Source organism: Pinus tabuliformis, chromosome X (genome assembly GCF_031772625.1).
Source record: "Pinus tabuliformis cultivar Carrire ecotype Pingquan chromosome X, CPIR1, whole genome shotgun sequence".
Lineage (NCBI taxonomy): Eukaryota > Viridiplantae > Streptophyta > Pinopsida > Pinales > Pinaceae > Pinus > Pinus tabuliformis.
The window spans coordinates 1,284,588,634-1,284,660,722 of NC_142308.1; positions in this window are offsets into that span (position 1 = coordinate 1,284,588,634).

Consider the following 72,089-nt stretch of genomic DNA (forward strand, 5'->3'; position numbering starts at 1 on the left):
AGAAAAAACAAAAATCTGGAGGCAGATCTAGTCTTGTCTGATCATCGCACCTGTAACACAGGGAAACAGGGATGCATCCCACCTAATGCATAGGGAGGTGTGATGCATCTAGATTTCCTGAAGGAGAGGGTGTGATGGTCAAGGAACAAGACTTTAAATTGGTTTTTGGTCACAATTTGCAATTTAGTTTAGGGATTTAGGCCGAGCAAATGATAGTCAGTAATTACAAAGTATAGGGCCGATCTAATGAGGTTACTCAAGCTACCTCTACGGCACTTAGGATGTTTGCAAGTCAATTGTTCAGTTCATAAACAAACCCAAAGATTGACTGAAGTAGCGTTGATATACTGCTCACTTGCATAGAAAATGCAGTTCGAAGGCTAGCTGGCTTGACTTCAGGCTCCATCTATGGTTTATGAATCAAACAGATAGAGACAAGAAATCAAACTAATCACTCCCCAGTGGAGTCGCCATTTTGTTATCGGGAAATCTAGTGTCTATTCAGAGCTGCTAGTCCCACTAAGACAAGTAGCTATCTTAGAAACAAATAGATTAAAGTCACTTGTTTTTCTTTTACGAGAGAGAGATGAGAAATAAGAAGACAGTACCAACCTCAGTCTTCCGCTTGGCTCCTTGCTTGTTTCCTTTCCTCTTGGATAGAATCTCGCCACTGCTTCCTTACTTTTCCAGCTTCAAAGAGCACCTGTAGATTCACAACAGCATAATACCATCAAAGTATAGAGATATTTCACTGTAAACAATATAGGATCAAATATATATTGACCATACAAATGCATATAACAAACACAGTATTCGGAGATACACAAGAATATGGAGGAAAACTCAAATAGCTTTACTAGTAAAAGTCTTAGAAGAGAGGATTACAACCACTTGGTTTGACCAGCGCCATCCTCCTAGCTTGAAATCCCTCTTCACCTCACACAAAGAAAGATCACCCAACAATGTCTTGAAAGAGAAACCAGCAACACCTCTTTGCAAATTACCCAATTCCAACCCTTCGATCTCTGGGTTGAGAGATCCATTTATAGATATTTGTAGAGGGGTGAGTCAGCTTCTGGGATTTTGATTACTGTCATCTCTCTGATAGTTCTTGGTTCCACTTGGAGATTTCATTGATCCCTTACTCATCCCTGGGCGAATTCTGAAAGGCAAGTGTCATATGAGAAGTTTCTAGAAGATTCCTTGATCATCCACTTAGCAAATTGTCTCTGCCATTTGTCTATTCTCACTCATCACACCCTACAGAATGCCTTTTTAGTAAACATCACATCTCCCATGTGTACAAGGTGAGATGCATCACACCCTGACCATGGAACAAGTGAGATGATCCAGTTTTGACTAGTTCTGAGCAGTTTTTCAGGGAGAACTTTTGCGAGATGATGTAATCAGCTGACCTTGCTCCTTTAGGGTATGAAACAACACTTTTATGGACTTAGAAGCCCTTATTTTATCGACATATGTGATTGGGGTTGCAGTTCCCAAATATGTCTATAACACCGAGGCCCATGGAGACCGCGCAGGAGGCAAAACTGGCAGTTAGGAAGCCCAGATCGGGAAATGGAGGCCATTTCTAATGGTTGGGCAAAACCCCTCGAGAAGGAGGATCCCTGAGTGCTCAGTTGCATAAGAATCTGGGAAACTGTAAGGAAAGCGCTAAGGCAAAAGGCAGGTCCCGTGCTCCAAAACCGATGGTATATCAGAGGCACATTGGGGCAGTAAGCAGATTTGACAGAAAACGAGCGATTCAGACAAGAGCAGGATTCAGCTGGCGAGCCTACGCCTTGGAAGCACTACCTTGGTTTGGTGGGAAGGCAGGACCCAAGCTGACATGAAAAGACATGGTAAGACTATCTCTGTCTGGAGTGAATTTGTTTCTGCAATAAAAAAACAATTCTATCCATTGGCCTACATGTAGCAAGCCATGATGAGTTGGCAAACTCTTCGACGGTTGAAAGAGAAAAGTGTGTAAGGGTACACTCAAGAATTTAGAAAGAGATCATTGATTCTAGGAATCTCATTAGACTCACCTGAGACTCTGTTGAAGTACATTGGTGGCCTACACATCTACATGAGGCATACTATCCTCATGTTTAATCCCACTAGTATAGATGAGGTATCTGTACAAGCTACTCATCTAGAGGCTAGAGGAAAGGTTGGAAGTCTAGAAGTTGGGGGACCATTCCAACCCACTGCAAGCAAGAATAAGGAGAAAAGAAAGCAGAAATGAAAAGCAAGGAAGGCTAACACTGCACAGAAAAGCAAGGCTTCATGTACTCACTATAAAAAGGATGGGCATGACGATGATCACTGTTGTATTCTGCATCCAGAGCTGAGACCTAAGAAAATAGAGGACAAGAAGAAGAAGAATGCTGCAACTGTTCAGAAAGATTTGGGGCCAGTCTTAGGAGATGAAACAACCATTGCAGCCACAGGTATAAGAGGTAAGAATTCTGAAGCATTGTTACAGGGAAAAGTGTCTATATAGAACTGCTCTATCCCACTAAGGTGTGACAGCTGCCTTAGAAACAAACAGAGTAAAGCTACTTTCGTTTTTCCTTTATGAATTATAAATAGAGAGGAACAAGAAGACCAACCTCTGTCTTGCGCTAATCTCCTGATTTGATTCCTCTCTTCTTTGATAGTCTTTCGCTACCTGCTCCCTTGCACGCCCAGCTTCACAAAGTACCTGTAAGATCATAGTAGCATAACACTATACAAAGACATGGATCTATAATCATAAACAATCTAAGATCAGATGTAAATTGACCATACAAATGCAACAAATATCAGTGACACAAGAGTATGGAGGAAAACTAGAATAGCTTTTATTGATAAACAAGAAAGAGCCAAGAGGATTTATAACCAGTTGTTTTGACCCAACATCAACCTCTCAGCAAAGAAGCCCCTCTTCACCTCATACAAAGTTTAGATCACCCAACAATCTGATGTTTGTCTCAAGAAACCAACAACAATTACTTACAATATGCAAAATTCCAGCCTTTGGATCTCTGGGATGAGGGATCCATATATAGATATCTGTAATGGAGATGAGTCAGCTTATGATTTGATTAGTGTCTTCCCTCTGATAGTTCTTTCTTCCACTTGGAGATTGATGATCTTTTACTCATCCTTGGTCGAATTCAGAGAGGCAAGTGTTACAGGAGAAGTTTCTGGAAGCTTCCATTGCCTCTCCACCTCGCGGAATGACACTTCCATTTGTCATTTCTCGCCCATCGCACCCCATAGAAGGGATTTTTGAAATGCAATGCACCCATACAGTGTATTTAGGTGAGATGCAATGCACCTAGCCAGTGGAGCAGCTGAAATGAACATGTTTTGACCAATTCTAAGCAGTTTTTCAAGGAGAACTTCTGGGAGAAGCTGTAATCTGTTGATCTTCTTCCTTTAGGGGTTAAAATAACACTTTTAGGGACTTAGGAGCCCTTAGTTTATGGACATTTCATGCTTGGGGTTGTAGTGCCCAAAAATGTCTATAACAGTTGCCCCCTAAAGAATGAGGTCGTTAATCTTTTGATGTCGGGTGAAATGCTTTATTATGAGGATCCAAAGTTCTTTCAATGCTGGGAGGAGACCTGTAATAAGATACAATACAATACATTATCTTCATAATATTTTCATGATCTAGCTGAGGCGGGCATTCCCATGCTCAGCTTTATAAATTCATTTTCATGTACATAGGACAGACAATCGTCTGAGTGAAGACTGATGATTCTGATAGAGCCATCATCCCTTTGATTGGATGATTATCTGTGCAGCCATGATGTACATTTGATGTTTCTATTTTCCTGAATGTATATCGCAACCCGTATGGATGAAACTAGATCCGGGGTCTTCAATCTCATTCGATATTCACTCGAAGTACAAGTCTATCCATGTGAGAAATGTTCTGAAGTCGAACATGGAAAGACATCACTTGATTACCAGCCAATGATGTAAGATGTTAACAAGCGCGAGAGGAATCACCGATAATGATAATGACCCTCAAGGTATTGTAGTACAATTCACGTGGTGTGAATAAAGGACTTGGCGTCGAACACCACAAAAAATCTTTCTGTCGAAGGTCATTGATGTAAACCTATCGCTGGAAGTGAGAAACTTGCCATTGAGGCATGCAAGCTTCAAAGTACTGAATGGGGTGTTCCTAGATCAACTTCTTGGATAATGAGTTGATGTCGACAAGAAGTGATCTGTCATAGGAGGGCCTTAATGAATCCCACATCAATGACACAGAACGAAGCAAATGATTTTAATGGAGGTGAAAACAATCTGGTGATATAAGGTTCAGGGTGGCAGTCATGAAAGAATGGAGTATAAATGTATTGTAGTGGGTAAGACACAGGTGAATTCTTTGAATGACTTCTCTTGAACATATCGGCGACACTGACATGATGGATTGGTAGCATTACCCCAAATGTGGATGGTATGATGGGACCATGGTGATGTGACCGGTAAATGAAACAACCCAACCCGACTTGGATGCGGAGTGAAAGTGTCATGTTCAAGAGCGACTTGCTACCAACAAAGTTTCTTCAAGTTTTCTTCCCAATTTTTCCCCAGGCATTGCTGACCAGTACCTCTTTATTTTTATCAAGCTTGAGGAGGATAACATATGCTTGTTCTATAATTTTCCCTTCGGGCAAACCCATCTCTATGTTTTAACGAGCCTAACGATAGTGAAACTCATTCTCGTCTATAGAAAAGTTTTTCGCTATAAAAATTTTAACGAGTTTAACGACAAAGATAACTCGGTCCTTTTCAATTTTAGAGAGTCTGAAAAAGAACGTAAAGGTAACTCCAAAATTCCTTTTTCGTCATCTAATCCCTTAAGTTCAAAAAAGTATAAAACAATACAGAAGGGATGAATTTTCGATAGTTTTAACGAGCTGAACAAAACAAGCACTCGATCTTTTTGTGTAATAATCCCTCAGGTCCAAAAATATTAAAATTTAGAGGAGGGATAGCACTTCCGGTCCCTTTAACGAGCTGGAGAGGCCAATGGCTCGGCAATCTTTTCATATTTTACGAGTCAGTTGAAAAGAGCTTAAAGGAGACTCGTCTTTTGAGGAACGAGTGATAAAATGGGTAGCAACTGATTCTAGGTAAGGTTTGGAATTTTCCAATCACGGAAGTATTACAAGGATGGCTAGTGAGATCACCCTTCGCAGCTGTTCCTCAAAATGGGTAAACAATCAAATGGACGTGAATGATCGGCCAATGCAAAAGTGGAGGTGACATAGCAAACATGACCAAGGCTTTAAAGGCTGAAGTATTACATTCACAATGGTTATTTACCGGAAATTGGTTCATTTTTTAATGAGCTTAAACTCTGGGGGAACATGTGCTCGTTGCTTATGTTTATTTTTTAACGAGCATGAAGTCCACACTAAAACTGCTCGATTGAATGGTCTCTTTTTGACTTTACCATAAATAGCTTTGTTCTTTCAAAGATTGTACTGTATTTTCAAATGCTTCATCAAACTAGTCAGAAATGAACCATATATGCTTGAAAAATGAGTTAGAACACTAATATTTTACTTCGAACTACGTAAAAAGTAATGAAAAGTGTTTTTATCTCTCATTTTACCACTTCATTTGAACTTTGGTTTGTTGGAGCTTTGGAGGTGCTTTCCCCCTTTGATTTTCATCAGCTGATTTCGGGAGATTCTGTGGACGATTCTCGGCACCGTTTGGACCAGGTAGGAGCTAAACCTGAGCTCTTTCATTTCATGCTTTCCATTTTGCATTCTGACCTTGATTCCTGGTTTTTCTGAGTCTCTGGGGTTTGAAAAACTCGTTCTGCCTTCAGCGCACCCTATGTGTATCGAAAGGTGTGTTGGATGTTGGCTTGTCTAATGGCCATTTGACATGCAATGCACCCAGAGCACTACTGTAGGTACGATGGGCGCAGATAAGTAATTTTATGAACAGTTTTTGATGGAAATTTTGCCTGTTTCTTACCAAAATCAGGATCTAACTCTTCTCTTGTTTGTTTTTCAGAGATCTCTGGAGTAAGATGACCATTACATGGCAAGAACATGAGCATGAGGAAGAGGACATGCTTGCCCTACATGATCCGGTTACAGTAAACGCATTGCGGAACTGTAGCTTGCTGAAATTTTTCCGCATTTCTAGCATGAGAAAACAGATCAACTTACTGCAGTATTTGCTCGATGCTTGGGATCCTACCAACCAGGTGTTCCAGATTAGGGGCAAATCTATCCCCTTGACTGTAGTAGACATCTATTTCTTGACTGGCTTGTCGAGGTGGGGTGCCCCCATCTCTTTATCAGGTTCGGCCCGACGAGGTGAATCTGTGAGAGATTATGTTCGCCAGTATTGCAGAGAGGGATCTCAGCCGAGTAAATATGGCAAGATCATCATCCGTGATGTCACTGACAGGTCCCTCAGGACTATTCTATTTAATTTTGGTAGGATGGCTGGTGGTGCGGCTCTTCATGTAGCCAACCGATCTTATATGCAGTATGCCTTGGAATGCCTTCAACCGAAGGTGTTCAATTGGTGCGATGTTGACACCTAATCCGAAACGGATGAGGTGAAGCCGGACAGTCATCTAGAAGATGAACTGATCCGTTTTGTAAATGTATAAATAATAATCGTCTAATGAATAAAATCATTCAATTGTTTCTTGCGCTCATTAATTGCTGGAGTTACCCTGGCCTGACATGGTATCAGAGCTCAGGTCCCAGTCCCTTAAATTAGCTGTAACTCCTGCCTCTGCCTCTGCGCTCTCTGGCCTGAATAGGCTGCCTCTGTCATGCGTTTTATTCAGGCAATTCGCTGCCCCTCTCTGCGCTGCCTCTGACATACCTGAGCGCCTCTGTGCGGTGAGCGTGGAATGGGCTGCTGAATGTGAGCGTTTTCTTGTTGATATTGAACACCTGAGCGTTTCTATCACTGATTGCTCTCATTCCCTTCTGCATTCGAGTAACTGGCGACCATCACTGCGAATACCATCTTGCAAAAGACGACCATGAGACCTTCTGTCTTCTGCTGCAGCCGAGACTGTGGTGGTGTGAGAAAGGCGATCTCTCGACCTGATGCGGTGATATGGTGAGTGACCACGGTGTCTCCATGTTATTGCGTGACTGATGGTGACTGCGTTGAAGACATGGTAACCTGGTGCATTTGAAAAGACTGTTCTAATTGAGCTTGGAAGCTGCTGATGCCTTAAATGGTGGTGTTGAGAATTCCGTGTATTGAATCTTAGTTCATTCCAGCATATGTCAACGGGCAAAGACAAGGCCGAGTACTGGAGGAGCCATTTCAGATGGGGTATAGTATAGCTAACGAGAAATCGATATGTGTTTCACCTCTGGGCAGCGGCTACCATGGCGTGAAACCCCCAGGATACCACAGCGTTTTCATGTGATATATATATGAGCGCCCTTTTTTGTTGAACAGTGATATACATTGATATATATGTGAGAAGTGATATGTATATGAGCGCCCTTTTTTGTTGAAACAGTGATATACATTGATATATATGTGAGAAGTCATGAGCGCCCTTTTTTGTTGAGCAGTGATATATGTAAACAGTCATATATATGAGCGCCATTTTTTTGGTTGAGCAGTGATATATGTAAGCAGTCATATATGTATGAGCGCCAATTTTTTTGTTGAACAGTGATATATGTAAGCAGTGAGCGCCCTCGTTTTATTAAACAGTGATATACATGTGAGCAGTAATATACTATCATATAAGGATTTTTTTTTTTTCTCTCTCAACAGAAGTGTTTTTGGCAGAGATATATTTTTTTCACAGAATGCATAAGGCTATGACATAAGATTTTTTCCAGCAGAAGTCTTGCTGTGGCATAAGAATTTTTTTTTTCTCCAGTAGAAGTCTTTTATCAACAGAAGTTTTTTTTAGCAGAGATATTTTTACAGAATGCATTCAATCATTTCAATGGTCGGAGTAGTTCTCATTGGCAAGGAGAACTATTCTGAATGGTCTCGGATGGTAAAACACACCCTCATCTACAATGAGCTGTGGAAAGGTGTGTGTGTCGGAGAAGAAGACAGAGACCCTGTGCAGCCCACATCAGACAAAGAACTCGCCATTTGGGAAAACAAGAACAGCAAAGCCTTTGCATTGATCGCAGCATCTGTCAATGAGGAAGTAAGTCGTCATATTTCATCCTATTCCACTGCCTTTGAAGCTTTACAAAAGCTGAAAGAACTCTATGATACACATTCTACACTTGAAGTTGTTCAGCTCATGATTAAACTCTTCACTCTTGAACTAAAAAATAATGATCCTCTTACTCTTGCATCTGAAATAAAGTCTATAGTGCATGATATTAAATCCACTAAGGTTGAGCTGGATATCTCTCTTATTGCCTTTCTCAAAGCACTCTATCCTACCTACTCTAACTATCTTGAGTCTTTACAAGCAAATGGAAATCTTAAAGATATAACCTTTGACACTCTTGTGAAAAAGTTTGCTGAAAGAGAGAAAGCCTTTGGAAAGAAAACAGTCCCTGAATCTTCTAAAGAGAATGTTTGCCTTGCTCATAAAGAAAAGTAGCCTGCTCAAGATTCTACAAGAGGAAGAGGTGGACGAAGAGGAAGAGGAAGATACTTCAGAGGCAGGGGGGGCAGACATCCTCAAGCAGAAAAGGCAGATCTGCATTGCATTCGCTGCAAACGAAATGGATCACATGATGCTTCTACATGCAAGCTACCATGGGACAAGATTGAGCAGAGAAGAAATCAGCAGAAAGGTAAAACTGATGACTCAGACAAAGGTAAAGCACCTGAATCCGCTCACTATATTGAGGCACAATGTAACATTGGAGTAAATGAAGATTTGTTTAATGCTTCACTTGCTTCTTCGAAAAATGACTGTTTGCTTGATTCAGGAGCAACCTGTCATATGACTCATAGGAGAGATTTCTTTGAAGATTTCACTAACAATGTTGATGGAGCAGTATACTTTGCAGATCAGTCAAAAATCAAGCCATCAGGGCTTGGCACAATCAGGCTTAAACTGCCTGGTCTTCCAGACTTTCTTCTGGATCATGTTCTATATCTCCCACAGCTGAAGAGAAACTTGCTGTCCCTGGTCCACATTCGCCAACAAGGTCACTCCATTCACATGTTTGATGGCAAGCTTGAGGTAAGAAAGGCATCTGACCACTCACTTGTCATGAGGGGTATAGAAGAAGAAAGACTCTTTAAACTGCAAGGAACCTCTGCTCATGCACAACATTTCTCATATATTTCTCATCATGAAGAAGGTGCACTTTCATCAAGTTTATTATGGCATGCTAGATTTGGACATTTAAACTATGATAGTCTCCGCTTGTTGAAGAAAAATGGTGTTGCTGGTTTGCCTACAATTCCTAGAAAACATAAACAATGTGATGCTTGCATTCTAGGAAAGCACAAAAAACAGTCTTTTCATGATTCACATTCAAGAGCACATAGGAAGCTTGAACTTATTCATTCAAATTTATCTGGTCCAATGCCTGTTTCTTCTGCAAATGGAAATAAATATATCATGACATTTATTGATGATTACACCAGAATGTGTTGGGTTTACTTATTGAAGAACAAATCTGATGCTTTTGAAACATTCAAGAATTTTCATAAGTGGATTGAAAATGATGCACAATCTCATATTGGGTCTATTCGCACTGATAATGGAAAAGAATATACATCAAATGAATTTGAACACTATCTTCGCCAACATGGGATTAAACATCAAACAACTGTGCCTTATAATCCTCAACAGAATGGTGTAGCTGAAAGAATGAACAGAACAATTTTGAATATGGTACGATCCATGCTTTTCTTCAAAAATGTAAAGACAATGTTTTGGGCTGATGCTATTCTATGTGCTGCATATATAAAGAATAGATGTCCATCTAGTGCTATAAGAAACAAGACTCCTTATGAATTGTGGTATGGACATGTTCCTTCGGTAAAACATCTCAGGATTTTTGGTTCCACCTGTTATGCTTTAATACCAAAGGTACATAGAAACAAACTTGGTGCTAGAAGTCGTAAGTGCATCTTCCTGGGGTATTCAAACACATCTAAAGCATACCGCCTTTATGATGAAGTAAATAAAAAGTTTGTTTTATCTAGAGATGTCATTTTTCTTGAATCATCCAAATCTGACAGTGTTGTTGAGCGGCAACTTGATCGCTTGGATAGATTCACAAAACCGAAATCATTCCAAGAGTTTGATAATCAGATTCCACATCTTGAAGGGGGGGTTCCTATACTAGATCAACATGTGGAATCTCCTTCTGAAGAACAATCTCCCCTGCATGACACTCCAACAATGGATGATGCTTTAAGTGATGTAATTGATAGAATTGGGAGACTCAATCTTGATTCAGACCCAACTCAATCAACAGAACAGCCTGGACCATCTCAGAAAGGTCCCCCAAAGTGGCTGACAAAGACACTTGAAAGTGTTCATGCTGATGAAATTGGAAAAACAGGAACCAGAAATTCAAACCGACAAGATGGAGGTGATGTAGATAACTCTAATTCACCTGTTGATATGGATGTTACTTATGATTGTGAATTAAACTTGTTTACAGATTTTGAACCAACTTCCTTCAAAGAAGCTGCTTCTCATGATGAATGGAAAGAAGCGATGCAGAAGGAGTATGATGCCCTCATAAAAAATGGCACTTGGAAGCTGGTTGATCCTCCATTTGGAACCAAACCAATTGGCTACAAGTGGGTCTACAAGAACAAGTACAAAGCTGATGGCTCACTTGACAAGCACAAAGCTAGGCTTGTGGCAAAAGGTTTTGCACAGAAGGAAGGGGTCGATTATGAGGAAACTTTTGCTCCCACAGCAAAATGGGCCACCATCCGGACACTCTTTGCACTAGCTGCTCAGAACGGTTGGAAAGTCCATCAAATGGATGTAAAAACTGCATTCTTGAATGGAGATCTAAAAGAGAATGTTTTTATGTCCTAGCCTGAAGGATTTGCTGTGAAAGGACATGAACACAAAGTATGCAAACTTGTGAAGTCCTTGTATGGCCTCAAACAAGCACCACGAGCCTGGTATGAAAAACTAACTGAGCATCTTCTGAAACTCAACTTCAAACATTGTGATCTTGATGATGCAACTTTATTTGTCAAGAAAGTTGGAAAAACAATTGTATATCTTGTGGTATATGTAGATGATCTTTTAATGACAGGGAACAATGAAAGCTATATTGCATCCATAAAGAAAGAATTAGGAAAAAATTTTGAAATGACTGGTTTGGGCTATGTTCATTACTATCTTGGCATTGAAGTAACCCAACATCCAAAGTCCATATTTCTTTCTCAAAAGAAATACATTGGAGATTTGTTAAACAGATTTGGCATGACAGAGTGCAATCCCCTTTCTACTCCAATGGAACAAAACTTGAAGCTCACATCTATTGAAGGAAAGGAATTTGAGGATGCAACAAAGTATAGACAGCATGTAGGAAGTCTCATCTACCTCACTACTACCAGACCAGACATTTCATTTGCTGTTGGAATCCTCTCCAGGTTTATGCAAAAGCCTTTTGAGGGACATTGGTCTGCTGCAAAAAGAGTTCTAAGGTACTTGAAGGGAACTCAAGACCTTGGAATCAAGTATACACAGGTGGACGACTTCAACTTGATTGGATACTCTGATTCAGACTTCGATGGAGACAAAGAAACTGGGGTATCTACTTCAGGATATGCTATGAGTCTTGGATCAGGAGCTGTCTCCTAGAGATCACGCAAACAATCAGTACCAGCAGATTCCACAACATAAGCAGAATACGTGGCAGCAGCTGAAGCAACGAAAGAAATTGTGTGGCTCAGGAAAATTCTTGAAGATTTGCAAGTAAAACAAATACAATCTACTCCACTCATGATTGATAACACCTCTGCAATAAAGTTGGCCAAGAACCCAAAGTTCCATGATCGTACTAAGCACATCAATACTAAATATCATCTGATCCGACATCATGTTGAGGCCAAAACAATCCATCTCCGTCATTGTTCCACAAACGAGAAAATTGCAGACATCTTCACCAAAGCGCTTGGAAGAGAAAAGCTTGAAAGATTCAGAATGATGCTTGGACTCACCAACATCCCTTCAGATTAAGGGGGGGAATGTTGACACCTAATCCGAAATGGATGAGGTGAAGCCGGACAGTCATCTAGAAGATGAACTGATCCGTTTTGTAAATGTATAAATAATAATAGTCTAGTGAATAAAATCATCCAATTGTTTCTTGCGCTCATTAATTGTTGGAGTTACCCTGGCCTGACATGCGACACAATACTTCTTGTGATGAAAGAACAGTTGACCAAGATAAAGAGCGAGAGGTTGAAGAACTTTGGGTATGGTTCTATTTTGACCGCCTTTTCCTTGGAGAAGATACCACTGATGCAGCCGCAGTATATCACACTCGATTTACCTTCACCTACTAAACCACGTATGCAGAGATGGGTTGACCATATGTCGAGGCATGCTGGTCAGTCTTAGATTTCATTTTCTGATACCTTCTTCAGGTGGTTTGATCGTCAGGAGATGGTTTATTCCGAGTATCCATATGCTGGCATGGACTTCCGGGGTGATCCAAATTTAGTACTGTCGGATGGCGAACAGTGGGGCGCCATTGGTAAAATCTTTGACCATATTCCTAGTTATCATTTTTCATTTATAATGTCCTTGTGCTTTATTCTATCAAGACTTTAATCAAACTCATGTGTTCATGTAGATGTTGGTCCTGTTCGGCCAGTAGTACGCCTGAGAGTGCCAGCTGCCGCCCCAGCAGGAGAGGCTGTTGGAAGGGCTATCCTTCACGACCTCGATGTGGCCGAGACTCTTACAATGTTATAGGAGCAGGTTGAGGGTCTCACTATTGGTATTCCAGATGTGAGGACTGATGAGCTACCCTTGAGGTTGTAGCAGCATACTACAAGTGTGCCAAGATGATGGACTCGTCTCTTACGCATGATCGCACAGGCTGTGACTTGCTATCACGAGCATCATTAGACTAGGGTGCCCCCTAGCATTTTGAGTTTTTGGTCACTTGACCGATTTTGTCTTGGTTACAGAACATTATGTGTAAACCATAAAGAGTTATATATATTTTTGATTTTCGGAGTTTTATTTTGGTTAAGTTACATGATCCAAATGCAAACATTGATGGTATGCTTCTTTTTATAAATGTTGCAAATGTCTATCTAACACATAATTTTCTAATGAGTCAGTTAGTGTGTTTAAGTTTTTGGAAATATGTTGATATTGAATAAAATCAAATTGTCTTTCCAAAATCTTAACCCTTAGGAACATGCGATAAATAGTTGGATTTCGGACAGGATAGATACCAGTGAGTTGTAGTATGACGAGTTGTGAGTCTAGCCTGAAAATCAGTTGACGTATACCATGTGTGATGGCATCAGAGAGAATTTCTATCAACGCGCTATATTCAGCGATGTTATTTGTTGATCGACCAATACATACCCCTCTGAAACTTACTAACTCGCCGCTTGGATCAAAAATGGCCCAGGCTGCGGAAGATAGGTTCCGCGAACTACGACTCGCTCCGTCGGCATATCCAACACATGACTCCAATAGGTTTGACATCTGCAATAAATGTAAAAAGTGGATTACTTGACCAAAATAAACACTTTAGCGAAAACAAAAACATAACAAAAGCATACAGGTTACCATTATGCATAGTAACGCTTGAGGTACAACCCGTTACGAGGTTGCGCCAGTGGAATTCCATCATAATCCATTAACTCGTAGGCTCCTTTTGCTAACACTCGTTTAACAATATAGGGGCCCATCCATAAAGACTTAAATTTACCTGCTCCCAATTTATCGGATTCTTGGTCATAAAGCAAGACCAAGTCACCTTCTGAGAAGACACGGGGTTTGACATTTTTGTCGAACTGTGCTTTGACTCGTTTCTTATGGGCTTCGTTAGCCAAAGCGGCATCACGACGGGTTTCATCCAATTGGATTAGTTCCAAGAAACGAGCTTCTTCTTCTGAAGTTCTGGGGAGGAGATCAATTGCGAGTTTGAGAGACGAGATTTCGCACTGGATTGGTAAGACTGCTTCCAGGCCATATACCAGTTGGAAAGGTGTAAACCTGATTGCATTCCTTACTGATGTTCGGTAAGCCCACAAAGCTGAGTACAGGATTAGGTACCATCTTCTTTTGTGCACTCCAATCATCCTTTGCAGCATGCATTTCAGGACCTTGTTGATTGCTTCAACGTGTCCGTTGGCTTGTGGATAATACTGAGTAGAGGTGTCGTGAGACAACCCTAGTTTGGTAGCTAACTCGATCATCATGTGATTGTGAAAATGCGATCCATGATCTGTGACTATAGCTTGTGGTACGTCGAATCTGGCGACTACATGATTGAAAAAGAAGAGGGCAGTTGTTTCACCAGTATTATCTAATGTAGGCATCGCCTCGGCCCATTTGGTAAAATAGTCAATGGCGACTATGATATACCCATGCCCCCCAGTTGAGGTGGGGTTACATGTCATGAAATCGATGCCCCATTTGGCGAATGGCCCGACAGCAACTATTGGCTACAAAGGTGCGGGTGGTCTTCTGGTTTTGCTATCAAAAATTTGACAAGCATGGCAACTTCTGACTGCGTTTATGCAATCTTTAAACTTTGGCCAGAAGTATCCTACTCGTAAGATTTTCTGCGTTGTAGCATAACCGGATTGATGCCCCCCACATGTGCCTGAATGGCAATCATTCAGGACTTTTTCAGCCTCCTCATGCGTGAGGCACCTTCTCAGAACTGTATCGATACCGCGACGGTAAAGTGTATCACCGACGATCATGTAGTCTTTTGCTTGGTATCGAATACGTTTTTGTTCGGAGCGGGAGGTATTTGGCCTATATTTTTGGGTTTGGAGATAAACTATTATATCTCCATACCACTCATTGCTTGAAGATATCAGAAACAAACTTTCGTCCACGATTGTTTCTTCGGATGTTTCATCGTTGGATGACGATGGGAGATCGCATAATAATTCTGCGAAAACTAGAGCTTTCTTTGACTTGGATTTTACAAATTCCAGATCAAACTCTTGTAGGATTGCTATCCATTTTGAATATTTGCCCCCAGCAAATATTGCGACAATATATAAGTCATGGGGTTGCAATCTGATAGAATGGTAGTTTTTCGAAAGAGGACATAGTTTCGAAATCTCTGTATCGCTTGAACAACTACGAGCGATAGCTTTTCAACATAAGAATATTTGCTTTATGTATCATTTAAGTTTTTACTTAAATAATATATAGGATGTTCGATTCCGTCGTCTTCTTGAACTAAAACCATTGCGATGGTCGTATCCACTGCAACTAGATACAGGTTAAAGTCTTTTTGATAATCGAGGGCATACATTAATGATTCTTTCATTAGGGAATCTTTTAAAGCATCAAAGGAAGCTTGCGCAACCTGATCCCAGACAAAGGGTACTTCCTTTTTCAAAAGATGCGTATATCCTTTAGCAAGTTCGGCGTAATTTGGAATGAACCTCCTTAGAAAGTTTGCTTTCCCTTGGAGTTTCTGAATCTGAAGAAAATTCGAAGGTGGAGGAAAATTTATGATTGCCTGAACCTTACATGGGTCGAGACGAATCCCGTCCTTTGAAACTACAAAGCCAAGTAAACGACCAGAACTGACGCAAAATACACATTTGTGTGGATTGAGTCGTATCTTGTAGTGTCAGCAACGTAGAAATATCGCTCTTAAATGATGCGGGTGATCAGTCTGCTTTCGCGAATGAGCCGGAAGGTCGTCGAGGTATGGTTGAACGATGTTTTTGATGTCATGGAAGGCATAATTCATTGCCCTCTGAAACGTCGCCCCTGCGTTCTTTAAACCAAAGGGTAATTTTCGATATGCGAATGTGCCCCATGGACAAATAAATGCAGTCTTTGACTGGTCCTGTGGGGGGGTATTTATTTGATTATACCCGGAGAATCCATCCATGAATGAAAAGATTTCACATCCGGCGCATTCATCAATTATCAGGTTGATGAAGGGTGTAGGGTAGTTGTCTTTTGGACAAGCTTGATTGACATCCCTACAATCAACGCACACTCTAATTTTTCCTTGTTTTTTCATAACAGGGACAATATTCGATATGCAATCGGTTAGAGGAACCGGGTAAATGAAACCAGCATGGAGAAGTTTCTCAACTTCTACCTTAATGGTAGCGGCTTTCTTGGGGTGCACCTGCTGTAGCCGTTGTCGTACTGGTTTGACATTTGGATACATCTTAATTTCATGTTCAACGATACTCGAGTCAATGCCTGGCATTTCACTATATGACCAAGAAAAGACATCTCTGAATTTGCGAAAAAGAGCGTCATATATTTCCAGTTCTGAAGGAGAACAACATTTACCAACATAAATATTCTCTACAACATCTTTTTTGGTTGAGATATTTATGGCGATAGTCTCTTCAATGTTGGACAAGTTTCGCTCAAAATCCACCGTGTTTACAGTATTTGATAGAAAATAAAAAATTGAAGGATGATAAAGGTCATCCGGGGTATCTCCTCCACAATCCGGAAGAAGGGAACGATGGTGGGAATCATTCCATGGTCCTCCTTCAATTACCATTGATTGAACAATTCCTTCGTCGGTGATATGCACTCGCGACCAAGGATCTGAAGGGGTACCATATTCCTCAGACCTGTCTATCCAAACGCTTGATGAGCATTGATTTTGGTTTGCCTCCCATGCTAGGAACATTGCTTGCTACAATATTTTCGTTGGGCTTGGAGGCAAAACCATTGCATGATCCATGTCGATATCATTTTCTGAGATCTTTTTAGAAGATATCATATTGCAGGTTCCTACCGATGCTACTTCCGCCAGATTGATTGGAGGTGGAAGGGCAAAAGTTCCCATTAATATAGGATCTTTTAGTAGGCCTACTCCGATATTTTGAAGCGAATGGGGGCTTCCATGGATCATAGGAATGCTTCCTGTAACTTGAGAACCATTGGGGAGGAAGTTTTGTTGATCGACGATTGTAATCCCTCCTTGGAAGGGAAATGCAATCTTCCTAAAATAGGTCGACACAACGGCAGCCATAGCATATATCCATGGTCTTCCTAGTAGGATGTTGTAATCGAGATTTCCATCGATTACTTCAACATCTATTTCTACTGTTTTCCCTCCTAGTTCAACCTTCAAGTTACTTAAAATACCATATGGGGTATATGTCCTTCCGTCGAATGCTTTTAATGTCGTCGAAGATCGCGACAAGGTTGGAGATCCTAAAGTTTTCCAGCAACTCATCGACATAATGCATGTAGATGCCCCCTCATCAATAATTGTTCGATGAACAGTTTTGTTGAGGGCTTTCACTTGAACAAGGAAAGCTAGTTGAGCTAGTAATTGAGGATCGTATCCTTTATGATCGAAGGATACAAGATTGGAATCCTTTGGGTCTATCCCACCAATGGCTGATAATAAAGCATGCTTTTGGGATGGGCAATTTTGTAGTACTTCAAGAGTCGACATAGCGGATGGCGATTGGGCCAAATCTTCCACTATATTATAATGTTGTGCCACTCTAGCGCGGCAATTAAACGTCGACTTGTGTACTACTCCCTTTGGTGGTTTTATTGTCAATTCAGGAATGATGGACGGCGCAACTTCTGTTGAAGTTGTTTTCGAACTACTAGGTTGATCTTTATCCTTGTTGTTCGACAGTTGTGGATTCCCATAATCTTTGTTCCTTGTCGATATCAAAGCATCATTTTGCTATTTTGAAACCGGCAACATTAGCACTTGAGACGGGGAAGCATTTCTACTTTCAACCAAATTTGTTCCTGGATTTGGAAATGGATCAGTTAACATTGCGGAGGTTTTTGAATTCTTGAAGAATTTTCTAAGCTCAGCTCTGTGTGGACAATCTGCAGTCCAATGATCCTCATCGCATATAAAGCATGGACTTTCTGGTTTCCTATTTCCAGGAGGGTTTGCAGAAGATTTTTCATGTGATGATTCTTCCGGTTTCTTCTTCTTCCCTTTGCCTTTCTTCTTGCCCCCTGGTTGATTGGTTTCTTTGCCTTTATCTCTCGATACGACATTTACTTCCGAGGCAAGAAGTTCATCTTTCACATTTTGACCTGAAATCTTACGGGCCTTTTTGGATGTAGCCTTTGTCGATTTCGTGTTTGTTGTGCCAATCACGCCATCGCCGGCATGAGAGTCATTGTTTGATTTAGGAGGAGGAGGAACTGAGAATTCCGGTCTAGGGGCGTCAGGTATTTTATTGTAGAGCGTGCCAGACTGAGTGTAAATCAAGTCCAAATATTGCATACAAGTGATAACTTTCTCTTCTGTTACGACTCCCCCTTTTGCCACATCTTCCGTGATGGAAGGTAGTAATGACTTGATAAACCATTCAGCTAAGAGCTGATCGGGAACATATGTTTTTACCATTCTACGACGACGTCGCCACTCATGTATATGATCAGATATGTGAGTGGCCCTTGTCTGTTTGAAGTTGGTAAGGAGTTCTGTTCCCGTTTCATACCTTATTGGTAATTGAAAATGGGTTAAAAAGGTTGTGGCTAAGGTACTGAAGTTGTCGAATGAAGCTCGAGGCAATTCGATATACCATTTTTCCGCTGGACCAGTTAACGTCCTCTGAAAAAGGTGAAGCCTTATCGAATCATCATTCAGGGTGTTTGATGAACACCACAGATGAAAGGTCATCACATGATTCGACGGATCTTCACCTGGATTTCCATTAAATTTAGGAATATCTGATGGAAGTTTATGTGGAATCGCTGGCCACCAAGGGGCGTAAGCGATTAGATCGTTTGTTAACCAATTTAAATCAGGTAACTCTAAAGTTGCCACGAAGGGTAACTGTTGATTCAAGTTAGGTGAAGCATACCCAGGATAAGATGGGATTGCCTAAGTAGTTGGTCTTTGCATACTGGCATACTGCATTTGATGCTGGTAACTTTGGTAAGGTTGGTGGGCATGACCATTGTAAAATGGTTGATCTTGACCATTTTGAATATATGGTTGTCCACTATTTGCAAATATTTGTTGCTCAGAACCTTGGTATACTTGTTGGAATTGCGGTTGTTGGTATTGTACTAGCCATGGTTGTGAAGCCATGTGCTGTTGCCCGATACTAACAGTTTGACCAAGATGAGGGGTAATTGTACCCATCTGAACCTGTGTCATTCCACCAGTCGGCGATTGTGGTTGAGTTGTAGGGTCAAGGTGCTGTTGCATTACAACCTAAGAAACCTGAGGTTGGCATACAGCAGGCAACGCTTGAACTTGCGACACTGTCACAATAGCTGGCGTAGTTGGTATATTTGACATAGGTAAGCATTGTTGCATCGAATATACAACTCTTGGTTGTTGAGGTAGTATTGGTACCCAACCGCTTGAGGTAATTCCAGTATAACCCGAATGTTGTTGTGAACTCCCGTATGGATATCCTCCCGGAGGGGATAATGAAAGGGTATACTGCCCCCCATACAGTGGTAATCCAGAACTCAAGGGAATGGTTTTCCCTTGAGGGCCGGACTGCCCAAACTGACCTACAAATGGATCAGAAAAATCCAAGTTACCAGAGTATCCCAATGCATACAAAGATCCCTCCAGTATTTAAAAACATATGCCTATCAGTGGGATTTTCACAGTTTAAGAATTAGAGACAACATAGAACCAAATCCTTTTTCTCAAGTATTCAGTCATGAAAGGATTGGTAATTCTGAAACTGGTAACAATCAAGAGTTAATCAAACAGCATGCTGAATGGTTCCACGAGTTTGGGAATTTGAGACTGGTAGAAAAAATTCAAATTCTTAATAAAATGGATAGTCTGCAGGGACAACCAAAAGCTTTAAAATTTGCAACCAATCAAAAAGAATTAATCACCATCTCAGTTATATCTCCAAATTGGAACAATAATGTCATCCACATTATTAGTTTGATGATATCCAAAAGAATATGCACGTCAATGATTTTTGAGTTAGGATGGCAGCATAGAGACTGTTTAAGTGAAAACTGCAGGTTATGGGTTCAACACTCCATTGAAAGTTCCACCAATATGTTTCAGATATTCAAATGGGAATCATTAGATGGTATAGAGTTGGCAGTTCAAAGATCACCAGCAGCACGCAATGCATTTAAAGATTCTTTTCTGGATATTGAAATAAGTGCTCTTGCTTTTTTGAACAAGTGGGAAAAACAAGAATTGATGCATACACCACAACAAATAGGACTTCACAGAATCAAAACAAATATCATAAAGGAAGAATCGTCATCTGCAGCATCTCACCATATGACAAGATCGCCAAAAGAAAATAAAGAAATGACAGATGCACAAGATCCAAATGAAGGAATCGAAGAACAATATGACCGACTTATGAATAGGTACCATCAACAACTCATCGATGAGTACGAACCATCCGCTGGATCATCAGAAGAAGATTTATGGGAAAATAGGAGTCCGACAGGACCCTGGTAAAAGAAGACCATGGTATAAGAATCTCTTGTCAGCAATGTAATAATGTTGGTTGCATGTTGTGAAAAGAATCTTTTGTACAAAAGAAAGATTGAGTAGACACCGTCGGTGGAAAAAGATACCGACAGGACCCTCAATTATTTCTACTTTATGTCATGTCTTAGCTAAGTTTAGATTCGTTTTAGGTCTATTTAAGAAGGAGTCTTCATGAGTTCAGATCATCGTTCGATTGAGAGCATGTGTGTTGTAATGAACTCTGAGACGCTTCTGTTGTAATAAGCTTTGTATTCTGTTCTTTCTTTTTATTAATATCGAAGCCTACTGGGCCGTCTGTCTGAGGATAGTTCTGCACGTCTGAGGATAGTTTCTGTTTTCCAAAAGAGGTTGAACTGTAAGGCGCTGGAGTGAAGACCCATGGAGAGAGGTTGTGAAAGACTCGTGCGTGTTCCCTGAGGAGAAGAACTAGAGAGTCAGACTCTTATTTCCAGAAAGCTGTGAGATTTTAAGAAGTAAGTTCTGTATACCAACAGCTTCATCCTGTTATATTCTGTTGAATTGCTCTGTTGTTTGAACGGTCACCCCCATTTTGGTATCAGAGCCTTGAAACGACCCCGTATAATTCTATAGACAGAACCTGAGACGAGCCAGGCAGCCTTTGAAAAGCATCTTTGTTATACATTGTGCTGAGTAGATAAAAGCTCTATCAGTCAATTTCTGGAATAGAATTATACCATTCTATGATGGCCAAATTTCTAAGATCTTTCTCTACCATAGATAAAAGATCAATATCTAAAGTAGAAAATAGATCTATTGAGTTAGAGATAAATGAACATGAACAAGTAGAAGATCCAGAAAGTTGGAACCCCTCTGCATTAGATACTAAAGAAGTCTATCCGGTTCCAATGATGTTTAAGCTTTCGAAGAAATATTATTTCAAAGAAGTTGAAGTTAAGATCAGAATTAAAGGTCCACATGTGAAGATAATAGGATTAAATATATTCTGAGAAGATGAAATAAAAAAGTTTAGAAAATATGCTAAGGAAGGAAGATTTCATTATTTACATTTTGGAGCTATAAGGATTGGTTTGGCTCCTCTATTTAGACATGGATTAAATACTCCCTGCATAGCAGAATTGTTTGATTCAAGGCACAATGAATGATCATGCTAGAATAGGAACAATACTGGGAAATTTGATGTCTGGTTGTCAGTATGGAAAAATTTATCTTGATTATGCTATTAGTCTGACAGATATTCATCTTAAAGAATGTTGGAAAGCCTTGATAGGAGTGCAAGGACTGTCTATGGCAGATGAGAGTGAATTCTTGTCTGTAATTGTTTAAACTTCCTTTCAGTTAACAAATACAGTACATCCTAAACTAAAGCAGCCGGTGTTGAAAGATTGTGTGACAGTCGGGATAGCAAATGCACAGATTGAAGGTGTGCATTATGATAAAGAAACACTACCCGATCACTGGTACATCCAATATAACTCTTTGGCATCAGATAATGCTAGCAACAAAATTAAAAGACTAGCTCTTGAAGAAGGAGGGGTAAAAATTATTCCTAATCAGTCTATTTATCCAAGGATACCCAAGGCAATAGTTTTGCCAGAGAAACATGTGTTACCAGTAGAAAGTCCAGTCCAAAGTGGAAGAAAGTCTTTTTACAGACAGTTATCCATACCAGAAGAATAGTCGTCTACTTCCACAAGTACACCCCGGTCTGAAAAACAATTGTATATACCTGAAGAAAAACCATTTCTAGCTGTAAATAAAATGCTTAGAACTCATGTACATACTTATCCACCTATGGAAGAATATAGGTATGCAAATAAAAGATTTGTCAGAGGAGGAAAATGGCCACCAAAAACGAAATTCTGTGTCTCTTCATCAATGTCCAAACAGCCCGCTACAAGAGCAGACTGTGCACCTTTGCTAGAACATGACTCTCAAGAGCCCAATGATTTGGAGCAGGTATATCAAGTAGGAAATTATCTGACTACTTGGTGTTCCCATGCTGAAGATGTTCTAGATAATTTAGGACAACAAGCAGAATTGATAAATGCAAATTTAAAATTGTTGTATGAAGAGCAACAAGAAGAAAAAAAAGAAAGAGAGGAGAGAAGAAAAAGAAAAATGAAGAAAAAGGGTAAGAAAATCCCTAAATTTCATGTAGATATGACAGCCCCAAATTACTGGGATTTAGAAGAAGAAGCACCAGAAACAAGTGATGGAGAAGGGACTTCCAGAGACACTGGAAAATTAACCAGTGGATCCTCTAGAATATTTAAAGCAGAAAAACGTTTTGAATCTAAGAAAGAAGTCATGACTCTAGAACAAGCTGCAATAAAATTTCCATCCTTTATTATGCCATCAATAAAAAATCAAAATAAAGCTCACATCCTGAAAGAAGCTGTTAAGTATCCTAGAATTGAAGAAGATCTGTTTGCTACAAATTCTAGTGGTTACATTCTAGATCTCGATAACTCATTCAATCCTGGTGAGTCTATTAGAATCTGGATAGGAGCCTTATATCAAATGCAGGTCACAACAAGATTAGACAACGTGTCTATCATGATTCTAGCAGAAAAGAGGATGGCAGGAATAGTGTTTCACTGGTGGATGGGAGGAACAGAAGCAGAGAGAATAGCAGTCATGGAAGCAGGATTAGCTACATTTGAAATGCTGCTGAAAACTCAGTTTACGCCAGAACCAAAAGATGAAAAAAAACAGCTATTGACTGACCTTAGCCGCATGGAACTAAAAGATCTAAAATATTTAGATCAATTCGGTGAAGAATTTATGGCTAAACTCTTTAAAGCTAATCTGTTCAATGACATTGCTCAAAAAGTTTCTTTTTTATCAAAATTACCAGGAAATTTAGGAGATCTAATCATGAAAGATCTTGAGGTTCAAATGAAAAGCTTAGAACAAGTATATTGGGTTGATCTTCTGTTTAGAGTATCAGAAAAGGTCAAATATTTGTGTTGGCAGAAGAAGGCACATGACATCACCCCAAGTTCAGATGTCTGTAAAACTGTATTACCATGGACGCCTTTTAAATCAAATAAGAAGAAATACAAAAGGTATGGTAGATACAAACTCAAAAGAGTATCGAACCCAAAGAGACCTTTCAAAAAATTTAGATATTTGAAAAAGAGAATAGCTCCAAGAAACAACAATTGTTGTTTCATTTGTAAAAAGGAAGGACATTTTGCCAGAAAGTGTCCTCAGAAATCATCTAGTAAACTCAAAGCTTGTATAGATATTGAAGAATTTCAAGATGATTGGTCTGTAGTAGAATCAGATGAAGAAATTTCTGATGTATATATTCTTACAGAAGTTTCAGATAATGAAGATAAAGAACCTGTACAGAAAATGAATATTTGTATGAATTGTTCTCAAGATGATTTTTCTAGTGAATAACATTATAGTGAAATCGAAAGTTCTTCAACTATTGTATCATCAAGTGAGACAGAAGATGATTCAGACCCAGAATCTAACTCTGACGGGGAATCAGAAGAAAAAGAAGAACTATCAGAGAAGTCAGATAAAGGTAAAAAAATTGCATTACCTTTGCCCAAATTAAACTCTTTATGTCCATTTGAAAAGAAAATTGCACCATAAACTAGTATACCTCTGCCAGAGATTACAATAAATGAACAAAATACATTGCTAAAAAAGATTGTCAAAACAGAAAGTTTGATTTATATTCCAGTGGAAGTACAAGTCAGAAATGAATGGATTTCAGTAGATGCATTTGTAGATACTGGAGGATCAAATAATCTAGCTCGACCATCTTTGTTCAAACCTCTCTGGAAACCATTAAAGAATATACTAGTTTCAGAAACAATTGGAGGATCTGTCCAGCTCACACCGTATGTAGACAATATTTCTTTAAAAGTTGGGGGGAGTATTGTAAAAATTTCAGCAATTCAGCACTATGACCCTTCAGCAAGTTTGATGTTAGGCATGCCATTTATAAACTCTGTGCTTCCAGTAACTATCAGCCAAGATAAGTTGATAATAAATCTGAAGAAAAACGCTATATCTGTGCCTAGGCTAAGTATTGCAAACTCTGAAGCTAGGCGCGAGAATAGCCAAAAGAAAGTAGGAACTAGAAGGCCATCTAAGGATTCAAATGATTGGCAAGAGGTCCTACAAATTTATGAAGCTAGAGCAGAAAAGATAAATAAAAAATCAGCATGCATTGAAGAGAATTGGTGTACAGAACAGAGAGATATTTACCAGAGACTTCTAAAAAGCTGTTCGGACAACCCACAACAGTTTTGGGAAACTGAGAGTCCGATGCAGGAAATAATCACCTTACATGACAGTGGAGTAAAAGGAAAAGTGATTCCTTGCACACCATCTGATGAACAAGAAATGAGGAATCAAATTCAAGAACTACTAAAGATGTAGCTTATAGAAACCAGTGAATCTCATTATGCATGTTCTGCATTTTTAGTCAGAAACCATTCTGAGATAGTAAGAGGTAAACCAAGGATGGTTATAAATTACAAACCTCTTAATGCCATTACTCAAAATTTTAATTACCCATTGCCAAGACCAGAAGTAATTATGCAAAAAATTCAGCATAGTAAGGTGTTCAGTAAATTTGATATGAAGTCAAGTTACTATCAGATACAGATTCAGCTAGAGGACAGACATAAAACAGCTTTCATATGTCCAACAGGATTTTATCAGTGGAAAGTTTTTCCATTTGGGTTGAAGAATGCTCCAGCTTTCTTCCAAAGAAGGATGGATTATATTTTTGCTAAATATGATTTCATAGTTACATATATAGATGATATTTTGATTCATAGTCCAGATGTACATACTCATTTGAAACATCTAGAGATTTTTCTTGAAGAAGTTAAAAATCATGGCATAGTTTTGTCAAATACTAAGATGTCCTTATTTCAGGATAGCATTGATTTTTTGGGGATAAATGTTACAAATGGTTCTATTCAAATGCAGCCCCATGTGTTAAACAAATTGACACAGTTTCCTGATGAACTGAAGGACAAAAAGGCAATCCAAAGGTTTATTGGAGTTCTGAATTACTTGCACAAATACATTCCAAATCTCTTAGAAAAGACAGCTCCTATAAGAAGACACAACAACGGAGGATGGTCAGATGAAGCTACTGAAGCAGTGAAGAAACTCAAAGAAGAATGTCAGCATTTACCAAAGCTTCAACCACCAGGTGATGGTTTATTAATTTTACAAACTGATGCTTCACTTGATTTTTGGTCAGCTGTATTGTTAGAACAAAGAAGAAATAGTGAAGGAGAGATTGAAGAAAATTTGTGTGGATATGCTTCCGGGGAGTTTACAGCAAGTCAGAAAAACTACTTCATAGCTGAAAAGGAAACGTTAGTTATCTTCAACGGAATTCAGCTGTTTGAGGTATATCTAACCCCGGTTAAGTTTTTAATCAGAACATACTCCAAAATTTTAAGTATTTTTTTGACAGAAAAGATTTCAAGACAACTTGCAAAGGGCAGAATTTTGGCCTGGCAAATAAGGTTTCAGCAATTTGAATTTGAAGTTGAGTGGATACCAGGCAACTCAAATTACTTGACAGACATTTTGACCAGAGATATGAGCAAAAATGTTTATAACCTGTAAATATTCAGTTTTTGAGATTCCAGGTAAAAGCCCTACAGATGATAATTTTGCCACCTTTGTAGACAGATTTCGACTCTTAGAAAATTATGCAAGTTCTGTGACAGATGAAATCAAAAAGGTGGTTGGTTTCAGACTAAGGAGAAATTGGTGGATCAGAAGATGCCAAGCATGGCAGTCAAAGAATTTGGGCATATCTTTAGGCCTTGATGAAAACTTGGTGAAAGTCTTTTCTTTACCAAATATGAAGGTTAAGCTTCTCTTCAGAAGCTTATCTGATTTATGGTCTAGTGTCTACACACACGAAATGATCTGGACACTTAGAATTTTGAATTATTATCAGATCATAGGAAGTGTTGACTTTGCCCTTAGTATTTTCACAGGTGCCAAGATTTTGGATCTAGAAGAAATTCCCATAAAAGAGGAGATGGTAAAATATCTGCTTTCCTTAAGAATTCCAGATATATTTGAAGCACTAGAATCCTCTTTCCTTCAAAGGATTGATGAGAATTATGCAAATACTGATACTTTCCCTCAGTATGAAATATTTGAGAATTTTGTAGATTGGAGAATCCAAGAAGGAAAATGCAGAAAAAGGGTAAGAAAATCCCTAAATTTCATGTAGATATGACAGCCCCAAATTAATGGATTTTAGAAAGCTGCGAGATCTTAAGAAGTAAGTTTTGTATACCAATAGCTTCATCCTGTTATATTCTGTTGAATTGCTCTGTTGAGTCAGAGATAAATGAACATGAACAAGTAGAAGATCCAGAAAGCTGGAACCCCCCTGCATTAGATACTAAAGAAGTCTACCCGGTTCCAATGATGTTTAAGCTTTCGAAGAAATATTATTTCAAAGAAGTTGAAGTTAAGATCAGAATTAAAGGTCCACATGTGCAGATAATAAGATTAAATATATTCTCAGAAGATGAAATAAAAAAGTTTATAAAATATGCTAAGGAAGGAAGATTTCATTATTTACATTTTGGAGCTATAAGGATTGGTTTGGCTCCTCTATTTAGACATGGATTAAATACTCCCTGCACAGCAGAATTGTTTGATTCAAGGCACAATGAATATGATCATGCCAGAATAGGAACAATACTAGGAAATTTGATGTCTGGTTGTCAGTATGGAACAATTTATCCTGATTATGCTATCAGTCTGACAGATATTCATCTTAAAGAATGTTGGAAAGCCTTGATAGGAGTGCAAGGACTGTCTATGGCAGATGAGAGTGAATTCTTGTCTGTAATTGTTCAAACTTCCTTTTAGTTAACAAATACAGTACATCCTAAACTAAAACAGCCAGTGTTGAAAGACTGTGTGACAGTCGGGATAGCAAATGCACAGATTGAAGGTGTGCATTATGATAAAGAAACAATACCCGATCACTGGTACATCCAATATAAGTCTTTGGCGTCAGATAATGCTAGCAACAAAATTAAAAGACTAGCTCTTGAAGAAGGAGAGGTAAAAATTATTCCTAATCAGTCTATTTATCCAAGGATACCCAAGCCAATAGTTTTTCTAGAGAAACATGTGTTACCAGTAGAAAGTCCAGTCCAAAGTGGAAGAAAGTCTTTTTACAGACATTTATCCATACCAAAAGAACAGCCGTCTACTTCCACAAGTACACCCTGGTCTGAAAAACAATTGTATATACCTGAAGAAAAACCATTTCTAGCTGTAAATAAAATGTTTAGAACTCATGTACATACTTATCCACCTATGGAAGAATATAGGTATGCAAATAAAAGATTTGTCAGAGGAGGAAAATGGCCACCAAAAACAAAATTCTGTGTCTCTTCATCACTGTCCAAATAGCCCGCTACAAGAGCAGACTGTGCACCTTTGCTAGAACATGACTCTCAAGAGCCCAATGATTTGGAGCAGGTATATCAAGTAGGAAATTATCTGACTACTTGGTGTTCCCATGCTAAATATGTTCTAGATAATTTAGGACAACAAGCAGAATTGATAAATGCAAATTTAAAATTGTTGTATGAAGAGCAACAGGAAGAAAAAAGTGAAAGATAGGAGAGAAGAAAAAGAAAAATGAAGAAAAAGGGTAAGAAAATCCCTAAATTTCATGTAGATATGACAGCCCCAAATTACTAGGATTTAGAAGAAGAAGCACCAGAAACAAGTGATGGAGAAGGGACTTCTAGAGACACTGGAAAATTAACCAGTGGATCCTCTAGAACATTCAAAGCAGAAAAACGTTTTGAATCTAAGAAAGAAGTCATGACTCTAGAACAAGCTGCAATAAAATTTCCATCCTTTATTATGCCATCAATAAAAAATCAAAATAAAGCTCACATCCTGAAAGAAGCTGTTAAATCTCCTAGAATTGAAGAAGATCTGTTTGCTACAAATTCTAGTGGTTACATTCTAGATCTCGATAACTCATCCAATCCTGGTGAGTCTATTAGAATCTGGATAGGAGCGTTATATCAAATGCAGGTCACAACAAGATTAGACAACGTGTCTATCATGATTCTAGCAGAAAAGAGGATGGCAGGAATAGTGTTTGACTGGTGGATGGGAGGAACAGAAGCAGAGAGAATAGCAGTCATGGAAGCAGGATTAGCTACATTTGAAATGCTGCTGAAAACTCAGTTTATGCCAGAACCAAAAGATGAAAAGAAACAGCTATTGACTGACCTTAGCCGCATGGAACTAAAAGATCTAAAATATTTAGATCAATTCGGTAAAGAATTTATGGCTAAAGTCTTTAAAGCTAATCTGTTCAATGACATTGCTCAAAAAGTTTCTTTTTTATCAAAATTACCAGGAAATTTAGGAGATCTGATCATGAAAGATCTTGAGGTTCAAATGAAAAGCTTAGAACAAGTATATTGGGTTGATCTTCTATTTAGAGTATCAGAAAAGGTCAGATATTTGTGTTGGCGGAAGAAGGCACATGACATCAACCCAAGTTCAGATGTCTGTAAAACTGTATTACCATGGATGCCTTTTAAATCAAAGAAGAAGAAATACAAAAGGTATGGTAGATACAAACCCAAAAGAGTATCGACCCCGAAGAGACCTTTCAAAAGATTCAGATATTTGAAAAAGAGAACAGCTCCAAGAAACAACAATTGTTGTTTCATTTGTAAAAAGGAAGGACATTTTGCCAAAAAGTGTCCTCAGAAATCATCTAGTAAACTCAAAGCTTGTATAGATATTGAAGAATTTCAAGATGATTGGTCTGTAGTAGAATCGGATGAAGAAATTTCGGATGTATATATTCTTACAGAAGTTTCAGATAATGAAGATGAAGAACCTGTACAGAAAATGAATATTTGTATGAATTGTTCTGAAGATGATTTTTCTAGTGAACAACACTATAGTGAAATCGAAAGTTCTTCAACTATTGTATCATCAAGTGAGACAGAAGATGATTCAGACCCAGAATCTAACTCTGACGGGGAATCAGAAGAAAAAGAAGAACTATCAGAGATGTCAGATAAAGGTAAACAAATTGCATTACCTTTGCCCAAATTAAACTCTTTATGTCCATTTGAAAAGAAAATTGCACCATCAACTAGTATACCTCTGCCAGAGATTACAAGAAATGAATAAAATACATTGCTGAAAAAGATTGTCAAAACAGAAATTTTGATTTATATTCCAGTGGAAGTACAAGTCAGAAATGAATGGATTTCAGTAGATGCATTTGTAGATACTGGAGGATCAAATAATCTAGCTCGACCATCTTTGTTCAAACCTCTCTGGAAACCATTAAAGAATATACTAGTTTTAGAAACAATTGGAGGATCTGTCCAGCTCACACACTATGCAGACAATATTTCTTTAAAAGTTGGGGGGAGTATTGTAAAAATCTCAGCAATTCAGCACTATGACCCTTCAACAAGTTTGATGTTAGGCATGCCATTTATAAACTCTGTGCTTCCAGTAACTATCAGCCAAGATAAGTTGATAATAAATTTGAAGAAAAAAGCTATATCTGTGCCTAGGCTAAGTATTGTAAAATCTGAAGCTAGGAGCGAGAATAGCCAAAAGAAAGTAGGAACTAGAAGGCCATCTAAGGATTCAAATGATTGGCAAGAGGTCCTACAAATTTATGAAGCTAAAGCAGAAAAGATAAATAAAAAATCAGCATGCATTGAAGAGAATTGGTCTACAGAATAGAGAGATATTTACAAGAGACTTCTAAAAAGCTGTTTGGACAACCCACAGCAGTTTTGGGAAACTGAGAGTCCGATGCAGGAAATAATCACCTTACATGACAATGTAGTAAAAGGAAAAGTGATTCCTTGCACACCATCTGATGAACAAGAAATGAGGAATCAAATTCAAGAACTACTAAAGATGCAGCTTATAGAAACCAGTGAATCTCATTATGCATGTTCTGCATTTTTAGTCAGAAACCATTCTGAGATAGTAAGAGGTAAACCAAGGATGGTTATAAATTACAAACCTCTTAATGCCATTACTCAAAATTTTAATTACCCATTGCCAAGACCAGAAGTAATTATGCAAAAAATTCAACATAGTAAGGTGTTCAGTAAATTTGATATGAAGTCAGGTTACTATCAGATACAGATTCAGCCAGAGGACAGACATAAAACAACTTTCATATGTCCAGCAGGATTTTATCAGTGGAAAGTTGTTCCATTTGGGTTGAAGAACGCTCCAGCTTTCTTCCAAAGAAGGATGGATTATATTTTTGCTAAATATGATTTCATTGTTACATATGTAGATGATATTTTGATTCATAGTCCAGATGTACATACTCATTTGAAACATCTAGAGATTTTTCTTGAAGAAGTTAAAAATCATGGCATAGTTTTGTCAAATACTAAGATGTCCTTATTTCAGGATAGCATTGATTTTTTTGGGATAAATGTTGCAAATGGTTCTATTCAAATGCAACCCCATGTGTTAACAAAATTGACACAGTTTCCTGATGAACTGAACGACAAAAAGGCAATCCAAAGGTTTATTGGAGTTCTGAATTACTTGCACAAATACATTCCAAATCTCTTAGAAAAGACAACTCCTATAAGAAGACACAACAACGGAGGATGGTCAGATGAAGCTACTAAAGCAGTGAAGAAACTCAAAGAAGAATGTCAGCATTTACCAAAGCTTCAACCACCAGGTGATGGTTTATTAATTTTACAAACTGATGCTTCACTTGATTTTTGGTCAGCTGTACTGTTAGAACAAAGAAGAAATAGTGAAGGAGAGATTGAAGAAAATTTGTGTGGATATGCTTCCAGGGAGTTTACAGCAAGTCAGAAAAACTACTTCATAGCTGAAGGAAACGTTATCTATCTTAAATGGAATTTAGCGGTTTGAGGTATATCTAACCCCGATTAAGTTTTTAATCAGAACAAACTCCAAAAAATTTAAGTATTTTTTGACAGCAAAGATTTCAAGACAGCTTGCAAAGGGTAGAATTTTGGCCTGGCAAATCTGGTTTCAGCAATTTGAATTTGAAGTTGAGTGGATACCAGGCAACTCAAATTTCTTGACAGACGTTCTGACCAGAGATATAAGCAAAATGTTTATAACCTGTAAATATTCAGTTTTTGAGATTCCAGGTAAAAGCCCTACAGATGATAATTTTGCCACCTTTGTAGATAGATTTCGACTCTTAGAAAATTATGCAAGTTCTGTGACAGATGAAATCAAAAAAGTGGTTGGTTTCAGACTAAGGAGAAATTGGTGGATCAGAAGATGCCAAGCATGGCAGTCAAAGAATTTGGGCATATCTTTAGGCCTTGATGAAAACTTGGTGAAAGTCTTTTCTTTACCAAATATGAAGGTTAAGCTTTTCTTCAGAAGCTTATCTGATTTATGGTCTAGTGTCTACACACACGAAATGATCTGGACACTTAGAATTTTGAATTATTATCAGATCATAGGAAGTGTTGACTTTTCCCTTAGTATTTTCACAGGGGCCAAGATTTTGGATCTAGAAGAAATTCCCATAAAAGAGGAGATGGTAAAATATTTGCTTTCCTTAAGAATTCCAGAAATATTTGAAGAACTAGAATCCTCTTTCCTTCAAAGGATTAATGAGAATTATGCAAATACTGATACTTTCCCTCAGTATGAAATATTTGAGAATTTTGTAGATTGGAGAATCCAAGAAGGAAAATGCAGAAAAATCCAAGTTACCAGAGTATCCCAATGCATACAAAGATCCCTCCGGTATTTAAAAACATATGCCTATCAGTGGGATTTTCACAGTTTAAGAATTAGAGACAGCATAGAACCAAATCCTTTTTCTCAAGTATCCAGTCATGAAAGGATTGGTAATTCTGAAACTAGTAACAATCAAGAGTTAATCAAACAGCATGCTGAATGGTTCCACGAGTTTGGGAATTTGAGACTGGTAGAAAAAATTCAAATTCTTAATAAAATGGATAGTCTTCAGGGACAACCAAAAGCTTTAAAATTTGCAATCAATCAAAAATCATTAATCACCATCTCAGTTATATCTCCAAATTGGAACAATAATGTCATCCACATTATTAGTTTGATGATATCCAAAAGAATATGCACGTCAATGATTTTTGAGTTAGGATGGCATCATAGAGACTGTTTAAGTGAAAACTACAGGTTATGGGTTCAACACTCTATTGAAAGTTCCACCAATATGCTTCAGATATTCAAATGGGAATCATTAGATGGTATAGAGTTGGCAGTATGAAGATCACCAGCAGCACGCAATGCGTTTAAAGATTCTTTTCTGGATATTGAAATAAGTGCTCTTCCTTTTTTGAACAAGTGGGAAAAACAAGAATTGATGCATACACCACAACAAACAGGACTTCACAGAATCAAAACAAATATCATAAAGGGAGAATCGTCATCTGCAGCATCTCACCGTATGACAAGATCGCCAAAAGAAAAGAAAGAAATGATAGATGCACAAGATCCAAATGAAGGAATCGAAGAACAGTATGACCGACTTATGAATAGATACCATCGACAACTCATCGATGAGTACGAACCATCTGCTGGATCGTCAGAAGAAGATTTATGGGAAAATAGGAGTCCGACAGGACCCTGGTAAAAGAAGACCATGGTATAAGAATCTCTTGTCAGCAATGTAATAATGTTGGTTGCATGTTGTGAAAAGAATCTTTTGTACAAAAGAAACATTGAGTAGACACCGTCGATGGAAAAAGATACCGACAGGACCCTCAATTATTTCTACTTTATGTCATGTCTTAGCTAAGTTTAGATTCGTTTTAGGTCTATTTAAGAAGGAGTCTTCATGAGTTCAGATCATCGTTCGATTGAGAGCATGTGTGTTGTAATGAACTCTGACACGCTTTTGATTGTAATAAGCTTTGTATTCTATTCTTGCTTTTTATTAATATCGAAGCCTACTGGGCCATCTATCCGAGGACAGTTCTGCACGTCTGAGGATAGTTTCTGTTTTCCGAAAGAGGTTGAACTGTAAGGCGCTAGAGTGAAGACCTGTGGAGAGAGGTTGTGTAAGACTCGTGCGTGTTACCTGAGGAGAAGAACTAGAGAGTCAGACTCTTATTTCCAAAAAGCTGCGAGATTTTAAGAAGTAAGTTCTGTATACCAATAGCTTCATCCTGTTATATTCTGTTGAATTGCTCTGTTGTTTGAACGGTCACCCATGTCCAGCAGGATTTTATCAGTGGAAAGTTGTTCCATTTGGGTTGAAGAACGCTCCAGCTTTCTTCCAAAGAAGGATGGATTATATTTTTGCTAAATATGATTTCATAGTTACATATATAGATGATATTTTGATTCATAGTCCAGATGTACATACTCATTTGAAACATCTAGAGATTTTTCTTGAAGAAGTTAAAAATCATGGCATAGTTTTGTCAAATACTAAGATGTCCTTATTTCAGGATAGCATTGATTTTTTGGGGATAAATTTTGCAAATGGTTCTATTCAAATGCAGCCCCATGTGTTAACAAAATTGACACAGTTTCCTAATGAACTGAAGGACAAAAAGGCAATCCAAAGGTTTATTGGAGTTCTGAATTACTTGCACAAATACATTCCAAATCTCTAAGAAAAGACAGCTCCTATAAGAAGACACAACAATGGAGGATGGTCAGATGAAGCTACTGAAGCAGTGAAGAAACTCAAAGAAGAATGTCAGCATTTACCAAAGCTTCAACCACCAGGTGATGGTTTATTAATTTTACAAACTGATGCTTCACTTGATTTTTGGTCAGCTGTACTGTTAGAACAAAGAAGAAATAGTGAAGGAGAGATTGAAGAAAATTTGTGTGGATATGCTTCCGGGGAGTTTACAGCAAGTCAGAAAAACTACTTCATAGCTGAAAAGGAAACGTTAGCTATCTTCAACGGAATTCAGCGGTTTGAGGTATATCTAAACCCGGTTAAGTTTTTAATCAGAACAGACTCCAAAAATTTTAAGTGTTTTTTGACAAAGATTTCAAGACAACTTGCAAAGGGCAGAATTTTGGCCTGGCAAATCTGGTTTCAGTAATTTGAATTTGAAGTTGAGTGGATACCAGGCAACTCAAATTTCTTGACAGACGTTCTGACCAGAGATATGAGCAAAATGTTTATAACCTGTAAATATTCAGTTTTTGAGATTCCAGGTAAAAGCCCTACAGATGATAATTTTGCCACCTTTGTAGACAGATTTCGACTCTTAGAAAATTATGCAAGTTCTGTGATAGATGAAATAAAAAAAAGTGGTTGGTTTCAGACTAAGGAGAAATTGGTGGATCAGAAGATGCCAAGCATGGAAGTCAAAGAATTTGGGCATATCTTTAGGCCTTGATGAAAACTTGGTGAAAGTCTTTTCTTTACCAAATATGAAGGTTAAGCTTTTCTTCAGAAGTTATCTGATTTATGCTCTAGTGTCTACACACACGAAATCATCTGGACACTTAGAATTTTGAATTATTATCAGATCATAGGAAGTGTTGACTTTGCCTTTAGTATTTTCACAGGTGCCAAGATTTTGGATCTAGAATAAATTCCCATAAAAGAGGAGATGGTAAAATATCTACTTTCCTTAAGAATTCCAGATATATTTGAAGAAATAGAATCCTCTTTCCTTCAAAGGATTGATGAGAATTATGCAAATACTGATACTTTCCCTCAGTATGAAATATTTGAGAATTTTGAAGATTGGAGAATCCAAGAAGGAAAATGCAGAAAAATCCAAGTTACCAGAGTATCCCAATGCATACAAAGATCCCTCCAGTATTTAAAAACATATGCCTATCAGTGGGATTTTCACAGTTTAAGAATTAGAGACAGCATAGAACCAAATCCTTTTTCTCAAGTATTCAGTCATGAAAGGATTGGTAATTCTGAAACTGTTAACAATCAAGAGTTAATCAAACGACATGCTGAATGGTACCACGAGTTTGGGAATTTGAGACTTGTAGAAAAAATTCAAATTCTTAATAAAATGGATAGTCTGCAGGGACAGCCAAAAGCTTTAAAATTTGCAATCAATCAAAAAGCATTAATCACCATCTCAGTTATATCTCCAAATTGGAACAATAATGTCATCCACATTATTAGTTTGATGATATCCAAAAGAATATGCACGTCAATGATTTTTGAGTTAGGATGGCAGCATAGAGACTGTTTAAGTGAAAACTGCAGGTTATGGGTTCAACACTCTATTGAAAGTTCCACCAATATGTTTCAAATATTCAAATGGGAATCATTAGATGGTATAGAGTTGGCAGTACAAAGATCACCAGCAGCACGCAATGCGTTTAAAGATTCTTTTCTGGATATTGAAATAAGTGCTCTTCCTTTTTTGAACAAGTGGGAAAAACAAGAATTGATGCATACACCACAACAAACAGGAGTTCACAGAATCAAAACAAATATCATAAAGGGAGAATCGTCATCTGTAGAATCTCACCGTATGACAAGATCACCAAAAGAAAAGAAAGAAATGACAGATGCACAAGATCCAAATGAAGGAATCGAAGAACAGTATGAGCGACTTATGAATAGATACCATCGACAACTCATCGATGAGTACGAACCATCCGCTGGATCGTCAAAAGAAGATTTATGGGAAAATAGGAGTGCGACAGGACCCTGGTAAAAGAAGACCATGGTATAAGAATCTCTTGTCAGCAATGTAATAATGTTGGTTGCATGTTGTGACAAGAATCTTTTGTACAAAAGAAAGATTGAGTAGACACCGTCGGTGGAAAAAGATACCAACAGGACCCTCAATTATTTCTACTTTATGTCATGTCTTAGTTAAGTTTAGATTCGTTTTAGGTCTATTTAAGAAGGAGTCTTCATGAGTTCAGATCATCGTTCGATTGAGAGCATGTGTGTTGTAATGAACTCTGAGACGCTTCTGATTGTAATAAGCTTTGTATTCTGTTCTTGCTTTTTATTAATATCGAAGCCTACTAGGCCGTCTGTTTGAGGACAGTTCTGCACATCTGAGGATGGTTTCTGTTTTCTGAAAGAGGTTGAACTGTAAGGCGTTGGAGTGAAGACCCATGGAGAGAGGTCGTGTAAGACTCGTGCGTGTTCCCTAAGGAGAAGAACTAGAGAGTCAGACTCTTATTTCCAGAAAGCTGCGAGATTTTAAGAAGTAAGTTCTGTATACCAATAGCTTCATCCTGTTATATTCTGTTGAATTGCTCTGTTGTTTGAACGGTCACCCCCATTTTGGTATCAGAGCCTTGAAACGACCCTGTATAATTCTATAGACAAAACCTGAGACGACCCAGGCAACCTTTGAAAAGCATCTTTGTTATACATTGTGCTGAGTAGATAAAAGCTCTATCAGTCAATTTCTAGAATAGAATTATACCATTCTATGATGGCCAAATTTCTAAGATCTTTCTCTACCATAGATAAAAGATTAATATCTGAAGTAGAAAATAGATCTGTTGAGCCAGAGAAACATGTGTTACCAGTAGAAAGTCCAGTCCAAAGTGGAAGAAAGTCTCTTTACAGATAGTTATCCATACCAGAAGAACAACCGTCTACTTCCACAAGTACATCCCGGTCTGAAAAACAATTGTATATACCTGAAGAAAAACCATTTCTAGCTGTAAATAAAATGTTTAGAACTCATGTACATACATATCCACCTATGGAAGAATATAGGTATGAAAATAAAAGATTTGTCAGAGGAGGAAAATAGCCACCAAAAACGAAATTCTGTGTCTCTTCATCACTATACAAACAGCCTGCTACAAGAGCAGACTGTGCACCTTTGCTAGAACATGACTCTCAAGAGCCCAATGATTTGGAGCAGGTATATCAAGTATGAAATTATCTGACTACTTGGTGTTCCCATGCTGAAGATGTTCTAGATAATTTAGGACAACAAGCAGAATTGAGAAAAGCAAATTTAAAATTGTTGTATGAAGAGCAACAGGAAGAAAAAAGAGAAAGAGAGGAGAGAAGAAAAATAAAATGAAGAAAAATGGGAAGAAAATCCCTAAATTTCATGTAGATATGACAGCCCCAAATTACTAGGATTTAGAAGAAGAAGCACCAGAAACAAGTGATGGAGAAGGGACTTCTAGAGACACTGGAAAATTAACCAGTGGATCCTCTAGAACATTCAAAACAGAAAAACCTTTTGAATCTAAGAAAGAAGTCATGACTCTAGAACAAGCTGCAATAAAATTTCCATCCTTTATTATGCCATCAATAAAAAATCAAAATAAAGCTCACATCCTGAAAGAAGCTATTAAGTATCCTAGAATTGAAGAAGATCTGTTTGCTACAAATTCTAGTGGTTACATCCTAGTTCTCGATAACTCATCCAATCCTGGTGAGTCTATTAGAATCTGGATAGGAGCCTTATATCAAATGCAGGTCACCAAAAGATTAGACAACGTGTCTATCATGATTCTAGCATAAAAGAGGATGGCAGGAATAGTGTTTGACTGGTGGATGGGAGGAACAGAAGCAGAGAGAATAGCAGTCATGGAAGCAGGATTAGCTACATTTGAAATGTTGTTGAAAACTCAGTTTATGCCAGAACCAAAAGATGAAAAGAAACAGCTATTGACCGACCTTAGCCGCATGGAACTAAAAGATCTAAAATATTTAGATCAATTCGGTAAAGAATTTATGGCTAAACTCTTTAAAGCTAATCTGTTCAACGACATTGCTCAAAAAGTTTCTTTTTTATCAAAACTACCAGGAAATTTAGGAGATCTGATCATGAAAGATCTTGAGGTTCAAATGAAAAGCTTAGAACAAGTTTATTGGGTTGATCTTCTGTTTAGAGTATCAGAAAAGGTCAAATATTTGTGTTGGCAGAAGAAGGCACATGACATCACCCCAAGTTCAGATGTCTGCAAAACTGTATTACCATGGACGCCTTTTAAATCAAAGAAGAAGAAATACAAAAGGTATGGTAGATACAAACCCAAAAGAGTATCGAACCCGAAGAGACCTTTCAAAAAATTCAGATATTTGAAAAAGAGAATAGCTCCAAGAAACAACAATTGTTGTTTCATTTGTAAAAAGGAAGGACATTTTGCCAGAAAGTGTCCTCAGAAATCATCTAGTAAACTCAAAGCTTGTATAGATATTGAAGAATTTCAAGATGATTGGTCTGTAGTAGAATCGGATGAAGAAATTTCTGATGTATATATTCTTACAGAAGTTTCAGATAATGAAGATGAAGAACCTGTACAGAAAATGAATATTTGTATGAATTGTTCTGAAGATGATTTTTCTAGTGAACAACACTATGGTGAAATCGAAAGTTCTTCAACCATTGTATCATCAAGTAAGACAGAAGATGATTCAGAACCAGAATCTAACTCTGACGGGGAATCAGAAGAAAAAGAAGAACTATCAGAGAAGTCAGATAAAGGTAAACAAATTGCATTACCTTTGCCCAAATTAAACTCTTTATGTCCATTTGAAAAGAAAATTGCACCATCAACTAGTATACCTCTGCCAGAGATTACAAGAAATGAACAAAATACATTGCTGAAAAAGATTGTCAAAACAGAAAGTTTGATTTATATTCCAGTGGAAGTACAAGTCAGAAATGAATGGATTTCAATAGATGCATTTGTAGATACTGGAGGATCAAATAATCTAGCTCGACCATCTTTGTTCAAACCTCTCTGGAAACCATTGAAGAATATACTAGTTTCAGAAACAATTGGAGGATCTGTCCAGCTCACACACTATGTAGACAATATTTCTTTAAAAGTTGGGGGGAGTATTGTAAAAATCTCAGCAATTCAGCACTATGACCCTTCAGCAAGTTTGATGTTAGGCATGCCATTTATAAACTTTGTGCTTCCAGTAACTATCAGCCAAGATAAGTTGATAATAAATCTGAAGAAAAAAGCTATATCTGTGCCTAGGCTAAGTATTGCAAACTCTGAAGCTAGGCACGAGAATAGCCAAAAGAAATTAGGAACTAGAAGACCATCTAAGGATTCAAATGATTGGCAAGAGGTCGTACAAATTTATGAAGCTAGAGCAGAAAAGATAAATAAGAAATCAGCATGCATTGAAGAGAATTGGTCTACAGAACAGAGAGATATTTACCAGAGACTTCTAAAAAGCTGTTCGGACAACCCACAACAGTTTTGGGAAACTGAGAGTCTGATGCAGGAAATAATCACCTTACATGACAATGGAGGAAAAGGAAAAGTGATTCCTTGCACACCATCTGATGAACAAGAAATGAGGAATCAAATTCAAGAACTACTAAAGATGCAGCTTATAGAAACCAGTGAATCTCATTATGCATGTTTTGCATTTTTAGTCAGAAACCATTCTGAGATAGTAAGAGGTAAACAAAGGATGGTTATAAATTACAAACCTCTTAATGCCATTACTCAAAATTTTAATTACCCATTGCCAAGACCAGAAGTAATTATGCAAAAAATTCAGCATAGTAAGGTGTTCAGTAAATTTGCTATGAAGTCAGGTTACTATCAGATACAGATTCAGCCAGAGGACAGACATAAAACAGCTTTCATATGTCCAGCAGGATTTTATCAGTGGAAAGTTGTTCCATTTGGGTTGAAGAACGCTCCAGCTTTCTTCCAAAGAAGGATGGATTATATTTTTGCTAAATATGATTTCATAGTTGCATATATAGATGATATTTTGATTCATAGTCCAGATGTACATACTCATTTGAAACATCTAGAGATTTTTCTTGAAGAAGTTAAAAATCATGGCATAGTTTTGTCAAATACTAAGATGTCCTTATTTCAGGATAGCATTGATTTTTTGGGGATAAATGTTGCAAATGGTTCTATTCAAATGCAACCCCATATGTTAACAAAATTGACACAGTTTCCTGATGAAATGAAGGACAAAAAGGCAATCCAAAGGTTTATTGGAGTTCTGAATTACTTGCACAAATACATTCCAAATCTCTTAGAAAAGACAGCTCCTATAAGAAGACACAACAACAGAGGATGGTCAGATGAAGCTACTGATGCAGTGAAGAAACTCAAAGAAGAATGTCAGCATTTACCAAAGCTTCAACCACCAGGTGATGGTTTATTAATTTTACAAACTGATGCTTCACTTGATTTTTGGTCAGCTGTACTGTTAGAACAAAGAAGAAATAGTGAGGGAGAGATTGAAGAAAATTTGTGTGGATATGCTTCTAGGAACTTTACAGCAAGTCAGAAAAACTACTTCATAGCTGAAAAGGAAACGTTAGCTATCTTCAACGGAATTCAGCGGTTTGAGGTATATCTAATCCCGGTTAAGTTTTTAATCAGAACAGACTCCAATAATTTTAAGTATTTTTTGACAGCAAAGATTTCAAGACAACTTGCAAAGGGCATAATTTTGGCCTGGAAAATCTGGTTTCAGCAATTTGAATTTGAAGTTGAGTGGATACCAGGCAACTCAAATTTCTTAACAGACGTTCTGACCAGAGATATGAGCAAAATGTTTATAACCTGTAAATATTCAGCTTTTGAGATTCCAGGTAAAAGACCTACAGATGATAATTTTGCCACCTTTGTAGACAAATTTCGACTCTTAGAAAATTATGCAAGTTCTGTGATAGATGAAATCAAAAAAGTGGTTTGTTTCAGACTAAGGAGAAATTGGTGGATCAGAAGATGCCAAGCATGGCAGTCAAAGAATTTGGGCATATCTTTAGGCCTTGATGAAAACTTGGTGAAAGTCTTTTCTTTACCAAATATGAAGGTTAAGCTTTTCTTCAGAAGCTTATCTGATTTATGGTCTAGTGTCTACACACACGAAATGATCTGGACACTTAGAATTTTGAATTATTATCGGATCATAGGAAGGGTTGACTTTGCCCTTAGTATTTTCATAGGTGCCAAGATTTTGGATCTAGAAGAAATTCCCATAAAAGAGGAGATGGTAAAATATCTGCTTTCCTTAAGAATTCCAGATATATTTGAAGAACTAGAATCCTCTTTCCTTCAAAGGATTGATGAGAATTATGCAAATACTGATACTTTCCCTCAGTATGAAATATTTGAGAATTTTGCAGATTGGAGAATCCAAGAAGGAAAATGCAGAAAAATCCAAGTTACCAGAGTATCCCAATGCATACAAAGATCCCTCCAGTATTTAAAAACATATGCCTACCAGTGGGATTTTTGCAGTTTAAGAATTAGAGACAGCATAGAACCAAATCTTTCTTCTCAAGTATTCAGTCATGAAAGGATTGGTAATTTTGAAACTGGTAACAATCAAGAGTTAATCAAACAACATGCTGAATGGTTCCACGAGTTTGGGAATTTGAGACTGGTAGAAAAAAATCAAATTCTTAATAAAATGGATAGTCTGCAGGGACAACCAAAAGCTTTAAAATTTGCAATCAATCAAAAAGCATTAATCACGATCTCAGTTATATCTCCAAATTGGAACAATAATGTCATCCACATTATTAGTTTGATGATATCCAAAAGAATATGCACGTCAATGATTTTTGAGTTAGGATGGTAGCATAGAGACTGTTTAAGTGAAAACTGCAGGTTATGGGTTCAACACTCTATTGAAAGTTCCACCTATATGTTTCAGATATTCAAATGGGAATCATTAGATGGTATAGAGTTGGCAGTACAAAGATCACCAGCAGCACGCAATGCGTTTAAAGATTCTTTTCTGGATATTGAAATAAGTGCTCTTCCTTTTTTGAACAAGTGGGAAAAACAAGAATTGATGCATACACCACAACAAACAGGACTTCACAAAATCAAAACAAATATCATAAAGGGAGAATCGTCATCTGCAGCATCTCACTGTATCACAAGATCGCCAAAAGAAAAGAAAGAAATGACAGATGCACAAGATCCAAATGAAGGAATCGAAGAACAATATGACCGACTTATGAATAGATACCATCGACAACTCATCGATGAGTACGAACCATCCACTGGATCGTCAGAAGAAGATTTATGGGAAAATAAGAGTCTGACAGGACCCTGGTAAAAGAAGACCATGGTATAAGAATCTCTTGTCAACGATGTAATAATGTTGGTTGGATGTTGTGACAAGAATCTTTTGTACAAAAGAAAGATTGAGTAGACACCGTCGGTGGAAAAAGATACCGACAGGACCCTCAATTATTTCTACTTTATGTCATGTCTTAGCTAATTTTAGATTTGTTTTAGGTCTATTTAAGAACGAGTCTTCATGAGTTCAGATCATCGTTCGATTGAGAGCATGTGTGTTGGAATGAACTCTGAGATGCTTCTGATTGTAATAAGCTTTGTATTATGTTCTTGCTTTTTATTAATATCGAAGCCTACTGGGCCATCTGTTTGAGGACAGTTCTGCACATCTGAGGATAGTTTCTGTTTTCCGAAAGAGGTTGAACTATAAGGCGCTGGAGTGAAGACCCGTGGAGAGAGGTCGTCTAAGACTCGTGCGTGTTCCCTGAGGAGAAGAACTAGAGAGTCAGACTCTTATTTCCAGAAAGTTGCGAGATTTTAAGAAGTATGTTCTGTATACCAATAGCTTCATCCTGTTATATTCTGTTGAATTGCTCTGTTGTTTGAACGGTCACCCCCATTTGGCAAAACTATTGGCTTGGGTATCCTTGGATAAATAGACTGATTAGGAATAACTTTTACCCCGGTGACCGTTCAAACAACAGAGCAATTCAACAGAATATAACGGGATGAATCTATTGGTATACAGAACTTACTTCTTAAAATCTCGCAGCTTTCTGGAAATAAGCACCAAGATTTTAAGAAGTAAGTTCTGTATACCAATAGCTTCATCCTGTTATATTCTGTTGAATTTCTCTGTTGTTTGAACGGTCACCCCCATTTTGGTATCAGAGCCTTGAAACGACCCTGTATAATTCTATAGGCAGAACCTGAGACAAGCCAGGCAGCCTTTGAAAAGCATCTTTGTTATACATTGTGCTGAGTAGATAAAAGCTCTATCAGTTAATTTCTGGAATAGAATTATACCATTCTATGATGGCCAAATTTCTAAGATCTTTCTCTGCCATGGATAAAAGATCAATATCTGAAGTAGAAAATAGATCTGTTGAGTCAGAGATAAATGAACATGAACAAGTAGAAGATCCAGAAAGCTGGAACCCCCCTGCATTAGATACTAAAGAAGTCTATCTGGTTCGAATGATGTTTAAGCTTTCGAAGAAATATTATTTCAAAGAAGTTGAAGTTAAGATCAGAATTAAAGGTCCACATGTGCAGATGATAGGATTAAATATATTCTCAGAAGATGAAATAAAAAAGTTTAGAAAATATGCTAAGGAAGGAAGATTTCATTATTTACATTTTGGAGCTATAAGGATTGGTTTGGCTCCTCTATTTAGACATGGATTAAATACTCCCTGCATAGCAGAATTGTTTGATTCAAGGCACAATGAATATGATCATGCCAGAATAGGAACAATACTGGGAAATTTGATGTCTGGTTGTCAGTATGGAACAATTTATCCTGATTATGATATTAGTCTGATAGATATTCATCTTGAAGAATGTTGGAAAGCCTTGATAGGAGTGCAAGGACTGTGTATGGCAGATGAGAGTGAATTCTTGTCTGTAATTGTTCAAACTTCCTTTCAGTTAACAAATACAGTACATCCTAAACTAAAACAGCCGGTGTTGAAAGACTGTGTGACAGTTGGGATAGCAAATGCACAGATTGAAGGTGTGCATTATGATAAAGAAACACTACCCGATCACTGGTACATCCAATATAAGTCTTTGGCGTCAGATAATGCTAGCAACAAAATTAAAAGACTAGCTCTTGAAGAAGGAGGGGTAAAAATTATTCCTAATCAGTCTATTTATCCAAGGATACCCAAGCCAATAGTTTTTCCAGAGAAACATGTGTTACCAGTAGAAAGTCCAGTCCAAAGTGGAAGAAATTCTTTTTACAGACAGTTATCCATACCAGAAGAATAGCCGTCTACTTCCACAAGTACACCCCGGTCTGAAAAACAATTGTATATACCTGAAGAAAAACCATTTCTAGTTGTAAATAAAATGTTTAGAACTCATGTACATACTTATCCACCTATGGAAGAATATAGGTATGCAAATAAAAGATTTTTCAGAGGAGGAAAATGGCCACCAAAAACGAAATTTTGTGTCTCTTCATCATTGTCCAAACAGCCCGCTACAAGAGCAGAGTATGCACCTTTGCTAGAACATGACTCTCAAGAGCCCAATGATTTGGAGCAGGTATATCAAGTAGGAAATTATCTGACTACTTGGTGTTCCCATGCTGAAGATGTTCTAGATAATTTAGGACAACAAGCAGAATTGATAAATGCAAATTTAAAATTGTTGTATGAAGAGCAACAGGAAGAAAAAAGAGAAAGAGGGGAGAGAAGAAAACGAAAAATGAAGAAAAAGGGTAAGAAAATCCCTAAATTTCATGTAGATATGACAGCCCCAAATTACTGGGATTTAGAAGAAGAAGCACCAGAAACAAGTGATGGAGAAGGGACTTCTAGAGACACTGGAAAATTAACCAGTGGATCCTCTAGAACATTCAAAGCAAAAAAACCTTTTGAATCTAAGAAAGAAGTCATGACTCTAGAACAAGCTGCAATAAAATTTCCATCCTTTATTATGCCATCAATAAAAAATCAAAATAAAGCTCACATCCTGAAAGAAGCTGTTAAGTATCCTAGAATTAAAGAAGATCTGTTTGCTACAAATTCTAGTGGTTACATTCTAGATCTCGATAACTCATGCAATCCTGGTGAGTCTATTAGAATCTGGATAGGAGCCCTATATCAAATGCAGGTCACAACAAGATTAGACAATGTGTCTATCATGATTCTAGCAGAAAAGAGGATGGCAGGAATAGTGTTTGACTGGTGGATGGGAGGAACATATGGAGAGAGAATAGCAGTCATGGAAGCAGGATTAGCTACATTTGAAATGCTGCTGAAAACTCAGTTTATGCCAGAACCAAAAGATGAAAAGAAACAGCTATTGACTGACCTTAGCCGCATGGAACTAAAATATCTAAAATATTTAGATCAATTCGGTAAAGAATTTAAGGCTAAAGACTTTAAAGCTAATCTGTTCAATGACATTGCTCAAAAAGTTTCCTTTTTATCAAAATTACCAGGAAATTTAGGAGATCTGATCATGAAAGATCTTGAGGTTCAAATGAAAAGCTTAGAACAAGTATATTGGGTTGATCTTCTGTTTAGAGTATCAGAAAAGGTCAAATATTTGTGTTGGCAGAAGAAGGCACATGACATCACCCCAAGTTTAGATGTCTGTAAAACTGTATTACCATGGACGCCTTTTAAATCAAAGAAGAAGAAATACAAAAGGTATGGTAGATACAAACCCAAAAGAGTATCGAACCCGAAGAGACCTTTCAAAAAATTCAGATATTTGAAAAAGAGAACAACTCCAAGAAACAACAATTGTTGTTTCATTTGTAAAAAGGAAGGACATTTTTCCAGAAAGTGTCCTCAAAAATCATCTAGTAAACTGAAAGCTTGTATAGATATTGAAGAATTTCAAGATGATTGGTCTGTAGTAGAATCGGATGAAGAAATTTCTGATGTATATATTCTTACAGAAGTTTCAGATAATGAAGATGAGGAACCCTGTACAGAAAATGAATATTTGTACGAATTGTTCTGAAGATGATTTTTCTAGTGAACAACACTATAGTGAAATCGAAAGTTCTTCAACTATTGTATCATCAAGTGAGACAGAAGATGATTCAGACCCAGAATCTAACTCTGACGGGGAATCAGAAGAAAAAGAAGAACTATTAGAGAAGTCAGATAAAGGTAAACAAATTGCATTACCTTTGCCCAAATTAAACTCTTTATGTCCATTTGAAAAGAAAATTGCACCATCAACTAGTATACCTATGCCAGAGATTACAAGAAATGAACAAAATACATTACTGAAAAGGATTGTCAAAACAGAAAGTTTGATTTATATTCCAGTGGAAGTACAAGTCAGAAATGAATGGATTTCAGTAGATGCATTTGTAGATACTGGAGGATCAAATAATCTAGCTCGACCATCTTTGTTCAAACCTCTCTGGAAACCATTAAAGAATATACTAGTTTCAGAAACAATTGGAGGATCTGTCCAGCTCACACACTATGTAGACAATATTTCCTTAAAAGTTGGTGGGAGTATTGTAAAAATCTCAGCAATTCAGCACTATGACCCTTCAGCAAGTATGATGTTAGGCATGCCATTTATAAACTCTGTGCTTCCAGTAACTATCAACCAAGATAAGTTGATAATAAATCTAAAGAAAAAAGCTATATCTGTGCCTAGGCTAAGTATTGCAAACTCTGAAGATAGGTGCGAGAATAGCCAAAAGAAAGTAGGAACTAGAAGGCCATCTAAAGATTCAAATGATTGGCACGAGGTCCTACAAATTTATGAAGCTAGAGCAGAAAAGATAAATAAAAAATCAGCATGCATTGAAGAGAATTGGTGTACAGAACAGAGAGATATTTACCAGAGACTTCTAAAAAGTTGTTCGGACAACCCACAACAGTTTTGGGAAACTGAGAGTACGATGCAAGAATAATCACCTTACATGACAATGGAGTAAAAGGAAAAGTGATTCCTTGCATACCATCTGATGAACAAGAAATGAGGAATCAAATTCAAGAACTACTAAAGATGCAGCTTATAGAAACCAGTGAATCTCATTATGCATGTTCTGCATTTTTAGTCAGAAACCATTCTGAGATAGTAAGAGGTAAACCAAGGATGGTTATAAATTACAAACCTCTTAATGCCATTACTCAAAATTTTAATTACCCATTGCCAAGACCAGAAGTAATTATGCAAAAAATTCAGCATAGTAAGGTGTTCAGTAAATTTGATATGAAGTCAGGTTACTATCAGATACAGATTCAGCCAGAGGACAGACATAAAACAACTTTCATATGTCCAGCAGGATTTTATCAGTGTAAAGTTGTTCCATTTGGGTTGAAGAACGCTCCAGCTTTCTTCCAAAGAAGGATGGATTATATTTTTGCTAAATATGATTTCATAGTTACATATATAGATGATATTTTGATTCATAGTCCAGATGTACATACTCATTTGAAACATCTAGAGATTTTTCTTGAAGAAGTTAAAAATCATGGCATAGTTTTTCAAATACCAAGATGTCCTTATTTCAGGATAGCATTGATTTTTTGGGGATAAATGTTGCAAATGGTTCTATTCAAATGCAGCCCCATGTGTTAAAAAAATTGACACAGTTTCCTGATGAACTGAAGGACAAAAAGGCAATCCAAAGGTTTATTGGAGTTCTGAATTACTTGCACAAATACATTACAAATCTCTCAGAAAAGACAGCTCCTATAAGAAGACACAACAAAGGAAGATGGTCAGATGAAGCTACTGAAGCAGTGAAGAAACTCAAAGAAGAATGTCAGCATTTACCAAAGCTTCAACCACCAGGTGATGGTTTATTAATTTTACAAACTGATGCTTCAATTGATTTTTGGTCAGCTGTACTGTTAGAACAAAGAAGAAATAGTGAAGGAGAGATTGAAGAAAATTTGTGTGGATATGCTTCCGGGGAGTTTACAGCAAGTCAGAAAAACTACTTCATAGCTGAAAAGGAAACGTTAGCTATCTTCAACGGAATTCAGCGGTTTGAGGTATATCTAACCCCGGTTAAGTTTTTAATCGGAACAGACTCCAAAAATTCTAAGTATTTTTTGACAGCAAAGATTTCAAGACAACTTGCAAAGGGCAGAATTTTGGCCTGGCAAATCTGGTTTTAGCAATTTGAATTTGAAGTTGAGTGGATACCAGGCAACTCAAATTTCTTGACAGACGTTCTGACCAGAGATATGAGCAAAATGTTTATAACCTGTAAATATTCAGTTTTTGAGATTCCAGGTAAAAGCCCTACAGATTATAATTTTGCCACCTTTGTAGACAGATTTCGACTCTTAGAAAATTATGCAAATTTTGTGACAGATGAAATCAAAAATGTGGTTGGTTTCAGACTAAGGAGAAATTGGTGGATCAGAAGATGCCAAGCATGGCAGTCAAAGAATTTGGGCATATCTTTAGGCCTTGATGAAAACTTGGTGAAAGTCTTTTCTTTACCAAATATGAAGGTTAAACTTTTCTTCAGAAGCTTATCTGATTTATGCTCTAGTGTCTACACACACGAAATCATCTGGACACTTAGAATTTTGAATTATTATCAGATCATAGGAAGTGTTGACTTTGCCCTTAGTATTTTCACAGGTGCCAAGATTTTTGATCTAGAAGAAATTCCCATAAAAGAGGAGATGGTAAAATATCTGCTTTCCTTAAAAATTCCAGATATATTTGAAGAACTAGAATCCTCTTTCCTTCAAAGGATTGATGAGAATTATGCAAATACTGATACTTTCCCTCAGTATGAAATATTTGAGAATTTTGCAGATTGGAGAATCCAAGAAGGAAAATGCAGAAAAATCCAAGTTACCAGAGTATCCCAATGCATACAAAGATCCCTCCAGTATTTAAAAACATATGCCTATCAGTGGGATTTTCACAGTTTAAGAATTAGAGACAGCATCGAACCAAATCCTTTTTCTCAAGTATTCAGTCATGAAAGGATTGGTAATTCTGAAACTGGTAACAATCAAGAGTTAATCAAACAACATGCTGAATGGTTCCACGAGTTTGGGAATTTGAGACTGGTAGAGAAAATTCAAATTCTTAATAAAATGGATAGTCTGCAGGGACAACCAAAAGCTTTAAAATTTGCAATCAATCAAAAATCATTAATCACCATCTCAGTTATATCTCCAAATTGGAACAATAATGTCATCCACATTATTAGTTTGATGATATCCAAAAGAGTATGCACGTCAATGATTTTTGAGTTAGGATGGCAGCATAGAGACTGTTTAAGTGAAAACTACAGGTTATGGGTTCAACACTCTATTGAAAGTTCCACCAATATGTTTCAGATATTCAAATGGGAATCATTAGATGGTATAGAGTTGGAAGTACAAAGATCACCAGCAGCACGCAATGCGTTTAAAGATTCTTTTCTGGATATTGAAATAAGTGCTCTTCCTTTTTTGAACAAGTGGGAAAAACAAGAATTGATGCATACACCGCAACAAACAGGACTTCACAGAATCAAAACAAATATCATAAAGGGAGAATCGTTGTCTGCAGCATCTCACCGTATGACAAGATCGCCAAAAGAAAAGAAAGAAATGACAGATGCACGAGATCCAAATGAAGGAATCGAAGAACAGTATGACCGACTTATGAATAGATACCATCGACAACTCATCGATGAGTACGAACCATCCGCTGGATCGTCAGAAGAAGATTTATGGGAAACTAGGAGTCCGACAGGACCTTGGTAAAAGAAGACCATGGTATAAGAATCTCTTGTCAGCAATGTAATAATGTTGGTTACATGTTGTGACAAGAATCTTTTGTACAAAAGAAAGATTGAGTAGACACCGTCGGTGGAAAAAGATACCGACAGGACCCTCAATTATTTCTACTTTATGTCATGTCTTAGCTAAGTTTAGATTCGTTTTAGGTCTATTTAAGAAGGAGTCTTCATGAGTTCAGATCATCATTCGATTGAGAGCATGTGTGTTGTAATGAACTCTGAGACGCTTCTGTTGTAATAAGCTTTGTATTCTGTTCTTGCTTTTTATTAATATCGAAGCCTACTAGGCCGTCTGTCCGAGGACAGTTCCGCACGTCTGAGGATAGTTTCTGTTTTCCGAAAGAGGTTGAACTGTAAGGTGCTGGAGTGAAGGCCCGTGGAGAGAGGTCATGTAAGACTCGTGCGTGTTCGCTGAGGCAAAGAAGTAGAGAGTCAGACTCTTATTTCCAGAAAGCTGCGAGATTTTAAGAAGTAAGTTCTGTATACCAATAGCTTCATCCTGTTATATTCTGTTGAATTGCTCTGTTGTTTGAACGGTCACCCCCATTTTGCGTTGAAACAACAGAGCAATTCAACAAAATATAACAGGATGAAGCTATTGGTATACAGAGCTTACTTCTTAAAATCTCGCAGCTTTCTGGAAATAAGAGTCTGACTCTCTAGTTCTTCTCCTCGGGGAACACACACGAGTCTTACACAACCTCTCTCCACGAGTCTTCACTCCAGCGCCTTACAGTTCAACCTCTTTCAGAAAACAGAAACTATCCTCAGACAGACGGCCCAGTAGGATTCAATATTAATAAAAAGCAAGAACAGAATACAAAGCTTATTACAATCAGGAGCGTCTCAGAGTTCATTACAACACACATGCTCTCAATCGAACAATGATCTGAGCTCATGAAGACTCCTTTTTAAATAGACCTAAAACGAATCTAAACTTAGCTAAGACATGACATAAAGTAGAAATAATTGAGGGTCCTGTCGGTATCTTTTTCCACCGACGGTGTCTACTCAATCTTTCTTTTGTACAAAAGATTCTTGTCACAACATGCAACCAACATTATTACATTGCTGACAAGAGATTCTTATACCATGGTCTTCTTTTACCAGGGTCCTGTCGGACTCCTATTTTCCCATAAACCTTCTTCTGACGATCCAGCGGATGGTTCGTACTCATCGATGAGTTGTCGATGGTATCTATTCATAAGTCGGTCATATTGTTCTTCGATTCCTTCATTTGGATCTTGTGCATCTGTCATTTCTTTCTTTTCTTTTGACGATCTTGTCATACGGTGAGATGCTACAGATGACGATTCTCCCTTTATGATATTTGTTTTGATTCTGTGAAGTCCTGTTTGTTGGGGTGTATGCATCAATTCTTGTTTTTCCCACTTGTTCAAAAAAGGAAGAGCACTTATTTCAATATCCAGAAAAGAATCTTTAAACGCATTGCGTGCTGCTGGTGATCTTTGTACTGCCAACTCTATACCATCTAATGATTCCCATTTGAATATCTGAAACATATTGGTTGAACTTTCAATAGAGTGTTGAACCCATAACCTGCAGTTTTCACTTAAACAATCTCTATGTGGCCATCCTAACTCAAAAATCATTGACGTGCATATTCTTTTGGATATCATCAAACTAATAATGTGGATGACATTATTGTTCCAATTTGTAGATATAACTGAGATGGTGATTAATGCTTTTTGATTGATTGCAAATTTTAAAACTTTTGGTTGTCCCTGCAGACTATCCATTTTATTAAGAATTTGAATTTTTTCTACTAGTCTCAAATTCCCAAACTTGTGGAACCATTCAGCATGCTGTTTGATTAACTCTTGATTGTTACCAGTTTCAGAATTACCAATCCTTTCATGACTGAATACTTGAGAAAAAGGATTTAGTTTTATGCTGTCTCTAATTCTTAAACTGTGAAAATCCCACTGATAGGCATATGTTTTTAAATACTGGAGGGATCTTTGTATGCATTGGGATACTTTGGTAACTTGGATTTTTTTGCATTTTCCTTCTTGGATTCTCCAATCTGCAAAATTCTCAAATATTTCATACTGAGGGAAAGTATCAGTATTTGCATAATTCTCATCAATCCTTTGAAGGAAAGAGGATTCTAGTTCTTCAAATATATCTGGAATTCTTAAGGAAAGAAAATATTTTACCATCTCCTCTTTTATGGGAATTTCTTCTAGATCCAAAATCTTGGCACCTGTGAAAATACTAAGGGCAAAGTCAACACTTCCTATGATCTGATAATAATTCAAAATTCTAAGTGTCCAGATCATTTCGTGTGTGTAGAAACTAGACCATAAATCAGATAAGCTTCTGAAGAAAAGCTTAACATTCATATTTGGTAAAAAAAATACTTTCACCAAGTTTTCATCAAGGCCTAAAGATATGCCCAAATTCTTTGACTTCCATGCTTGGCATCTTCTGATCCACCAATTTCTCCTTAGTCTGAAACCAACAGATCTTCTACTTGTTCATGTTCATTTATCTTTGACTCAACATATCTATTTTCTACTTCAGATATTGATCTTTTATCTATGGTAGAGAAAGATCTTAGAAATTTGGCCATCATAGAATGGTATAATTCTATTCCAGAAATTGACTGATAGAGCTTTTATCTACTCAGCACAATGTATAACAAAGATGCTTTTCAAAGGCTGCCTGGCTCGTCTTAGGTTCTGTCTATAGAATTATACAGGGTCGTTTCAAGGCTCTGATACCAAAATGGGGGTGACCGTTCAAACAACAGAGCAATTCAACAGAATATAAACAGGATGAAGCTATTGGTATACAGAACTTACTTCTTAAAATCTCGCAGCTTTCTGGAAGTAAGAGTCTGACTCTCTAGTTCTTCTCCTCAGGGAACACGCACGAGTCTTACACGACCTCTCTCCATGCAATGGGGGTGACCGTTCAAACAATAGAGCAATTCAACAGAATATAACAGGATGAAGCTATTGGTATACAGAACTTACTTCTTAAAATCTCGCAGCTTTCTGGAAATAAGAGTCTGACTCTCTAGTTCTTCTCCTCAGGGAACACGCACGAGTCTTACACGACCTCTCTCCACGGGTCTTCACTCCAGCGCCTTACAGTTCAACCTCTTTCGGAAAACAGAAACTATCCTCAGACGTGCAGAACTGTCCTCAGACAGACGGCCCAGTAGGCTTCGATATTAATAAAAAGCAAGAACAGAATACAAAGCTTATTACAACAGAAGCGTCTCAGAGTTCATTACAACACACATGCTCTCAATCGAACGATGATCTGAACTCATGAAGAATCCTTTTTAAATAGACCTAAAACGAATCTAAACTTAGCTAAGACATGACATAAAGTAGAAATAATTCAGGGTCCTGTCGGTATCTTTTTCCACCAACGGTGTCTACTCAATCTTTCTTTTGTACAAAAGATTCTTGTCACAACATGCAACCAACATTATTACATTGCTGACAAGAGATTCTTATACCATGGTCTTCTTTTACCAGGGTCCTGTCGGACTCCTATTTTCCCATAAACCTTCTTCTGACGATCCAGCGAATGGTTCGTACTCATCGATGAGTTGTTGATGGTATCTATTCATAAGCCGGTCATACTGTTCTTCGATTCCTTCATTTGGATCTTGTGCATCTGTCATTTCTTTCTTTTCTTTTGGCGATCTTGTCATACGGTGAGATGCTGCAGATGACGATTCTCCCTTTATGATATTTGTTTTGATTCTGTGAAGTCCTGTTTGTTGGGGTGTATGCATCAATTCTTGTTTTTCCCACTTGTTCAAAAAAGGAAGAGCAGTTATTTCAATATCCAGAAAAGAATCTTTAAACGCATTGCGTGCTGCTGGTGATCTTTGTACTACCCACTCTATACCATCTAATGATTCCCATTTGAATATCTGAAACATATTGGTGGAACTTTCAATAGAGTGTTGAACCCATAACCTGCAGTTTTCACTTAAACAGTCTCTATGCTGCCATCCTAACTCAAAAATCATTGACGTGCATATTCTTTTGGATATCATCAAACTAATAATGTGGATGACATTATTATTCCAATTTGGAGATATAACTGAGATGGTGATTAATGCTTTTTGATTGATTGCAAATTTTAAAGCTTTTGGTTGTCCCTGCAGACTATCCATTTTGTTAAGAATTTGAATTTTTTCTACCAGTCTCAAATTCCCAAACTCGTGGAACCATTCAGCATGCTGTTTGATTAACTCTTGATTGTTACCAGTTTCAAAATTACCAATCCTTTCATGACTGAATACTTGAGAAGAAGGATTTGGTTCTATGCTGTCTCTAATTCTTAAACTATGAAAATCCCACTGATAGGCATATGTTTTTAAATACTGGAGGGATCTTTGTATGCATTGGGATACTCTGGTAACTTGGATTTTTCTGCATTTTCCTTTTTGGATTCTCCAATCTGAAAAATTCTCAAATATTTCATACTGAGGGAAAGTATCAGTATTTGCATAATTCTCATCAATCATTTGAAGAAAAGAGGATTCTAGTTCTTCAAATATATCTGGAATTCTTAAGGAAAGCAAATATTTTACCATCTCCTCTTTTATGGGAATTTCTTCTAGATCCAAAATCTTGGCACCTATGAAAATACTAAGGGCAAAGTCAACACTTCCTATGATCTGATAATAATTCAAAATTCTAAGTTTCCAGAGCATTTCGTGTGTGTAGACACTAGACCATAAATCAGATAAGCTTCTGAAGAAAAGCTTAACCTTCATATTTGGTAAAGAAAAGACTTTCACCAAGTTTTCATCAAGGCCTAAAGATATGCCCAAATTCTTTGACTGCCATGCTTGGCATCTTCTGATCCACCAATTTCTCCTTAGCCTAAAGCCAACCACTTTTTTGATTTCATCTGTCACAAAACTTGCATAATTTTCTAAGAGTCGAAATCTGTCTACAAAGGTGGCAAAATTATCATCTGTAGGGCTTTTACCTGGAATCTCAAAAACTGAATATTTACAGGTTATAGACATTTTGCTCATATCTTTGGTGAGAACATCTGTCAAGAAATTTGAGTTGCCTGGTATCCACTCAACTTCAAATTCAAATTGTTGAAACCAGATTTGCCAGGACAAAATTCTGCCCTTTGCAAGTTGTCTTGAAATCTTTGCTATCAAAAAATACTTAAAATTTTTGGAGTCTGTTCTGATTAAAAACTTAAGCGGGGTTAGATATACCTCAAACCGCTGAATTCTGTTGAAGATAGCTAACGTTTCTTTTTCAGCTATGAAGTAGCTTTTCTGACTTGCTGTAAACTCCCCGGAAGCATATCCACACAAATTTTCTTCAATCTCTCCTTCACTATTTCTTCTTTTTTCTAACAGTACAACTGACCAAAAATCAAGTGAAGCATCAGTTTGTAAAATTAATAAACAATCACCTGGTGGTTGAAGCTTTGGTAAATGCTGACATTCTTCTTTGAGTTTCTTCACTGCTTCAGTAGCTTCATCTGACCATCCTCCGTTGTTGTGTCTTCTTATAGGAGCTGTCTTTTCTGAGAGATTTGGAATGTATTTGTGCAAGTAATTCAGAACTCCAATAAACCTTTGGATTGCCTTTTTGTCCTTCAGTTCATTAGGAAACTGTGTCAATTTTGTTAACACATGGGGCTGCATTTGAATAGAACCATTTGCAACATTTATCCCCAAAAAATCAATGCTATCCTGAAATAAGGACATCTTGGTATTTGACAAAACTATGCCATGATTTTTAACTTCTTCAAGAAAAATCTCTAGATGTTTCAAATGAGTATGTACATTTGGACTATGAATCAAAATATCATCTATATATGTAACTTCTGAAATCATATTTAGCAAAAAATATAATCCATCCTTCTTTGGAAGAAAGCTGGAGCGTTCTTCAACCCAAATGGAACAACTTTCCACTGATAAAATCCTGCTGGACATATGAAAGTTGTTTTATGTCTGTCCTCTGGCTGAATCTGTATCTGATAGTAACCTGACTTCATATCAAATTTACTGAACACCTTACTATGCTGAATTTTTTGCATAATTACTTCTGGTCTTGGCAATGGGTAATTAAAATTTTGAGTAATGGCATTAAGAGGTTTGTAATTTATAACCATCCTTGGTTTACCTCTTACTATCTCAGAATGGTTTCTGACTAAAAATGCAGAACATGCATAATGAGATTCACTGGTTTCTATAAGCTGCATCTTTAGTAGTTCTTGAATTTGATTCCTCATTTCTTGTTCATTAGATGGTGTGCAAGGAATCACTTTTCCTTTTACTCCATTTTCATGTAAGGTGATTATTTCCTGCATCGGACTCACAGTTTCCCAAAACTGTTGTGGGTTGTTCGAACAGCTTTTTAGAAGTCTCTGGTAAATATCTCTCTGTTCTGTAGACCAATTCTCTTCAATGCATGTTGATTTTTTATTTATCTTTTCTACTCTAGCTTCATAAATTTGTAGGACCTCTTGCCAATCATTTGAATCCTTAGATGGCCTTCTAGTTCCTACTTTCTTTTGGCTATTCTCGCGCCTAGCTTCAGAGTTTGCAATACTTAGCCTAGGCACAGATATAGCTTTTTTCTTCAGATTTATTATCAACTTATCTTGGCTGATAGTTACTAGAAGCACAGAGTTTATAAATGGCATGCCTAACATCAAACTTGCTGAAGGGTCATAGTGCTGAATTGCTGAGATTTTTACAATACTCCCCCCAATTTTTAAAGAAATATTGTCTACATAGTGTGTGAGCTGGACAGATCCTCCAATTGTTTCTGAAACTAGTATATTCTTTAATGGTTTCCAGAGAGGTTTGAACAAAGATGGTCGAGCTAGATTATTTGATCCTCCTATATCTACAAATGCATCTACTGAAATCCATTCATTTCTGACTTGTACTTCCACTGGAATATAAATCAAACTTTTTGTTTTGACAATCTTTTTCAGCAATGTATTTTGTTCATTTCTTGTAATCTCTGGCAGAGGTATACTAGTTGATGGTGCAATTTTCTTTTCAAATGGACATAAAGAGTTTAATTTGGGCAAAGGTATTGCAATTTGTTTACCTTTATCTGACTTCTCTGATAGTTCTTCTTTTTCTTCTGATTCCCCGTCAGAGTTAGATTCTGGGTCTGAATCATCTTCTGTCTCACTTGATGATACAATAGTTGAAGAACTTTCGATTTCACTATATTGCTGTTCACTAGAAAAATCATCTTCAGAACAATTCATACAAATATTCATTTTCTGTACAGGTTCATCTTCATTATCTGAAACTTCTGTAAGAATATATACATCAGAAATTTCTTCATCTGATTCTACTACAAACCAATCATCTTGAAATTCTTCAATATCTATACAAGCTTTGAGTTTACTAGATGATTTCTGAGGACACTTTCTGGCAAAATGTCCTTCCTTTTTACAAATGAAACAACAATTGTTGTTTCTTGGAGCTGTTCTCTTTTTCAAATATCTGAATTTTTTGAAAGGTCTCTTCGGGTTCGATACAATTTTGGGTTTGTATCTACCATACCTTTTGTATTTCTTCTTCTTTGATTTAAAAGGCGTCCATGGTAATACAGTTTTACAGACATCTGAACTTGGGGTGAGACTCAACATAAGAGTTTCCGGATATTATTCCGGATGAACAAACAGGAAGAGACCATATTGTCGAAATGGCCCCTGAGTGGGCTCCTTCTAGCGGTTGAGAGCTAGTTGGGACAGATGGTATACCGACGAACATTGTTGGAGTGATAGCAGGGAGTTCTGCCGTCACTGTGTCAGACGACACAGTCCTAGATGTTGATGGTTGTTCAGACATTTCTAGTCTATCCAAAAGATTACCTAGCGATTCTACAGGAGCTTCCGCTGGCAGTAGACTAACTTCTGATGAAGAAGGATACAGAGTGATCCCGACTCCAAATTACGATGGAGTACTAATTGGAGGATCTTCCACAATCTCTTCTATGGCAATCAGAATAGGTGGAAGGGGTAGATCGTCAGGTCCGTAGAATATTTTTGGTGTCGAAGAAGGTATGGAATCGGCAGCGACAGATGTTTGAGGAGCAAGACTCTCCGAACCGGTTGTAAATGGAACTGGTTCGGTAACATAAGTGCTTACCCTCAAATTAGGATCAGTACTACTGTCCTTCTGTGGTTGCTGAACTTCTTCTGTAGAGGCAGGGATTCCAGAAATGTTTGGAGTAACTGGAGTCTCTGATGTTGTTGGAACACTTGTTCTAACTTTAACAGGAGATTTGGAACCAGTTAAACGAGTTCGATTTGTCCGTACTAGCTTTGATTCCGTAGGCAAAGACGATTGACTCGTAAGCCTCCGCGAATGAAGGGGTTTCAATTGACTTTCTTCCATGATTGCAGATTACTCGATCAACTAAAAATAAAGGGGAAGTATGTTTCCGAATTAAATGAATTTTAGACGCTTGGACACAACTTGTTTTTTAAATTTTTAAGAGTCGAGAAAAAACAAAAGATGACTTTAGTCTCCTTCGATTTTTAATGAGCCTGAAGTGACAAGTGCTCAGATGGACCTTTTCTGTTAAAGAGTCTGAAAAGGAATGAAAGGGACTGCTCTGGAAATCTAGGTAGAGGGATTACCAAACCAATCACAAAACTGCAGAATACTTTTTACGGTACGACAGTCAATCTTCCCGAATGTTGTGTTCAATGCATTGCGATCGATAGGGCGGCAGACACGGCTTCCTATGGATAAAGGATTAAGCCTATTGGGGTCTCCCAAAATATACTCGACGGTACGTGGGAGCACAAGTCCGTACTGGAACTTATCGTCTCAAAGTGGAGGAATCACCCAACCATCAGTGAGAAAAATAGTTACCAGGCTTTACAATGCCGGAATACGTCTCTAGCCTAGACTTCTAAATGTTTTGCGTTAAGTTCCAAAGCATTGTTAGATTCATTGAATTTATTTTATAGTTGATCTTGTTTATGAAGTTTGCCTTCCAGGTTCACCACGAGATGTAGATGTAATTCCTAAAATGCAATCTAAGATGATTAACAATATTTTTATCTTCTTTGTGCAATGAAAATCCTAGCTACTAAGGAAAGAAAGACAGAATCTTTTCACAAAGAGCAAAGAGCACACTCTAAATGCACTTTCCTAAATCAAACCAATCAGACTATCTATATGCAAATGCACATGCATGTATTTTTTTTCGACCTGCTTAGTATATGAATGATAAGAAGAAAGTTGATGCACAAATCTGAATTTATTTTCAAGCGACAGATATCAACAAGTTTCTTTTCGAAATAAAAAATGGAGACGATCACAACACCTTACGATTTTGAAATGAATACTTGTTTTCGACACTATAAAAATTACAAATTCAGACCAAAAACAATAGTAACAGGATAATCGACCATCAACAGCAATCAAACTCTTTCCTATGATAGAAATTGACACTTGCGACAGTTTCAAATCAAAGGACGACAGTTTCAAATCAAAGGACGACAGTATGATTACGCTACTTTTGCAAAGGAGAACTGAAAATGACTGAACAAACACACAAAAACATTTGCAGTTCTTTTGTACAAAGGAGGCGGAATAACAACAAGGAAAAGGGGTTTCAAACAGACATATACTGATCACAAGCAGCAAAATTTAGGAATAGAACTGGAAAGAATGAATCACAGAAACCAACACTGCACAAAGCCTAGTCTGATCAGCGCACCTGCAACACAGAGAATTTGAAATGCAACGCACCTTCTCCACTCGGGAAGTGCACTGAAGTTCAGATTCTATAAATAGTGCCTACGCTGGGCCATAAACGAGACTTTGTTTGGGTTTCGGGTCACAGTTTGCAGTTTAGTTCATGGGTTTTGGCCGAGCAAAAGGTAATCAATAATGCAACAATCAGGGGTAGATCTAAGGAGGATCTAAGAGCTATCACAAGGGCAATCGGAGAGTTTGTGAATCAGTTGTTTAAATCATAAACAAATCCAATAGATGGAATGAAGTAGCATTTATCTACTTTGCATTTGCTATGGAAAATGCAGTTCGAATGCTACTTGTAAGTTTATGAAATAGACAACAAGGAATGATAAACAAACAAACTAATTCATCCCCAGTGGAGTCACCATTTTGTTACAGGGAAAAGTGTCTATATAGAAGTGCTCTATCCCACTAAGGTGTGATAGCTGTCTTAGAAACAAACAGAGTAAAGCTACTTTCGTTTTTCCTTTATGAATTATAAATATAGAGGAACAAGAAGACCAACCTCTGTCTTGCACTAATCTCCTGATTTGATTCCTCTCTTCTTTGATAGTCTTTCGCTACCTGCTCCCTTGCACGCCCAGCTTCACAAAGTACCTGTAAGATCACAGTAGCATAGCACTATACAAAGACCTGGATCTATAATCATAAACAATCTAGGATCATATGTAAATTGACCATACAAATGCAACAAATATCAGTGACACAAGAGTATGGAGGAAAACTAGAATAGCTTTTATTGATAAACAAGAAAGAGCCAAGAGGAGTTACAACCAGTTGTTCTGACCCAGCATCAACCTCTCAGCAAAGAAGCCCCTCTTCACCTCATACAAAGCTTAGATCACCTAACAATCTGATGTTTGTCTAAAGAAACCAACATCAATTCCTTACAATATGCAAAATTCTAGCCTCTGGATCTCTGGGATGAGGGATCCATATATAGATATCTGTAATGGAGATGAGTCAGCTTATTGGTGGGCTCCAGTATTGTAGCAATATTGCTACAACTCCTGGAGCTTCCTATCTCTAATTTTATCAACCCAGTAGTTCGTACAAACTTGGAAGCGACGGTGCTGTATGCACAAGTACTAGCTCTTGTCGCAGCTGTCACTTGGTCAGCTGGCACAAGTCTGCTAGGGCTCAAGCCAACTTCTATATGCTCACAGAAGAAGCTTTATGAGTGATGGACGAAAGCTAACTCAAAGGAGGCTAATCTACTTGCAGAAAGAAACTGAAAGCCAACAAAGCATGAAAACCCTAGTAAACCCTAATTTGACTAGCTAGGCCCTTACAATGCAAAACTGTGAATGAAACTTCTACCAATGATGCCATTACTTGCAGTGAGCTGAAATACATGCATCTAAGCTACTTGCACCTGGAAAGACATGTTTTTGTATTTTTTCATTAAGTGGTTGGATCTATTGTGATGATGCTTTTGATTAGGGTTTGACTGTGCAGGAGCGGTTCGAATGGAAGGAAAGCATGGGCAAGGTCAGGGGGGCTAGGAGAGGCCCTAGAGGATCTCTAGCATCAGTCCACAGAAGTCTACCACGTTCGGATGCTCAGCAACCGAGTTTTCAGGCTCCTACAGGAAGTCTGCAGGGGATCCTATAGGAAACTCAGGGGTTCTACAGGAAGTCTGTGAAATTCTACAGGATGTTCGACCGTGGGAGTTTTGGGAGATGGTGAAGTGATGGAGTGGTATGGGAGGATAGGTGAGATGGAGATGGAACTGGTGATGGCTCAGGAGCAGAGAAGTCAGATGGAGAAAGAGTGGATGCAGTGGGTTGATGGCTGGAAAGATGGGATCAACGAAAGGTTAAGTAAATGGAGCTACATGAGTAATGGAAGAGCTGGAAGGTAAACGAGCTGAACAGAGGTCGGTTGAGTGGCTTTAGGTGTGGTTGACAAGAAGAGGAAGGTAATGGAATGGTGTGGAGCAGTGTAGATGAAACAAATTGTCTTTGAATGTCACCAAAAACGAGAACTCTTTAACCTACGTTAACTATGCTATTTTGAACCAATGAATAGCAGTGCAATTTGTGAAAGAAACTCGTGCATGGAAGTGGAATGAAGAAGTAATGATCAAGACCAAAGTGCATGGATGGATTTACGACTAAAGTAACTGTTGCAGCTTGCATGGACGTGAAAAGAACTGCGTTTGGTTTTGGTGGTTGGTTTAGACTACACCCCAATCCCTAACAGAGATGGCAGTGAGGTCCTTTCAACCTTTTTCTGGAGCTCCAATGAATTATAACTATCCTCTTCTAACCTAAGCAACTGGAAGTAAATTCACCATAAACTAATCCTATCCAATCTCATAAAAACTAAATCAGCAGACTGTAAATTCGAATTGCATGTCAAAGTAAAGAAACGAAGTGCTGGAACGAAAGGCAAATAACATTACAACACAGAGGAGGTCTATTGCTCTCAGGTTGGGCCCTAACCTAAGAGCTATAACTCCCTTAGAAACTCAGAATCAGATCAAAATCTGCCTGCCTTTATTCATAACCAAAAATCTGATGTCATGCCAAAACTGGCTTACAAAAAGAACCAACACCGAACTGTAGCTCGTACTTCGAAATTACAATAGTAATGAAAAAGTTCAAAAAGCTTCTATCAAAGGCTACGGCCTCAGTATTTATGCAAAATGATAATCCAACAGGTTTCCTTGATTTGTGGAGCTCGGCTATCCAACTGAAGGTTAAACTGTTGATCCTGTAGAACAGTTGTAACTGCTGTTCCTGTAGAACGGTTGGCTGCCTCTAAGCTCGGTGGGGAGATTGGATGGAGCTCGGAGCTATGGTGGGAATCACGAGGAAGGTCCCTAAGACTATGGACATCCTCTCCTAAAAACCAGCAGTGCCACCTTACTGTCTCCTTGTCTCCTTTTTCGTGGTCTTTGCTCCCTTTTAATGCCAAAAACCTGAAATCATCATGTATTAGTCACGTAGATAGAATTCCTACCCTTCTTCCTACAAACAACACGAATAAACCAAGAAATGAATGCATAAGCAATAAAAGATGAATGGTTGAACAAGGTAAGTAGGCCAATATGAGCCCAAATTGTACCAAAAATTGGGGCTCATCACTTATGATTTGATTAGAGTCTTCCCTCTGATAGTTCTTGCTTCCACTTGGAGATTGATGATCTCTTACTCATCCTTGGTCGAATTCAGAGAGGCAAGTGTCACAGGAGAAGTTTCTAGAAGCTTCCATTGCCTCTCCACCTCGCGGAATGACACTGCCATTTGTCATTTCTCGCCCATCGCACCCCATAGAAGGGCTTTTTGAAATGAAACACACCCATACAGTGTATTTAGGTGAGATGCAACGCACTTGGCCAGTGGAGTAGCTGAAATGAACCTGTTTTGACCAATTATGAGCAGTTTTTCATGGAGAACATCTAGGAGAAGATGTAATCTATTGACCTTGTTCCTTTAGGGGTTAGAACAACACTTTTAGGGACTTAGGAGCCCTTGGTTTATGGACATTTCATGCTTGGGGTTGTAGTGCCAAAAAATGTCTACAACAAGCATCTACTAGTAATTATGCACAATCTACAGCTAATTAAGAAAATGAGAGAAAAAGACATGAGCCTTTCCATATTCGAGTTATTTCCAAACATCAAAAGATTGATACTTTGTTTGATAGTGGCTCACAAGTAAATTTGATTTCTGAAGCAATTGTAAAGAAGTTGGAATTAGTAACTACACCTCACAAGAAACCATACCCATTAGGATGGTTGAATGATAAAGCACAACTACAAGTGAATAGACAATGCAAACTCAAGTTTTCTTTTGGGTCAGCATTTGTAGACGAGATTGAGTTAGACATAATTCTTTGGGATATATGTGGAATTGTTTTAGGAATTCCTTACTTGTATGATAGAAAAGCTATTTTCTATAGAGCTGAGAACAAGTATCTACTTGTTAAAGATGGAATCGAATACTTTGTAAGAGCTCATAAGCTCAAGAATAATTATACTCTCATAAACTCAGGGCAGATGAAATGAATGATAAATTCATGCAAACAATTCTCATTGATGGTTGTAAAGGAAAAGAAACCTGATAAAACCAATGTATTTGAGGGCTGTAATGCTGAACAACAAGATGATTTAGAAAAGGTTGTTTTAGAGTATGATATATTGTTTCAAGAACCTAAAGGTCTTCCACCCAAAAAGGAAGTACTGCATGATATTATTTTGCAGCAGGATGCTCCATTGCCTAACATTGGAATGTACATGTTGTCCACTTTAAAGAATGTTGAAATCAAGAAGAAGGGGCAGGAGTTGCTCGAGAAGGGGTTCATCAGATCTAGCACATCACCATGTGGGTCACCAATCATTTTGGTGAGAAAGAAAGATGGCTCGTGGAGAATGTGCATTGATTACCAAGCACTGAATAAGATAACAATAAAAAATCGTTATCCCCTTCCTCGCATAGATTATCTTTTAGATGAATTGAAAGAAGTTGTTTATTTCTCCAAGCTAGACTTGGATAGTGGATACCATCAAGTCAGAGTTGCAGAACAAGATGCATGGAAGACTACTTTCAAAACAAAGTAGGGATTGTATGATTGGTTGGTTATGCCTTTTGGCTTAACCAATGCTCCTACTACTTTCATGAGATTAATGAATGATGTACTCAGACCTTTTCTTGATGATTTTGTTATTGTGTATCTGGATGACATTCTGATATTTAGAAAAAAGATAAAAACTTTATTTTGAAACTCTCAAAATGTGAATTTGGAAAAACATCTTTGAATTATTTGGGTCATATATTAGGGAGTGGTCAACTAGAGATAGATCCTTCTAAGGTGTCAGTCATTGTAAACTAGCCTAAATCCAAATCTGCTACAGAAGTTAGAAGCTTCTTAGGAGCAGCACAATATTGGAGGAAGTTCATTTCTAACTTTTCCTCAATTAGCTCCTTTACAGGCTTTAACGGGATTGAACAAGGTGTTTCAATAGGGAGGCAAATAGTAGAAAGCCTTCGACACCTTGAAAGAAAATATTAATACAACACCTGTACTGGCACTGCCTAATCTTCAAAGACCATTTGAGATCCAAATGGATGCTAGTGACTATGCCATGGGAGAAGTGTTGACACAGCACGGTAAACCCATATGTTATCATTCTGAGACATTTAATTCTGCACTAGTTAACTATCTTACATATGATAAAGAATTGTATGCATTAGTACAGAGTGTGAAAAAGTGGAAACATTACTTAATGGGCTAAGAGACAGTATCTACATACTGATCATCAACCACTTCAATATCTACACTCCCGAACTAAGTTGCAGCAATCAAGACACTATAGATAGATGGGTTTTATACAACAGTTTCATTTAGTCATCAGATATAAAAAGGTCATACACAATAAAGTTGCAGACATGTTATCTAGACCCATTATAAATGCATCTACTATACTTAAGCCTAATTATCCATTAAATGAGAGTTAAATTGAACAATATGCCCAAGATGTAGACTTTAAAGATGTATATGTAGCATTAAGTCAAGGCAAACGAGTAAAAGAATTGGATTATCATGTAGAGGACCAAATATTATATCATTGTGGGAAGTTATGCATTCCACAAACTGAAAGAGTAAAGATAATTCGAGAAGCACAAACGTCTCTAATATTAGGTGACTTTGGGGTAAGTAAAATAGTTGCACAGCTGTAAAGATTTTGTTATTGGCCAAAAATGAATGAGACAGTTCCTAGATATGTAAGAGTGTGTACTATGTTTGCTAAAAGCAAGCCCAACAATAGAAAACTAGGCTTGTACACTCCATTACCAGTTCCTTCTCACCCTTGGGAAAGTGTTTCCATGGATTTTGTTGGAGGACTGCCTAAATCTAGGAAAGGTCATGATTATCTATATGTTGTTGTGGATAGGTTCAACAAAATGTGTATTTTGATACCTTGTAATAAACAGATTACAGCTGAACAAACTGCAAAACTATTCTTTGAACATGTATGGGTTCATTTTGGATTACCCACTTCCATTGTATTTGATTGAGACACCCGATTTGTGGGGAAGTTTTGGTCAAGTCTGTGGGAACTAATGGAAACCAAACTGAAGAAAAGCACAGCTTTTCATCCACAAACTGATGGCCAGACATAAGTAGTTAACAGGACAGTGATCCAGTTACTCAGAGGATATTGCAGCAAGCATCCTAAGCTTTGGGATGAACATTTATGTTATGTGCAGCATGCTTACAACAAAGCAAAACATTCTTCTACACAGAGATCTCCTTTTGAGACCTATTTTGGTTTCACACCAAGGTCTCCTTTAGATTTTGTCTTTGGTAAAGACACCATAGCTGAGGGACACAGTGATGTGGACAAGGCAACTAGGTTCATTGAAAAAATGCAAGAGATCCGCCAAGCAGTACAGGAGCAACTGGAAAAGAGCCAAGCCAAATACAAGGCAAGGCATGACAAGCACCGAATGGAGCATAGTTTCCAAGTTGGTGACCAAGTCTGGCTGTATATCAGCAAAGATAGGATGCAAGGTGAAGGTAAAATGTTAAAGCCTATCAGGTATGGACCCTTCAAGATACTTGAGAAGATTGGTGAGAATGCTTTTTGCCTTGATCTACCAGCTTACATGCACATCTACTCAGTCGTAAATGCAGATTTCTTGAGGTTGTTTGAACCTTCACTAATTGAGGATCCCGAAGAGTAGAGTCAATTGCCTTCTATTGATGACTGTTACCTAAATATCTTAATGAATTGCAAGAAGAAACACTTCTGGACAGGAAGGTGAGGACAACGCGCAGAGGAGATGTTGAGTACATCAGAGTTGGGCTCAAAGGTTCAAAGCTGAGCAGTGCAAAATGGATAGAGATTGGACAAGTGAGACAATTGTACCCTCACTTAGTCAATTCTTGAAAACCAACTTTTGGTGGTCCAAAAGCTTTTTCAGTGGGAAGGCCATGATCCGAATTGGATCCATGAAAAATTATCAAGTGCCATGACTGTATCAAATTAAGATAGACTTCGAATTTATGAACAAAGAGATATCAAGAAGACCTCTGGACAGTGGTAGTTTGCAGCCAGCAAGGAACAACGAGGACCTCGGTCAAAGCGTGCTAACCGAGGCCCATGGAGACCGCGCAGGAGGCAAAACTAGCAGTTAGGAAGCCCGGATCAGGAAATGGAGGCCATTTTTTATCTGCGATTAACACTTCACTGGGAAAAACCCCTTGAGAAGGAGAATCTCCAAGCACTCGGTCGCATGAGAAGTTGGGAAACCATAAGGAAAGTGCTAAGGTGAAAGGCAGGTCCCACGCTCCAAAATCGGCGGTATATCGGAGGCACATTGGGGCAGTAAGCAGATTTGGCAAAAAAAGAGCAATTCCATTCATCACATGACGCGTGTCCGGCAGATGAGAGAGAAAACTGCCTCTCATCACGTGCTAATGGTTGAGCAAGTTAACCATGCGAAATGAGCGAACACCGTAGGATTTAGGGGCTCCAGATCTGATGGCGGAGATCGCGTCCGATGGGAAAAATGGATTTGACAGGGAAATTAAGTCGCGGCATTTGAAGTCTGATTTGACCACTGAGTTGGCAGATGAATCATTCCACAGTATAACTGAAAAACCGAACCATTGAGGAAGAGCTGGCATAGTTCGTGAGAGGACAAGTGGCCACCTCCCAATGAGACGTTGGCGATGATGCAGAGGCAGGGAACTCCAAGTGAACAACAACAGGAAATCCGAAGGGGTGGAAGAGGAAGCGAAGAATCAAGGACAGATTGGCTTTAAGCCATGAATAAATAGACAGAACAAAATAGAGAGAAGGATAAGGAAGAACCAAAGAAGAAAAACAATGACAGAAAAGGCAAAAGAGACGGTGAAGTAAGAAGTAGAAAAAAGAGAGCCAAGCTTAACTAAGGCAGCATCGAGTAGACAGAACCAGGCTTGAGAGGTTCAAGCCATCCCTGTGAGGATATCTATTGAGAATTGAGCACCATTGGACTCATCCCATTAAAGACCAGAGAGGTCAAGTCTTGGAAAGGAAAAGAGTTTGTGCACTCTAGTGGCTTGGGGAATCCAAGAACCACCCTACCAAGCATTATTCATTTCAGGAGACTCAAAATGAGCTCCTCATTGTAAATCTCTACTTTAAAGACACAATAAAAGAAGGCCGCCATTGAAAGCTGGACCGGAGACGTAGCCCTAGAGAATAGGGTGAACTCCTTATTAATGTGTTGTGTTCTTGTATTTGCTTACTGTGTTTCCCTTACTGTTTTCCATTTTCAATTGTCTGTGTATTTCGTAATCTAATCGATCCGTTGCCTAAAATAACATAGACACACACCAGCACATGAGTCTGTAATATCTACATTCATTATTTAATTAACTGAGATCACTCACGAGTGATTTTCAGATCACTTATATGATAAAGTTGATCTTAATTTGTAGTTACTTTGTATATCTTATATATTTTAATGTCATAGGGAGTTTAGATATATATTAAAAGTAATTATGATTTTTTTCTCTTAAATTTAATTAAAAAAATGTTATAAAATTAAATTCAAATAAAATATTTATAAAATATTTTAATTGTGAAATGAGAGATGGTTCTTAGGCATGTGGGATTAATGAGCATTAATCCACGGTATTATAACAAAGCCTAATTACAAGTTAATAATATCTATGGTAAAGTGTGTGTGAATATCCATAGTTAAAAATATTATTATATTGTAAGCTTATTGTAAGTATAAAAATTTTAATGTGATTATTAATTAAATTTAGATATGGTTACATAATCATTATTTTAATTAAAAAATGTATTTTATTATGATTATTATTTTTAACTTTTTACGGATACTACAAAATCTCTTCACACTGGGCTCTATATAAATTTTAACCTTTTATAATTATTTAATTTAGCCAACATGTAAATTCTTACGAATCCTTTACGTTTGAAAGATATTTACAAATGCTTACTTCTTACAACACTTATAGATCTCCACTATACTGGATTGTAGAGAATCTCTTGGTGCAAAAATATCTCCCTTGAGCCTAGTGTAGAGGATCACTATTATCTTTTGGTGCCATGTCCATTATGGGATTATAGGTAAATAATGTTTTCTCTTTAGGGATCATACAAGTCATTTCCTATTTGTTATGACTTGAAAGTGTATGGTTTAGTTATGGCTCTTTTTTCTACCTTAAGAAGGTTGAAAGGGTTAGCATGCATTATAGAGAGATGTGAATCTTGTAGGATGTTGACATAATTACTAGTGACATTGAGTGATTTTGAGGACACTTTTTGGTTTGATCTTAGCTCAAGCAAGCTTGCATTCCTCACTCATAGCTACATCAAGATAGTGGATGGAATGAGCATTAGAAAGAACCAATTTTGAGTTGTGACATTTTGTTTCTTCATACTCTGAAGATAAAACCAAAATGTGTAGAGAGGAAAATCCTTCACCTTCGAGAGCTTCCTTGTGGACTCGCATATTCTTTCCACACTTGCCACCAATTGAATCAATCTTCCAAAAACAATGCTACTGTTAAAGGGGGGCTTATAGCACCTAAAGGCTCATTTATATAGCAAGAAACACATTCTAGAGGAGTGCTCAACATTGGAGCCTACAAGTGGCCTCACGATGTCCTCCAACACCACAAAGTAGGGCATAGGAGACAAGGAAGGAGTGCTAGCTTTGAGGATATTTCTTGTGGACCAGGGTCACCACATGACACTTGCATCATGATTTATTGCACACTTAATGAAAATCACTAACTTATAAGGGCTACCATGTGGACATGATCACCATTCAAATATCAAATTCTACTTATTTTAGAGGGGTATTTCATATTTGCAAAGATATTTTGAGGTTGAGGGCACATAAATTGAGGCATTTCTATATATTTAGAGAAGAGTGTCATGAATGGAGATGCCATGTGGCCTTGGGCATCCTCAAACTATGAGATAAAGTCAAAATTGCTAGGAGAACTCCATCCTAGAAGGAATTTCTTAATAATATTTTAATGGGAGGAGTCTAGTGGCGTCTAAAGTAATATTTTAATGTAAATGTGTTAAGATGAACATCTAAAAGGAGACGAGTCTCTAAGTTTCAAATGATAGTTTCAGTGGAATAAAAACACCCCCTAAAGGCTAAGAATATTATTTTTTCTAAGTAAGGGAGAAAGGGTTAATAATAGATTTATGCTTGCATCTTTATTTTATTTCTTGATCTGGACTTATGCATGAATGAAATAGAGTATAGATGTAAGCATAAACAAAGAGATGCAGAAAAATAATGTTTCATTTCATTAATATCAAAGAACTGAAAGATGCTTACATATAGAATCAAAATAATTTAGCTCGAGCGATGGTAGCCTATTTATGAGAAGTGATGTGGGTGATACATGCTTCTGAACTATGTTACAATGAGGCTCAGGGGTATTTTTATTATTTAACAACAAATGGAAACCCTAACAACAAAAACCATAACCCTAGGAGATGGAACACCAAAAGTTTGTGGGCCCCATTGGGGTTAGTGTTGGGATGGGGTCTGTTACACAAAAATATCATCACCATGATTATTAGCAGTCAATATGGGTCTATCATCACTTGTACTATCCTCCTAAGCAAGTCTTAGACCTCAGCTCTTCAAGTCAAGCTTTAAAAATGAGAGAAAGACATTGAAAATCAACAAAGCTCTGGTTCCGCACTTTCTCTCACTATTGCCTGCGGTCCCGCACCTCATGTTTACAAAAACTGCGGACCTGCCCGCTCTGTCCCTAAAGGAGTGGGTGCGGACCCCTGTGAAAGTCAAAAAGGTGCAAGTTTATTCTAAAAAACTCACTTTGGGTTAATTCTATATGATTCTAGAAGGAATTTTGACGTGGATTGGTAACTCTTAGGTGGTTCATGCATCCCAAAAGAGGAGCTAATCCCTTGATGAGAGGAGCTATCCCTTTGAAGGAGGGCTTTATCCCTTTGAAGGAGGACCTAGCTTCCCTCCATTGCACTATAAATTAAGGCATTGGGCTGGTTGCTAGGGAGCTTAGAAGCTAAACATTTTTGAGGGTAAATGCTGGTGGAATTAAGACTTCCTAGTTAAGCTTGAGAGGAGAGATCACATACCTTTTTGGCTTCATTAGGAAGAGAGTGAAACTTGTCAAAGTTGAGGAGACTTCTTGCTAGACCCTGGGAGGAGCTTGTACAGCGTCAAGGCAGTGGTTGTAAAGTTCTTCTTTGATTTGAATCAATACAATCAGATTCATTTTTCTCAACAAATTGTCTTATGTCATTTGTTTCATGAATTCCTTAACTTTCATGTTAAATATGTTTTATGATATTGGCTTTTCAGGTGCTATTTAATTTGTTTGCTTGTTTTTGTTTGCAAATTCGCGACAAGGGAGCTCACTTGGATCAAAGGAGTGAGGCTTCCACAAACTTGCATTGGACCCAAGGTAGGCCTAAAACACTTGTTTGCCTTTGTTTATAAATTCATATTTAGAGAACGATAGTTTTTGATTGGCTTGCTTGTCACTAGGTCTTCTTTAGATTCTAGGAAGGTCTATCTTGTCCACAAGATCGACTCATTTCGTGTGACAAAATGGCGACTCCACTGGGGACTTGATTTCTTTATTTGCTTTACTTTGACTTGAGAAACTGTGTTTTTGTTTCTGTTTTTGGCTTGTTGTGTGTGGAATTGGGTAGATTTAGTAGATCTAGGATTTTTTTTGTTTTTCATAACTTTGGGAGAGGACCGCACCCTCGGCTTGCAACACAGTGCGGACCTATCCGCACTTTTTCTTTTCACACAGTGCGGTACCGCACCTGTGTGAACTGCGGGCCTGCGGACCCTGTCAAAATTTTGAAAAACTTAAGATTTTCTCTTTCAGTCAGTTTAGTTTTTGTTTAGATGTTTTTAGCCTCTGCCCAGATTTGCACGTGACTTGTCAGGAACTTTTCTTAGGTTAATTCCATTGGCATTCATGTTTTAAGCTTTTATCAATTGGGTGTTTTGAGTCTCTTTTCTGAGAAATTCTTAATTTGATTTCCTTTGGTTGTTACTTGGAGGTTTGTCTCAGTCATTACTTGGGGGGGCTAAATTGTGTATGAGTGTTAACTGCCTTTGAGTGTTTTTATTTTTTGATCTTTGGAACTCTCACCCAATTTTCTTGACTTGCACTTGATTGGTTCTTAGATTACATTAGAATCATCTTGTGTTTGAGAATTCTCTTGCATAGATCACATTTGCATAATTAGAATTCTCATTTTCAGAAT